At 34.2% G+C, this 51,302-nt stretch overlaps 8 protein-coding genes and 1 long non-coding RNA gene across 10 annotated transcripts; 3 read left to right on the top strand and 6 right to left on the bottom strand.

Annotated features, from left to right (window-relative positions):
* Window positions 1-6,025: 6,025 nt before the first annotated feature.
* Window positions 6,026-6,569, top strand: LOC102618770 (uncharacterized). The gene has a single exon (XM_006492320.4). The coding sequence runs from the start codon at window positions 6,103-6,105 to the stop codon at window positions 6,481-6,483; it is 381 nt and encodes a 126-aa protein (XP_006492383.1). The 5' UTR covers window positions 6,026-6,102; the 3' UTR covers window positions 6,484-6,569.
* A 4,697-nt stretch (window positions 6,570-11,266) lies between these two features.
* On the bottom strand, window positions 11,267-15,502 carry LOC102618488 (boron transporter 1-like). The gene is made up of 12 exons (XM_006492319.4): window positions 14,866-15,502; window positions 14,678-14,760; window positions 14,367-14,559; window positions 14,114-14,252; window positions 13,819-13,984; window positions 13,542-13,708; window positions 13,285-13,458; window positions 13,109-13,204; window positions 12,877-13,014; window positions 12,229-12,548; window positions 11,875-12,142; window positions 11,267-11,777 (listed from the first exon to the last, which is right to left on the bottom strand). The coding sequence occupies exons 1-12, from the start codon at window positions 14,967-14,969 to the stop codon at window positions 11,493-11,495; spliced, it is 2,133 nt and encodes a 710-aa protein (XP_006492382.2). The 5' UTR covers window positions 14,970-15,502; the 3' UTR covers window positions 11,267-11,492.
* A 7,821-nt stretch (window positions 15,503-23,323) lies between these two features.
* LOC102618208 (uncharacterized) lies at window positions 23,324-25,007 on the bottom strand. The gene is made up of 3 exons (XM_006492318.4): window positions 24,787-25,007; window positions 24,515-24,589; window positions 23,324-23,604 (listed from the first exon to the last, which is right to left on the bottom strand). The coding sequence occupies exons 1-3, from the start codon at window positions 24,934-24,936 to the stop codon at window positions 23,443-23,445; spliced, it is 387 nt and encodes a 128-aa protein (XP_006492381.2). The 5' UTR covers window positions 24,937-25,007; the 3' UTR covers window positions 23,324-23,442.
* Window positions 25,008-25,215: 208 nt separating this feature from the next.
* Window positions 25,216-28,987, top strand: LOC102617927 (nitrogen regulatory protein P-II homolog). Its single transcript, XM_006492317.4, has 8 exons — window positions 25,216-25,439; window positions 25,545-25,590; window positions 25,723-25,750; window positions 26,887-26,974; window positions 27,548-27,615; window positions 27,786-27,855; window positions 28,636-28,671; window positions 28,775-28,987. Exons 1-8 carry the CDS (start codon window positions 25,259-25,261, stop codon window positions 28,837-28,839), a joined length of 582 nt encoding a protein of 193 aa, XP_006492380.1. The 5' UTR covers window positions 25,216-25,258; the 3' UTR covers window positions 28,840-28,987.
* Window positions 28,988-30,346: 1,359 nt separating this feature from the next.
* On the top strand, window positions 30,347-32,685 carry LOC102617449 (ADP-ribosylation factor). 2 transcript variants are annotated; one of them, XM_006492315.3, is made up of 7 exons: window positions 30,347-30,513; window positions 31,013-31,169; window positions 31,320-31,390; window positions 31,844-31,963; window positions 32,100-32,218; window positions 32,301-32,382; window positions 32,489-32,685. In XM_006492315.3, exons 2-7 carry the CDS (start codon window positions 31,022-31,024, stop codon window positions 32,492-32,494), a joined length of 546 nt encoding a protein of 181 aa, XP_006492378.1. In that variant the 5' UTR covers window positions 30,347-30,513; window positions 31,013-31,021; the 3' UTR covers window positions 32,495-32,685. The 2 variants fall into 2 exon arrangements, with proteins under 2 accessions (XP_006492378.1, XP_006492379.1); XM_006492316.2 differs by having other exon boundaries at window positions 30,428-30,550.
* Window positions 32,686-33,387: 702 nt separating this feature from the next.
* LOC102617160 (putative pentatricopeptide repeat-containing protein At1g02420) lies at window positions 33,388-35,962 on the bottom strand. Its single transcript, XM_006492314.4, has one exon. It carries the CDS (start codon window positions 35,782-35,784, stop codon window positions 34,264-34,266), a length of 1,521 nt encoding a protein of 506 aa, XP_006492377.2. The 5' UTR covers window positions 35,785-35,962; the 3' UTR covers window positions 33,388-34,263.
* A 631-nt stretch (window positions 35,963-36,593) lies between these two features.
* Window positions 36,594-37,770, bottom strand: LOC102615382 (pectinesterase inhibitor 5). The gene has a single exon (XM_006492395.2). The coding sequence runs from the start codon at window positions 37,735-37,737 to the stop codon at window positions 37,189-37,191; it is 549 nt and encodes a 182-aa protein (XP_006492458.2). The 5' UTR covers window positions 37,738-37,770; the 3' UTR covers window positions 36,594-37,188.
* Window positions 37,771-40,000: 2,230 nt separating this feature from the next.
* Window positions 40,001-40,994, bottom strand: LOC127900716 (uncharacterized). The gene is made up of 2 exons (XR_008052734.1): window positions 40,435-40,994; window positions 40,001-40,319 (listed from the first exon to the last, which is right to left on the bottom strand). It is a non-coding gene; the product is annotated as an uncharacterized LOC127900716 (long non-coding RNA).
* Window positions 40,995-41,734: 740 nt separating this feature from the next.
* LOC102616851 (galactinol synthase 1) lies at window positions 41,735-43,371 on the bottom strand. Its single transcript, XM_006492313.4, has 3 exons — window positions 42,895-43,371; window positions 42,236-42,691; window positions 41,735-42,113 (listed from the first exon to the last, which is right to left on the bottom strand). The coding sequence occupies exons 1-3, from the start codon at window positions 43,228-43,230 to the stop codon at window positions 41,892-41,894; spliced, it is 1,014 nt and encodes a 337-aa protein (XP_006492376.1). The 5' UTR covers window positions 43,231-43,371; the 3' UTR covers window positions 41,735-41,891.
* Window positions 43,372-51,302: the final 7,931 nt, after the last annotated feature.

Genomic DNA, 51,302 nt, shown 5'->3' with positions numbered 1-51,302 from the left:
GAGACTTTTGATCATCGTCGATTGATGATGACGAAAAATAACCCACCTAAATCTAATCATGGAAGTGCTGCCGCTACTCCTTCTCAGACACAAACCAAACCGAAAGCAATTGAAAGAGAAGAGATTGAGATTGAAGAAGCTGCAGGCTTAGACCTTACCCTTTCACTTTAATTACCACTGCTTCTAGGGTGAGGCTGAGAATGAGAACTGAGGGTGAGACCGAGACACCATCAAGCTCTCGATATTGTAATTAGTAAATATTTTCATCTACTCTTTTCTCTGTTTGTTTTATGAAAATTTAAGTTGATTAACTAATTAATCTTGAAATATTTCAAGGAGTGTACTGTAGGATACTGCTTGGAATCAATTATCAAAATTAATTAAGTTCATTTTCTGTTAGTTTTTGTATCCCTTGTTCCACAGCGAAGTTTCTAGCTATTTCTTTTTTAGTTACTATAGTTGGCGATATCATCACCTAGTACAAATACAAGGCATTTTTCAAGTAAAATTTGTCTCTGGGCACCAAAAATTGAAGAAAGGTATCAACTGGGTGTTGGATTTTTTAATCTAGCATTATTGGATCCTTAATCCAATATTGGGTTTATATGTGAATAATTATGTATTGCGGACTGTCATAAATAATTAAGCTCAGCTAAAAGTGATTTATTATGGTTTTCAGTAATTTTAGCTTTAATATATTTGATAGAATGTGGGACTTTAATGTATAGATATTTAATGGTAATTTACATTTCTATGATGTACTGAAGTAGGAATACGTAAAGACAAAAAGAAAAGTTGCATGTATAAGTGGTCATGGTTCCCAGGTCACGCGTATTATTTTATTCTTTCTGACATTCCATCATTAGATAGAGAGTATAGAGAAAATAAAAAGATTATCTACGAGAACGTGTTGATTTAGAAGGTCAACCGCACGATTCTAGAGAATAATTCACATTATGGATTGAGGTACGCTTGCATGTTTATTATTGATCTTTAGTGATACACCATGAATGTTACTGGATTATAGATAATAATTTTCACCAAAGGGATTTCTTGTTCTAACAAGTGGTATCAGAGACTCTTCATGCTGCATCATTGAGAATTGATTTATTTTCAATTAATAATTCAATTTTTAGTCTTCTCCAATATGGTATCATTGAATTTGAGAGAATTAAGGCTTTTTTTAGGATTAATAAAAAAAAGAAAAAGAAATTCAGGTTTTTAAGCATTCAAGCAAGCAGCAGCCCAGCCACCAACGGCGTCTGAGCAAGGTGTGGTTGTTGAGCCATGCCGTCAAGCAAGTTAAAGCAGAAACCACCTAAACCAGTCAATGATTGTCTGATCAACAGTCAACGTTAACTGTTGACTTTGACTTTCACCTAAATTTTTTTTATTTTTAGTGCAATTATAAATTTAAATATCGGTATATTTGTATAGATTTTGAGATGAATTAATTAAAACAAAATGTTGCCAAAGTGACATCTTTTGTGGAAATTAATTTATTTTGGAATATAAAAAATTTTGTATATGTAAATTTTGTGAATATCGATTGGCCTAAAGGAATGTCTATATTTGATGAATTACATGTGCCCATGTGGCAAAGGAAGATTCATTATTTGTCATGTTCTTACTATCAGTGTTTGATTATTATACCAAGAATCCAAGATATCACTAACAAATTAATAATTTATCCAAAGATGAAATATTAATAGAGTGTTCAGTATCTTGAGATGAGGTTTATCTTTATATGAATTTATTATCATTTTAAGACTAATATAGGCTTGTTTTGTTTGGTCGTTGTTCTCCATTAAGTTATGTCTGCTGCTAATATTACTGCCAACAATAATTTTATTCTTATGTTAAATGGCTCTAACATCAAATCATGACAAGAGAACATCTTAATAATTCTCGTAGTCATGTATCTCGACTTTATGTTAAAGGTTGATTCTCTCTCACCTCTTACATATGAAAGTACCCTTAATGATAAAAGAAAAATAAAAAAGTGAGAGAGATCAAATTGCATGTGTATCATGATCATGATGAAGGTCATTCAAGAAGTATTCAACGACTCAATGTCTAAAAAAGCAACAACGGTTTTTTTTTTTCACACTTTGTGCTTTTAAAATTTTGTCTGTGTTATTTTCCATTTGGCAAGCAAAGTAGAATGATAAACTTGAACTTTCACTGAAATTTCAGATATTACAAGTAGATAATATTTTCTTGAGTGACACTGCATTAAGATGGCTTCATCTTTTATGCTATAAGTCTAAGACACTTAGACTATTGTTGCTTGTATTTGAACATAAATTGAAATTTGAGAAACTAGACATTGGCCTTGAACCTAGTCTTATTGACTTTGAATTTTGAAAATGTATAATTGATAGTAGATTGTTTGAGCTTGTTTTATTTGTGAAAAGAAGGTAAACACAGGAGCAAGTACAATCCATCTTTAGCCATTCTTTCTATGAGAACTCTCCCTTCGTTTTTCTGTTTCTTTCAAATAGAGATCTTTATCAAACTTAATTTTGATTTCAGTATCGTTCAAAAATTTTGAGATATTTATTAAGTTTTTTGGCGATTTCAAAACACATGGGTATGGTTATTTCAAAACACAATGATGGAGAGGTTGCTAAGATTGTTTCTTATAGGATTTATAGCTCATTGTCCAAGTACCAAGCATTTTGATGTGAGCCTTTACCAATTGATATATATTTTCTTCTAGGCTTCATTCTTGTATTCTAATTTGGTGCATAACCCCTTTTGTATTTGTACCAGTATTCAACAGTTGAGTGATTTTTCTTAAAGCAAATTTAAGAATGTCCATTTGGTGGTTCTTCTTTATCAACAAGTGCCTTGGCTTTTTTTTTTTAATCATTGTTTGCTGGTAGTCTTTGGTTGGTGGTTCTGGCAGGAGTGTAGTTCTAATTGTTGCACCTCTCTTAATTTTGAAAATTTCTTCTGTAACCTCCTTTTAGATTTGCAATATTTACTGAGCCTTCAAAGTTGATAATGCATGATTTGGTTTTTTTCCTATTCTCTTGGTTAAGCAGCATGCTATAGACCTTAGAGACAAGAGTTAGATGAGCTCTAGATGTAATGGTAACAACTACAGAGTCATACTGACATATTGCTTCTAGCTGCTCTAAGAGCATTGACAATGACTTTTATTCTAGAGTAATATCGATGGATTGACACAGACTCTTTTATGATTATATGGAGTTGGGCTCTCAACTGAAAGATTGTAGCATTGGACCTAACATTAAACTGACTTGACAATATAGTCCTAACCTCATATGAGCGGTGCACTCAACCACAACTTCTAAAACATATTTTAATAGTGTTCACAATAAGCAACTCATGAGGGCCTAATTATGTCTTTCCCATATGGTATAGTCAAGATTAGAACTGAAATCTTATTTTGGTTCTCATCAAGTCTTGAGTTCATGTGATCAAGACAACTTCCAAATCCATATATAAATCCTTTAAGATCATTAGCATGTAGGCTTAATGTTGGGGGTGGGGTTCTTGCCCTATTATTTCTAGTTATCCAACTTAAAAAATTAGTCTATTAGTGAAGTGACATATCCTCCTTATAAATTCAAGTATCTTCGCTTTACTGGATAATGTAGGACGAAACCCAACGCTTAAAGATTACTTGAGTTCTCCAAAGCATAAAATTTGACTAATTGAGTTTAATAGAGGTTGCAAATGTAAAGGTAACGTTTGCTACAAAATTAATATTATTGGCTAAATTGGAAGCAATATTGCCAGACACAAGGTTTTAAGTTGAAACTTGTTTTATAAATCTTCTTAGGTTGGTCACTACATTTTGATCTAAGGTTCTTTGTTCATTTGGATCGATTTCAACATTTTGTACTTGATCTCTTCTACTATAGCCATTATTCTAGCTTTGATATTAAATTTCAATGATATAAGAAATTAAGCAAGTATTTGCAAAGCTATTAAAATAAACATTCTTATCATTCATATTGCTCGTTGAAATACAAAAAGCACACTAGTTATTTATACATAATCTGAAAAAGGTAGTCCTAAAATTAACAGCCAAGATTCATTTTTTGAACAACAGACATTTGATCATTTTTACCTTTATTCCAAAACCATGCAAAGTTAATACATGTATAGTTGTTTTGTCAACTCATTGCTTATAAAACTTCTACATTCGCATGTGAGCTTTGCTCATTCTTATCCATATTGTATGCTGATTGTGCTATCACATAGACCTAAGCTGTCACTCCCTCGTGGCATATTTCTTGCCCTTCATTTGCTGGTGAATTTTGCCTAAATTCACCAGTACTAACTTTAGTATGTGCATCATTACTGAATATACATATGTGCACACATGACAGAATGATATATTTAAAAGTCAATTTTGTTAAACACTATAACACATCATTTATTTTCTAGAACATTATTCCACTTGGCAATTAAATGCCAATTTTGTCTAAGAATCTCAAAGTTTTCTCTCTTAAATGTTAATTATTTTTATATCCATCCATATTCAGCCCCTAAACATAAAGATAATGCTACTAAATAGATTCCAAATAAGCACAAGTCTACTTCAATTGCATGTAAACTGGCAAGTCTACTTCAAGTGCACGTAAATTGGTTTGAACTTAACTTTAATTATGTCAATTCAATTAAGGGAAGTGGTTGCATATGTACCAAATACGAGCATTTGTTCAACTAACTACCAAGTTTGCCAAGGTAACAATTGAATTGAAGAAAGGTATTAGTTGGTTGCCAATTTTGGTCACGTATACATGTCCATGGTCGCGTTACTAAAAAATGTTTTGTCAAATTTATATACAAGAATAACACCTCATTAGCTAAGTAATTAACCTATATTTATCATTTTGAATGGTAAATTTTATCAGCAAAGTGAAGTATTACTAACATTATAAATGAGCTCTCAAAGTAAAGGCAAGACAACTGCAATTAGAGATTTACAAGTTGTATTTTCCATTTTCTGTTAAGTCTTCTTAGTAATTTAGATGATGAAAAAAAAAGAGAGGAAAAGTTAGATAGATCAACCTTATTAATTATTATTTGACGTGATCAAACTATCACATCATTTATTTGTCAATTTAAACAGTAACAACCCCACCATTTTTAAAAATAGTTTTAAGTGATGAGAACTACCATTTAACAAAATGATTAAAAAAATTATGTGAATGGTCTTAATGAGACCATTCAATAAATGCATGTTATGTGTTTCAAATATTTTCTCTCTTTTTATTATAATTAATTAAATTAAAATAAGCGTGCATGAAAATATGAGAAACAATCCCATAAAAGAATTTGAAATTTCTAAATTTGTACATTGACTCTAATATAAAACGCTAAGCAGATGAACCCACCTTACAAAGAAACCATCAGTTTGAATTGATGGTTTCTTTAGAAAAATTAGATTTTTTCATAAATATTTTAGTTTTTTTTTTTTTCACAAATACAAGTGGAAACTCAAACTCGTTCTCACATTTTATATATACACGCGTGTGTGTGAAGCAAATGATTCATCGCCCTGCTATTAACTAGTGTTTCTAAATTATTCAAAATTTGCCAGTCCCATAGATGCTCAACGAAGTATTAATAAGCACTTTAGACAATTAAAAAAGTAATTTAAGCCATCGCTTTTACTAAGTAAAATTTAATTAGTGGTCTCAATTTTCAAAGGTTAATAACTTCTCCTTCTCCCTGCCGGTCAAAGTAGGGAAAAAATGATGTGTAAGCGTAACGTGAAACGTACAGCTAAACTCAGATGGCGTCATCATTTATACGTCATCTGCAGTACGTGATACGTATGGCTAACCTCAGATGGCGTCATCATGTATACGTCATCTGCGATCGATTATACTTACGTATTCCGAGTGACGCCACGGCACCCACTAATTACTGGACAAATAATAATAAAGCTGAGCAATGACAATGACATCATGCTCGTTGATTATGGAGAATCGGTGGGCTGGGGCCGACGACTAACTCTAATTCTTGCTATAAATAAACTGGGGACAGAATGAAGAATTGGACGAGCGACAGCCAAGCAGACCGAAAGAAAGAGAAACTTGAGCCGGCGTTCTTGATATGGAAAAGGAAAATGAGAGAGCTACGGGAAAGGGAAATGTCTACAACGGCGAAGATGATGATCAAATTCAAATGAGGGACGAGTCCCCGAAGGAGGAGGAGAAGATGGAGAAGTTTTTCGCTCTGATCAGAAACTTGCAAGAAGCGAAGAGAAACAACAAGGTTAGGAAGTTGGATCATCGTCAGGAATCCACCCCCAGTTCCGGTTGGGTTCCGAAATTTGAATGGCAAGATTTTGCGCAGGATATTGAATTCGTAAAGCCACCTCCCATCCTTCCCGGTCCTTGTAACCACAACTACAAACGCCAAGACAACAAACGGCGTCATCATAGTCACGAAGATGATGATGGTAGTCATTTAGACCTCAAACTTACCCTTTAATGTAATTTTATATTGTTTTCTTGCTTTAATTTCTTCTTTTATTTTGGTAATTTCAATGAATGACCACTAATTAATTGCTTCGTTAATTATATAATTACAAAAACGTGACCATCCATATAGATGAGTTGATCATGAAAGCGAAAGTCTGATTTTAATTACAATTAAAATTTGCGTCAAATGTCTGTTTCTCAACAAGAAAAGAGAAACTCTAATTTAATGTTTCCTTCAGGAAGCAGCAAACTGAAAGTGATTTTTGGTGTGTCCGAGATATTATTTTTATTTTCTAGCGTGCGGTATGGACGCGAGTCAGCCCCCACTCTTTATCTTTTCAGACCCCTATTTTTATTTATCAGTAGAACTAAACTCTTGTTCTGGTTTTATGTTGTGTCTACGAGTTGGGATCTGAATCTGATGATACAAAAGTGTACAAAAGAGTTGAACTTTGAACCGCTGGCTCCCATCTGACGGCCTCTTGAAACCCCTTTCGTAATAGTACCCATTAAATAATTAAATTAAATTAACCTTTTTGTTTTCACCTATTTTTAATTCTTAGATGCTCTTGATTTCTTTTTCTTCCCTAATAAAAGCTCACATTTTCGTTGCACAAGTGTGCAGTGCGAGAACACGGCATTCTTCTTTGCGATTTTATTTATTAAAAAAATTCCTCAAAACTCTGAAAATGAAATCCACATTATTTTATCTATATTTCCACAAATTAAACCCGTATGTTTTTTTTAATAATATTATTTTTTGAAATTATGATGAATAATTTTCCTAATGACAAAAATTGGAGTAGTTACAGAAAAAACTCTTAGGCAGTGTTTACTTTCTGGAGTGGGAGTGTGGAGTGTGGATTCCTCCCACTCCAGTGTTTACTTACCTTAAAAAATTGGGGAGTGGGAGTGAGAATCTATGGGTCCCACTTAATTTTGGAGTGGGGAGTGGGAATCCACTCTCCCCTCTTCCCATTTTATCCTTATAAAAATAAATAAATAAATAATATTTAATAAAATAAATAAATAATATCATATTTATTAAAAATAATAATTATATCATATTTATTTTATTAAATTTAATAAAATAAAAATAAATAAATATTATATTTAAATTAATAATATTAAACATTAATTTTAATAAATATTAATTATTTATTTAATTAATAATAATAAATATTTTATTCTAAAAAAATTAATTTTGTACTATATTATCAATAATAATATTTTATTTGTGTTGCTATTATTAATAATTTTTATTCACATAATTTAAATTTAAATTATTAAAAAATTATTATTTACATAATTAAGAATATTAGTAATTATTATTAATTTATAAATATAATAAAATATTTATTTTATTTTCTAAATATATTTTTTATTAATTTTTTAATTACAAATTATAATTCTGTACATAAGGATAAAATTGTAATTTAAAATAATTTACTCCCAATCCAAGACAAAGTAAACAAATAATTAGAATTCTGATTGACAATCCATACTTTCATTTAGTCTAAATAAACACCCTACTCCTACTCCCACTCCACATTCTTAATCCAAGGATTCCCACTCCTCAAGATTTCCACTCCAATCCAAAAAATAAACGCAGCATTAATCAATTACTAGGAATTGAGTATTGGAGTAAGTAGAGTTGCTGATTTTATAGCGAGTCATTAGATGTTCTTGGGTCTTGCAAAAAACCGAGTCAACAGTAATGAGATGATTGTTGCTCGTTTTTGTACTTTGAATCTGGACTAAAAATGGTAAATATGAAGGAAGAGCTTTAAAAGATGTTTTGAGGGGTGCCAATAGCTGCACTTAAGTACAAAATGTTTATGTGACATGGTGGTGCACCTGGACTTATAACGGGTTCGTTTAGTAACTCAATAAAAAAATTCAATCTGGGCTCCACGACGTAACTAGCTCTGGCAGTGTTCCCCAGCCCAAAAACCAGTGAATTGAACTTTTAACACCCCCACTAAAATTCTGATAACACTTTTTTTTTTTAGTGTTATCTCCGAAAATACCCAATTTAATTTACAAAATACAAATTTATATATTAAAATGACCATCTTTCCATAACAAAATTTATCCAAAAAATTGTCTATTTTAAAAATTTTATTTATGGAATACATACAAATCTTAAAATCTTAAATTATTTTCCTCTTATTATATAGTTTCTATTTTCATAACTTTAAATTCCTAAATTTTCTCAGATTTTTTTATTAAAATTAAAATATAAATATAAATTATGAAATAGAGCGGGGTGTAAAATGTTTGTTAAAAGAATAATTTATATAAATGTTGAATTCAAATTTTCATTTTAAAAATAAGAAATGAATTAAATTAAATCTGGTTATCTAAGTAAAGTGAATTAAAAATGGATTTTATAAAGAGTTTTGGGTGTGGAAAAGGCCTGCTCGTGACCGGCCAACCCCATCATCTGACCACGGGTCAATTTCATTTCTTTTGTTTTGTTTAAAAAGAATAAGCCTGGAAATATTTACCACACTTATTTGATTCTTTGATTAGTGGGTTTGGTTGGTTGATTAATTTTATATTACTCACTCAAAAGTTTTTTGTGTGAAAGCCAAGCCAATGGCAGTTGGCGGGACAACAAAGTCGCGAGGAATCAATCACACATATCAAATCACGAGAAACTTCAAGTAGCTTAGCTCAATTATATGTATGTATATTCTGCTACTTTTGCTTTTACATTTTAACTTTATTAGCAAAAGCAATGGAGGCTCTCTTTTTTTTCTGTTTCAAAAGTTTTTGAACGAAACACCTTTATTATCTTTTACAATGTTACGAAACAAAAGCAGAGGCTTGGTATCAGTTTCCAGAGGGAGGCATACACTATATATTAAGAATAATCAGACTGTTTGTTTCTATCGTTTGTCACCTCCGAAATGATGCAAGAAAATGTTAAAGAAAGGGGGGGAAAAAGGCTTATGCAATGACTTTTTATATTAATAAATATCATGTTACATATTTTGATTCGGCTTTCCTGCACTGCCTTTCTTTCATAACTTTACAGAAGCTGTAGTAGCACTAGCAGTTATAGATTCTTTTATTAGAACGGCCCTCCATTTATATGAATAAGATTAAATATGCCTGAATCTGAATCTGAATCTGAATGGACATAACATGCTGTCCATCACATCACAAGGACAAGGCGTTTACCCTTGTGCAGTGTTCACCAGTGGTGCATTAACATTACAATATTGAAAGGCTGTCGTATGAAAAATAACAACTCTTCTGCATGCGTTTTATAATTAAAAAAAAAAAATTGCGGACTTGAACTATGAAAACCCATTTTCACTGCTACATAAGACCCTGTAAATGTATGCTGCAGATATTCGCAGCAGAGAAACGGTATAGCAATATATTCATGGTAAGGCTTCCGCTATTCATCTTGACCGAGCAAGTTCTTTGATGTGAACATGGATCTAGGTTATGGTCAACTTATGTGTCCAACCCTCACTTGAAAGAATCAAATTTATGTTTCTTTGCTATTAGTGATGTCAAGCGTGTTTTCTCTTTGGACAGAATCAAAAGATGATTAAGCCAGTGCTTTGGAGATGGTTCACAGAATTCCACACAAAGACAAAGATCCTGAAATTATTAGAAAGAGACCTGATGAGCTAAATAATGATACACGCGAAGAAAAAGAAGAATAATACACATGAAGTGCAAATAATGATAGTCAATGCAATGAAAACAACAGCACCGCCTTCACTCACACATTCGAGAACTATGATGAGCAAAATTTCTGGCCGCTGCTTTTTCTTTGGCAACTATTCTAAAAGACTCATTTTCGGCTTTTATCTTCATAATTGGTGTTATGTTATCGACTGAATGGTTGACTCTTCTGTTGGATTGTAATGAGCGCAATGACAAGACAAATGCGCAAGACAGAATAATGATCGAGTGGATCTAAATCTCGGAAAAGCGATAAATACAGATAAGATATTCGGGCACTCACTTTTTGTAGTGTAATTTTTTCATGCTCCAACATCTAAGCCACATAAGTACATTTTTTGAACAGTGGCGTTATCATTAAAACATTCCTAGATAAAGCTTCTTTACTGGTACTCGGGGGAGCTCGGAGTAAATCTTCGGAAGCGACCAAGTTCAAACTTTAACTTTTAATAAGGAATTGATTTTAAATGGTTTTTTTTTTTTTTCATTTACAGTTGTGGTGTAGTCGTTGTGAATTTCGGAACTTTACTTGTAATTGCAGCAGTAGAGGTTACTACTATAAATTAAAAAAAAAAAAAAAAGAGAAAAAAATTAATAAAAATAAAAATCAAAGAACTAGGTCCAAATTTTATCAAATTTTTAAAAAGTTACTTGCTATTATGTCAGAATGAAAAAGTAATAAACAAAACAAAGATCAAATAATTGGGTCACTTTGACTTTATTTTACAAAATATAAAATTACATTTCATCCTATATATAAAGTTTACAAATTAATTATGCAAGGCCAAATTAATATTTTTATACCTAATTTTTTATATTTCCTATAGAAATTTCAAAATTTTTTGAAAGTCTGTAAGTGCCGTGGCCTCCTCTAGTCGTAACTCGTAAGCACCCTCCACCCCTGGTGGTACTAGGTTGCGTCTTTGTGTCTGTAATCTTTGCTGATGCTATTGCAGGGCTTCTTTAGTGGCACTAACATTTGAAATGTGAGTGTTGTGTCAAATTTTCAGTGTTTATTGCAGAATTGTCTTATCGTGTGAGTGTAAGATAATAGAGGAGAGAGCAAGTTTCCTTTACAAAGGGAATGGAAACTATACGGTGGGAAGTACATATCAACTAGTGTTGTAGTTACAAGACAAGCCACTCGATTCTATTGTTACACTCTTGCTCAGCAGAAGAGAGATTAATTTTACAGCAACAGCAATCCAAACAACAGACGCAGCAATGAAAACAGGACAAGTAACAAGCCACTTAAAACTCCTGGAAAGTAGATAGATCACCCCGGTCAATTATTTGCTAGAATTTTGAGGCTTAGTTTAGAGGACTTTTCCCCAAATTAGACAATTTTGATTCTCCAGTCTTTGGACTTGGAAGACCTCTAATGCGAGGACTTCTTTCCCCTCTTAGTTCACTGAGGCGAGGACTTTGTCGGACTCGTGGACTCTGCATGCTCAGAGGATCATTTGCTGGCGTTGAAGTGGAGCTTGTGATTTTAGAACTGTTTGTGTGCCTAAACTCACCACGGCTTCTAGTTATAACCTCATCTAAAATCTCTGCATCCCCTGCATAAGAAGCACCAGCGCCCATCTGTGTCTCCTGTTTTGAAATAAACATCAAACATTTGATGAATGTGGGGAAAAAAATGTTTGTCAATTAAAAACTTAATGGTTATTGAGTTGGACAGAGATCATACTGCTGCAAGATTGAATGGCAAAGCTGGAGCCTCTTCATACTCTGCTGCGTCCAAGTCTTGAAGGTGTACCCCTTTGAAAAACTTGGGCAGAATGTATTGTCTTGCCGGAACCAGCAGCATAATCATCAAAGGAAACATAACCCCAGCAATTGGAACCCAAGTAAGCCCAAAACAGATTAGCAAATAAATTGTTTGGAAAATGGTAAACATTGCTATTGTTTTGAATGGCACAGTTTCAACAAATGTGGCATGGTACTCCTCAAGGACTCTGCAAGAAAGATATGTATATCTTAGACATTTTTAAGCAGAACAGGCAAAGTTGAGATCATCTAAAGACTAGTTTGATCATGTTACTTGTATCTTCTGCTTGGCGCCGTGAAGAGCAACAAGATCCTTTCCCAAAATTGGTTGCCGGGTAAACTTTCAATGGCCATGAAGGCAAAGTAGCCCCAAAGGACTGAGGTTGGTATCATTTTGAGGAAGGGCATTGCTGCAACACATCCTCCCACCATGATGGCTTGAAGCAAGTTACTGAGACGCTGTTCTTTAACCTCAACTGGCAGAAGATCATCAATTTCTTTCTCAATATCAAATAAAGTCTCGTCTACTGGGGCATTAAGGTTTCCTGTGCATGATGCTGCTTGAATGGTTGATTCTTTTAATTCTTTTAGTCCCTGCACAAGAATTTGAACGTAGTTTAGCTTTCAGCAGTCTCAGGTTTACATATGGATTATTTAAAATCAGAAACATCAGCTCATATTATGATGTCAACTTCAATTGTAGTAGCAAGGTTACTTGACTATCAAACAACTTACTATGGTAATTATTCCAATTGTGTAGCCTGCATATTTATGCTTCTGTTGACCCTATTAGTTGAACTTATATTTATAAAAATCATCCAATAATGCTAGGCAACTAGCCCAGAAATGTATTTAAATTTAAAGACAATATCATAAAAGTTAATGAACCATAAAGCATAGCAAGAGTATACTAGAGTCATACTTGCGCTGCAGACTGCTGGTAGATTAAAGGGGTCTGCATTTGCTGATAGGCTTCTTGCATATTTCCATACATCTGTCCCAGGCTAGCATTCTTCCTCATACTTGTGCGTGCTGTTGCAACAAGGCGGTTTCTGAGCAACTGCAAATGCGCAGAGTGTGATGTTAAGCAAATTGATTTGCACAGTTAATTTGAGAAGAATTATGTAATGACTCCATCATGGAGTGAAGAATACCTGGTGTTTAAGAGTAGCCAGACTCTTGGTATGCATTGGAGATTGTGGAATGACACCATTAGATGGAGGGATTCCAATAAGTCCACACAGTAAGGTCTGCCATTAAAATGCAATTTAACACAAGGAGAGTATATAAATGTGAAAGCAGTGAGGGATCAAGAGGACCTATTGCATACCAAAAATCCCAAAAGAAGCAAATCATAATGGTAAGATGATGGCTTTCTCAGGTTGAACTCTTTCTGCTGAGCAAGTTGGGATGCTACACTATGGTCAAAATAATAGAGCACAGCAATCATGGTTGCTGGAATAAAAGCTCCAATTATGTAGACAATGGGAACGTTCAGCATGTCCTGTCATTTTGAAAAATACATGAATCAATATTTGATCATTTTGAGGGGGGGAAATATTCTATATAAAGATCAATTAAACAGGCCTTAATGACAGTCCAATTTTCATAAGCACCAGGGGACCATGGATTTGGACTGAAGAGGCGTCGTGGGATTCCTTTGGGAACATCACCAGATGGTATGTATGAAACCCCTGTCCACACCACAACCATAAGTGGCACGCCGTAGTCTGCTATGACGCTTCTTAGCCAACCTGTCAAAACAAATTTAATTCATCAAATTAACCCAAAAAGGAAAAAATTAAAGTGACTAAGGTTGTCAACTTTATAGAAGAGTCTATTTACAGCGAAGACGCGTACTAACCAGTTCCATAGCGCCATGACCTTGCTTTTCGGCTTTTCAGTCCTGTGTATAGAAGGCCGAATGACAGAACTAAAGCAAACATCCCATTTGCAAACCTCCATGAAGGTATGAACTGAACCAATTTTGGATTTTCTCGTTCTGGAATTCGAAATTCTTCCACGAGACCCTTAGTTCAGTTCGAGTAATAATAAATTAGGTAACCATGAAAATCAAATTCTAGTATCATAACTAATATGGAAAAGTATGATGATTAATTAAAATACATGATGATATATATAAGAACCACTACTCTTACCTTGATCGCTTGCTGCATGAACAGCATTGCAATAAGCAGACCAAACAATTCTCCTGCTACACGTGTAAATCTGTTGATAATGGAGCAAGCGCCTAAGATCGACAGCATGAGCAGAAGCAATGCCGTCCAAACACATACCCTACAAGATTAAATGGTGAAAGAGGTTGAGGTTGTGTCCAGGCAGTACTGAAAAAAGAATTTGAAATATATGTGCACTGCAGATCAGAAGGCCAAAAACTGTGAAATAACTCACCATCCAGACCAGGCTATGAAGAGATTTCGACCCAAGTCTGCTCTCTCTTTGGCAAAGTTAAACATAAATGTGTACATAATGACAGTAGGCTCTGCCACTCCTAATATCAGCAATGGTTGGCCTCCAATGATCGAGTGTATAATCCCACAAAGGGCAGTAGATGCCAACGTTTGAACTGCCGTCAGTACGCCCTCTGCATGAGATTTATTTATTTATTTAATTATTTATATGCGGATCAAGGAATTTGATAGAAATGTAAGGTGACAGAACATTTTAAAAATTAAAAAATTATTATTTTCTGAACACCGTACCAGTATCTCTCTCAAGTTGTTCACCAAATGAAATGACCGGAATCGCGGAAGCAAAGAATATGTATGTGGTGGGAGCCAAAATCCTGAAAACGATGTACGTATCGGTTTCACTCATTGAAAAACTCACCAATTAATACAAACTTAAATGAAGCTAAAAGTTGAGGTGAATGCATGCATATACGGCATACCTGAAGCCTGCTTTAAAGCCACTGGTCCAATCTTGCTTGTAACACATCAATCTTCCTCGAAGATCATTTTTAATCCCGCGGAAAGGTACAAATGTTTCTTCCATTGTTCTGTAACTAGGAAAAATTTAATACTCTGTACTTTCTTGTGTCTTCAGTGGTTTCTAACAATGAGCAGAGGGCAGTGAAGAAAAATGGCCTCCTACGGAGTGGCTTTTGCAGATTGGAAAAAGAATGTCATTGAAAGGTCTGATAAAGAAACTAAATTAATAATCTGAATAATTACATAACTTGGGTGTACGTTCAGAAACTAAAAGAAGAAGTTCAGAAAATAATGATCAATACCCTAATGGTTGGTTATTATATAAAAATATAAGTCAACGCAGGTGGTGAGAGCAGAAGAAATATAATAGATGTGATGAAACTACATGTGAGCTTGGCGTATGGATTCAAAATGTTCAATGAATGCAGCAAACTACATGATCTATTATATTGGAAAGATTGGGAGTGACAGGAGTTGATTAAGAATTTATAGGAGAGAATAAACTTGATGATCTGGTTAACACTAAGCTAGCAGCTATGCTTTGAAGTGTTTGTTAGTTCAATTAATGTTGGCAGAGAATGAGGAGAGCAAGTACCGAATTTATATAAGCTTCTTGAAAAGAAAGGGAAGGATATAATTGGTGCAGGTTGCGACGAAGTGAGAATTGCTACTCCAACTAGCACCGTCTTTGCTTGGTGACGCAAATCCTCTATGTTTCCCCTACTTCTACGTCTCCTCATAATTATATGGGGCCCCTGCATAGGGTCCATTACAATAGTTGTAGCCACTTGATGGTGGGTCCTTTGATTTTGATTACTTTGATCACGTCCGTTGGATGGATTTCGACGCTTCAGATGATCCATGACATTGTTATAATTTCTGACTACGTACAAAATATTTACCACTACTCACAGTGATGCATCATAATTTATTGCACATGAGTCCCATCTTTCGTTGACATTTAATTTTGTAAACGTATATCCAATGCCGACCCATTCCTTCATTTGGTTGTTGACCCACGCATTTTTAACTATCTTTTTTTTCATTTTTATTTTATTTTAAGAATTTTCCTATTGGGATTCAAATTACTTAGTATAGTGCATGAAATAGGAAAGATGACTTTGGGACGTATAAAATACGGTAGTTGTAAGACCTGCATTTCAACATTAACTGGATTTGCATGAATATTGAGTTGCAGATCGAATTAAACATATTGAAGATTAGTCTGGGAAGTTTCATATGAGCCCTGCGAGAGCCATAATAAAACTAGTTGACCTGATTCTTCAATCCTATTGGTCCTTTTGCATTCGACTTTCTATTCTAGAAAATGCAATAATGCATGCCGAAAAAAATGCCATTATTCAATTGTTGCCCATGTGCTACAGCTAATTTTGCCCTTATATATCTTCCCGACTCTCGTAGCACATTCGTAAGTTAAGCTAAGTTAGGTTCCTTTTTTTTTTCCGCCCCCCTTCCTTCTTACAAAGTATTATTTGTCATTATTATAAAAACAGAATCTAATATGTATGTGTGTGTGCCTCTCTCTCTCTCTCTATATATATATATATATATTAAACCTATATTATTGTCAACCTTAAAGTATTTCATTGGGAGTATAACTCATTTTTATTCCGATTCGTGCGGTTCGAATAAACAACTTATTTTAACTTTCATTTCTCATTCTATTCCAATCCATTCTAATTCCAGCACATTCCAATTATGAAGAAGTAAATGCACCATAATTTACTTGTATCGTTTGACCATTACCTTCCATTAAAATGTAGAAATTATGACCAACAAGCGTATAGATCAGTTGGCACGGGGTTGTTCTAACTTAATCAAGATTTTCAGTTTGAGATTTGGGAATGCAGTAGCGGTCCTACCCGGCTCGAATTTAGATTAGTCGAGACCCAATGTAGTTTTCAGATACCAAATGATTTAATACATCGAAAAAATATAGAAATTATATTTTAGATAAGAATAACACTACACATATAATTGGGATACGTCCATTTTATCCCAGGTCAAGCATGCGATTGGTTGCTTATTGATTGTTGGTGTAATATTATCACATTAACAATGGAAAAAAATTATTAACACTTAATAAATGACAAGACTTAATTTTATTAATGCGGAACTTATAATACAAACTATGTATCCCAAATGTGGAAAACCTGCTTGATTTAGATCGGGAGAATCGTACGGTTTTATGAAAGCATGTGCTATGGTTCGAATCCGTAGTCAATCCTATTTCTAGGAGCAGTTGACAATTGAATCCAATTTTTCCCATTAATTTCGTATCCGTAATAGTGCGAAAGGAAGGCCCGGCTCCAACTCCAAGTTGTTCAAGAATAGTGACGTTGAATTTCTCGACCCTTTGCCTTAGGATTAGTCAGCTCTACTTCTTGGTGGGGGTAGGGAAGGGATATTAAGTACAGTAGTGCTGATTAAATAAACTCTTAACACTCCAAACTAGTTTCTGAAAGAGTATATCATAACAATAAAAATACCCTAATCCTTTAAAACTATAAACTAATAGCTTATTATTATGGGTGGCCAAATTAAATAATGATCGTGTATGATTTCTGACAACAACTTCGTTTGGTTATTTATTGGAAATGACCAATTAGCATTACTGTTGACATACTAACACTTTGATTTCCTTGAAGTGAGAGTAAAGAGAGAAAATAATTTTATTTTAAATCTCTAATACTGGCTGTAACTCTTTACCTTTGTCCCAATGGAACTCTCTGAATCCTGCCCTTTTGTTAGTTAAAAAATGTTAAATGTTTCAAAACCCATTTCGAGGCAGGGCGTTAAAGCATTACATCTCTACCATTTTTTTCAGATTGATACTTCAAATGGAGTTCTATCTATCTGAATCAAGGGAAATGATCGGAACACCCATGATTATTATTATTATTATTATTATTATTATTATTAAATAATAAACTCTTGTGATGGATCAAAATGCAATATGTTATGGTTAATATTGGCGAATTATTATCTAATAAGAAATTTTTACTTTATTAAAATGAAAAATAAATTAAAAGATAAAAAAATACATTTATCTTGTAATGTATTAGAATGCGTGATTTTATTGTCTTATAGAGAATTCTTTATTGTTAGAACATTACTCAAAATTGACGTTTTAATACTTGCAGATCTATTTGATAAAAATGAAAAAAAAATTACGTTATTATTTTGAGAAAATATAAAAAAATTTAGGAATCTAGATGATAATCCCCCCACTTCAAATACGATACATGTAATCTCGATTTTATTAAATCGTTTCATACGTGTGCTGTTTGAAATTATACATGGGACGGGGGACAAAATTATGTTGCTCTTGTGGTAACTTACTCCAGCTTTGTCTTTTGTAGTTCAATCATATTGTAGTCCATCTTATTTGCTGAAAGTTGAAAAATAATTTAGGTTTCAAAATTTTGACATATAAGTCCTATTTATCATTATTATTATTTTTGCTCTAAAATTATCGGTTAAGGCAGAGTAATGATTTTTTGAAATAAAACTCTGTTGTGTGTATAATTATTAAAATAAGCATATTTATTATTTGGTTATAAATCATTTACTATAGATTAGATAGATTTTATGTAGCAAAGAAAAATATTGTTCACACATATTATTTTTCATGTATTTTTATAATGTTTTTGTGATATTACATCATTGCCATTAACGTCACTAATTTTAATAGTCAAATACTAGGTCAATGGAATTAGAAGTAAAACTTAAAATTAATTTGAACTTGTGTATTAAGATCACGAAACGTTTGGATTTTTTGCTTTTTCAGCAAACAACAGGGACAGCAAAGTAATAAACCACAGAACACATACATTCATGCATGCCATTGAAATACCTTATGAGGTAGATCTATTGGTTAACTCACAAATAGCCGGACCCCATGGTACAAAACTACATTAATTATGCAAAATCATCATTTGATCTATCTATAGTCACAATAATTCATACCACCATTTCCATAGATTTCCAATAGCGTACATATATATATATATATATGAAAGGTTTCCGAAAGAAAACCACAGAGAAAGAAAGATAATGCAATTACATATTTACACCTTTATATAATTAATCAACTTAAAGTGTTTGGCATTGGCAAAGAGAGCACTTTCAAGGGCAAAGGTATCTCCACCAACACCTCTTTAATCATTCAATGCTTTGAAGCTTTGGTTGGTGACGTGGGGTAGCTTATACTATAATTAAGCGATAATTAATATGTAATATATATATATATATATTTCTTTTTTTTATTTGATCAAAAAACATGAAATGATTGACAAGGTTCATCAACTTTATGATTATAAAAAGCGAAGTCCGAATAGGCCTTTCTAATGGTTCTTATATTATTAAAAAATTAAAAAAAAAATCTCTATGGTTTGATTTAACTATCTTATTAGTTCATATATTCTTAAAAAGTTATTCAAAAGATTTGTGTTGTTTATTTATTTATGTAAAAATCAGTCTCATCATAATTGTTAATTTTTCAGCAGCTACATATCTGATTTATTAGAATTTTAAGTTATATTAAAAAAAAGTACGAAATTCCTTTTAAAAAGTTAAATATAACAGATACATAAGTACCAATATATAATAGGTATATTTTTTGGAAATTTTTTAAAAAATTAATACAGAGAATAGCTAAACAATTAGCTCAGAGTATAAGGACTGAGGAAATATTTACCCTTACAATTATACAATATGCATAGAATTTTATTTCTTTTCTTTAATTCTGTTGATGTGAGAATGTTACATCAATTTAAATTGATTTCTTCAATTGTAGGGACGTGAAGTTTGAGATACAGATTAATAAGTCCAAAATCGAGATCGAAGAGGTAGCTTTTCGATTAACCAGGTTCTCAAGAGATGCACGACACAAAAAGTAACAGAAAAAATATAGTGGCATCAAAGGCATATGTAAAGAAACCATAAGCTCAATTATAATTATACGCAAAAGCAAACGATGCCATTTTGTTTGTCAATGACATTACTTTTTCTGCCGGTTGAATTATTAGATTCACTTAATATGTATGTAATCACATCTTGATGACGAATGACACCCACGATCAAAAGTGTTTTCTTTTTTGTTCTTTTCCGAGTAAAATATTTCCCCTTTTTTTGTCCTTCACAAATGTTAATGACCAGATAAAATTAATTGATGGTTTAAGTTCTTTGAAACTAAATCGTAAGGCCAGCAATTAAATGGCCCTCTCTTTCATTTCTTTTTTCTCTTGCTACTTTGACTATAATTATAATTATATTGTTGAAGTTGCATTAAAATGATTTTGTCGACCACAGGGCTTTATTCCCAGGCTCGTAAGTCATAATTGAGGGATTGTGAGGCAAAGACAAAAACATCTGTCGAGAAAGCACGATCCATCATTCTCTTGAATCTCACCATTGACCAAGCGGTGGGTCCTTTGATCGATCATGGGTTTTTATGCCTTAAATGGATCTCTCCATTTCACCAACACAATTTTGGCAACAATATATATAAGTTCTTGTGTGTATTCTAACCATGCCACGGAGCTAAGTGACCTACGTCTACTATTTTTACAAGTCCATTCATTGGGAGTTCTTTTGTCATCATATACATCTAGTACGACCGATTTATCAAAGATACATATAATCGCACATCTGTTAAAATTAGGGGTGGACATTTTTTGGTTGGGTTCAGTTCATAGCCATAACATAACCAAAACTGATCGATTCTTAAGAATTCAAATCGAATAGAAACTGAACCGAACCGAAATTTCAATTCGGTTTGATTTGATTTTTAAATTCGCTTTGGTTCGGTTCGGTTCAATTCATACATCTTCTGAATTTTCATTTACAGAAGCGTGATAAACTTTAAATCCAACTATTAAATACACATGTTTCTCTCACAAATGGGTTCTCACTATACACACCAATTTCACACTTATGGTAGCCATAGCCCACAAGATTCAACACACCAGCAGCACGAAAGCAATATACACCAGCACAAAAGCAATATACAGTAGCACAAAAGGAATACAACCCACGAAGTTCAAACACCATCCCCACAAAAGCAATATACAACAATAGATTTCACACTTGCAATAGCCGCAACCCACAAGATTCAAACAACAAGCACAAAAGCAACCCCTCACAAGATTCAAAGAGAAGTAAAACAAACACACAACATAAATTAAAAAAAAAAAAACTTGCAACAGGGAAATACGGGCTGACTACAAACGATTTAGAGTGATGAGAGTGAGACAAGCAGCGTGAATGAGGCATGAGTGATGACTGACGATGGTGAGACGAGCGGCGAAGGCTGAAGATGACGAGCTAAGTCGGCTGATGGCAGACGAGTGAGATCGCGAGATGATCATGGTTGAGGGTTGCGTCCGCAACGGCGTCACCGTGAGAGGCTGTGACCAGGAAAGATTGTTGTGCCGCCGTTGACTATAAATGAAAATTGATTTTAGATTTTTAGATTTAAAATTTGATATATTTTTTAATTAAATTCAAATGAACCGATCGATTTGTCAGTTCGGTTCAGTTTTGGGCCGAACCAAATACAAACCAATCGGTTCATAAGTTTTCAAACAATTCGGGTTTTGTCATCTGAACCGAACCGTTTGCCCACCCCTAGTTAAAACTTGTGTCAAGACTCAAGTATATATAAATTTGGAAGCCAACTCTCAGCTAAAGAAGTTATTTTTAAATTAGATTTATGACTTTCTAAATCGCATCAGGCTCATAGTTGTGTACCATTGGGTCCAATATAAATTATCTTCAGCTATAAAAAACTGGACTCACATGTTACTGAGGTAAAATGGATCTTGGGCTTCTACGGGCAAATCATCAGAAATGGGTTTAGAGCAGTTAGTAGCATTACCCATAGTTTGCACTTAAAATTGATTTTTAGACTTTTAATATTCAAAGGAGGCCTCCATTATGTCACTCCCAATTAATTTACATGGCTGAAATTAATACAGCTCGACCATGATGAAGTCTAGCTCCCAAAATTTGTGATATATGCCAAGCAATGAGCCGCCGGATATTGCTTCAAATGCTGTAACCAGGCTGGCCGCACGTTGCATTTTACAATTGTAATTATTGGAGAAGGCCCGCCTTTGCCGCATCAAGTTCCAAATGGAACCTCAAATCCTATTGTAAATATGTCAAATTGCACCCATTAATTTGACTTAGAATTTATCTTTTTCTTTTTCTTCTTATCATTTCCCCTTTTCTCTTTTTCTTTCCTCTCTTATATTGTACGTTCATTTCTTCAAATCAAATATGTCATTAAGGTTTACCTAGGTAGTTAATTTGATTTCAGGAGCAAAAAGAAGGGATTTTTTGGTTAACTGTAGCCTAGGTTGATTTGGGCACAAATGATATTAATTTATGTGATCCCAAGCATTCAATAATTTGAAGAAAAAAAAAAAAGAGTAGTGATATTTGAATAGATATAGTGTAACTCTTCAGTGCTCGATAATTTGTGGCGGCCAATAATGCACAGTAGTGTTATTTTTGTATGTCACCGCCGTGTCAGCCTTCTGTTCAAACAACATTAGTTTTTAAAAGAAAATTTACATGTACAAGCATTACTGGAAGGCCCAAAAAGAGAGCCCCTCTACGGATGACCTAATTAATATGCCTACCGAATTACATTAATGCACTTTATCTATCAACCGTGCTATCTTTAAAGCCTTAAAACATACAAAAATTTATAACTTCATCTTTTTGGACTCCAAGAAGATAAAAAATAAAATTATGAGAAAAATGCTCTGTAAAAACTGAACTTTATCATTGATTCAGCAGACTTTTAAAATGCCGTACAATCTATACTATTTTTATACTAATCTGGCTAGCTAACTAATCCCGTACATTTAGCTAATCCAATGGAAAATACCTCCAACTAAATAGTGGATTTGGAGGAAAATTTTGTTTGGGGGGAGAGGGGGACTCAATTTTAATGTACAACTACAACATGACCAGTTAGACTTATAGAGAACAACAGAGAGCAGTGGGCTTGAGAACAACAGAGAGCAATGGGCTTGAGAGCAAGATTAAAAAGAGTTGTGCTTGATACAGAGAAAGATGAGAAAAATTTACTCCCTCTCTCTACCCACCCACTCTCTCTTTCTTCTCTTTTATTCCCTCATATTTCTCTGCACTTAGTATTTTTTTATTAAAAAATATTCGTTTGGACGAAATACTGACAGGTTAAATAGAACAAAAGAGACTATTAGTCTTAACTCTTAAGACTTCAAAATGTCTAAAAGAAATTATGGAAAAAAAATCTCCCATCCCATGACATAATTGAAGGTAATTGTGTGGAGGAATTTGAGATACTGTAATCGAGGTTACCTTTTATGGTAAAAGCATGAAATTAAAGAGCTCGTTAAGTCATCATAAAAACCATTCGGATTGCGGTATAATAGTAATGTACAAACTGGATCAACTGAATTTATTTCCTGTGACACTTTCTCCACACAGTGAAGGATCATATAAAATACATATCCCGATTAATTCAGGAGACTACAGCTAAATCGACCATCTGATAGAGACAATTTGTCTGCTTTTGTAACCACATCTAATGGGAGAGGAGCAAAACTTCTAGATGGACCGTAGAAATGAGGGAAGCTGTTCAAACCATCCACAAGTTCATATATCAATCCATCGCCAAGCTGCAACATATTACATGTGAGAAAGAACTCAAAGAAGCTCATATATCATCAAGTGTTCAAGACAACAAGGCTGACCAAGTAATACCATATCAAGCTTACATAATTCATAATCAATTCAACCAAAGGATATGTTAGTTGTAATAAACTAGCCTCGTCTCAATAGCTTTTGAGTTTGAAACAACTTCTAATTTTTCAAATATGATCCATCCTTACCTTATTTTCTTCCAATTTTCCATTAGGGTAGCCAATCAGCAATTCCATTAGCATAGTCAGGCGGCGATAACTCACACACAGCAAGACTTCAGGAAGTAACTACTTAGAAGAAACTTAGAGACAATGACAAGGTAAAATGTGTTGGTAGCCAAATTATGAAATTCTAATTCCCAGAAGGAAATATTCAATCATTGCCCCAGCATGCTTGTACGTGTGAATGTTTTCTTCCATTCTCTAAGTAGCAGTGTCACACCCGGATACACATATACGGTTTCAAACATGATCACTAGACTTACTTTTGCTTTGAGATTTAAAAACTAAGACATCATGGACAAAATGTTTATATGCTGCTAAAGTTTAACTGATCTAATTGTTCCTTTTTATTGTGTTTGTGAGTTGAATAACTTGCAAGTGTATCCAATTAGCATCAGATCTAGTTGAACTAACACACAGCAAGAAATGAAATAAAATAAAATATAAGGTTAAAAAACCGAACAACTAGTACTTGTTACACAGAAAGCATAAATGAAAAAGAAATCAGAAGTGTGCCCGTCTCTCATACCCACATATGAAGATCAATATTTATATATGCATAAGCGATTACTCCTCTTATCTCAAATCCCATTCACTCCTGAGTTACAAAATAAAATTGGAAGCGAAGAGTGAAGACAAATATAAATTAAAAGAATCCGCTCACCTTTTTAGCACCAATCTGTAGCAGGTACAAATCCTCCTTAGAGTTCAAAAAGAAGTTCTGCAATGTTGGTTGCACCTGTAAAACAAGAAATCAAAATATGACAGGCATGGCATGAGTTTCAGGCCTCAAAGCATCTTTGAAGATCTAAGCATCCATCTGAAATAGCCAATCAGATAAATCAATTCTGAAGCGCCCTTTTATATATTTACGCAACCGGACAATGAGTGTCTATGTAGTATATAAAAGAAGAAGCTGCCAAACAAGGAGCCGACCTGGTCGAGCTTGCTGAGATGGAAGCAACCGGAGGATTTATCAAGTTCGCCTCCGAAAGTAGATCCATTTTTCTGCAACTCTTCCCACTCACTAGCTGTACTGATCCTGTACACAAACTCTCCACGTTCTTCTTCCGCACTCGCAGCCATTCTTTTGCTTTACGCTTCACTTTCAGTCTCTAGGACTCCGCCACGCTACTCGAATCGGACGATGATGATGAGCAAGCAGATAAGTGGTCTTATAGTTTTATTTTTTAATTTTGGAAGCATCCGCCCTCAAAAGTCAAAACCTTAGCACGTGTAAACGCTGGGCTTCTAACAAAATGAGGCCCAGTAGAAAGAAGAGGAATTAAAAGCCCAACCGAACCGAGCAGGAGTTTCCACGTAGAATTCCCACGTGTCAATTAAAAGCGAACCTTTTTCAGCTTCTGAGACAGTCAGTGTCTGAGCATCGTTAACTGCGAGGACCGTAATGGCTGCAATTGCAAACCCAGCCTCGTTTACTCCGCTCAACTTCTCTTCTCATCTCAAAGAACTTCCTCTTGTAAATTTCGGCTCCGTGCGGCCAAGTTTGAGAATTTCTCGACTTTCTAGGCTCAAATGCACAAGAAATGTATCAAATCTTCATGTTATCAGAGCCCAGAGCTCACCTGGTACGGATCAATAACTTTAGTGGGTTTCCGAATGTGTGAGGATTGCTGTCTGCCTATCAGTATTTGAAATGTTGATGGTCTTGTATATGTATTATTTGCTTGTAGATTATATTCCTGATTCTAAGTTTTACAAAGTGGAAGCCATTCTCAGGTATGAAGTTCAAGTTCTTGTCAAGTTGGGTCTTCTTCTTCTTCTTCTTTTGCTTTTTCCCTTTTTTCCCTCACCGCTTTTGAGTTCAATGTATTTCTTTTTCCACCTGTTACTGATTTCGGGACGAATTAGGCCCTGGAGAGTCCAGCAGGTTTCTTCGGTAAGAACTGATAAACCTAGACCATTTCTGTTCATGGTTACTATCGGAATTACATTTTAGTGTCAAATCTGTATGGAATTTGGTAATGTAATATGATTTGTTACATCACATTTCTAGTATTACCCTCTTAGTTGTTGCATTTTGACTCCTTATATTATTAATATTCAATTGCACGTGGGAAACATTTTGCAAATTTTGGTTGCATTTTCACACTTTTAAAAATAAGGAAGTTCATTGGAATTTTTTTATTTGGGGGGGGGGGGGGAGGGGGGGGGGGGTTTGATTTCCATTCTAAAATTCAAAATTATATGTCAACTGACAATTATAATTTTGTAGAGTATAATATCGCAATCAAATTGGATTGCTGAGAGTTAAGGCACCAAATCTTTTTGGGGTTGTGTTTTCCTTAAGCTCCATTATATTCTTTTAAAACCTTCGGGTTCTTAAGCTCCACTGCCTTCGCAGGTTTTGTTGGTTGGGTCAAAATCACTGGTTCTTCAGTAACATCCTCAGCATTTCCATCTTCTTCATTTCTTGATTTCTATGAGGCTTTGTTGGGGGCACAATGCCAGTGTCACAATTGTCTATCTGTAGTCAGGGCCCTTTTGCCTACCACAAAAGGGGGAAACTGATAGTATCATCGGGAATAAATTAAATGTGATATGCTACTCATTACATAAACCTTATCTTATAAGCTTATCGATTGATCCATAACTTAGTTGCCTGCAGCTTCTAAAAGAGTTTGACATTGTTCTTTTTCATTCCAACATTTTTGCTGCTATTTATGAGCGATAGAAGGAAGCGATATCATGATATCCTTATTTCATTAACCAATCGGGCTGGAGATGTAATTTTTTTCAAACAAAAATTGGAGAGGTCTTGGATTTTCATACTGTTGATGAGCACCTGACTGTATAACTTTCTGTTGATAGATGAAGAATTTTAAGTTGCATCTATTTAAGGATCGAGTTTCAGTAGGAAGGACATGCTTCCATCCAAAGAAATTAATTATTTTAGCCACATAAATTGAGTAAATATGTGTCACTAAATCATTGAAACCCTTCAGATTATCATTTCTACCAAACATTTTATTCACATTATATTGGCACTATTTTTGGTTTCTTTTGACAAAAAAGGCTTTGCTGAATATGGGTATCCGTGGTGTCACGGTTTCTGATGTTCGAGGTTTTGGTGCTCAAGGTGGCTCAACAGAAAGGCATGGTGGTAAGTCATATCTTTTTAGAATTGTTTTAAGATGGCTAAAGTTCTGTATTTACTATTATTTTGATATAATCTGTTTCTTGTGACTCGCACCTTTTGGCCCCAACTTTGTTTTTCAATACACAAGTTTTATTTCTTAGCATTAGTTTTTATGTAGTTGACAGTTCCATGAGTGTCCTTGTTATTCTTCATGTGATTATGAGATATAAGCACCTACTTCAACAGATTTCATCAATCTTTTCTTTTTTCTTTGCTAGTAATGATACTGCTACAAACTCTTTTTAAAAAATTGACGTGGCACAACAAAATTGGTTGGATGAAAAAATCGCTTGGTCTACAAGATTTATTTATATTATTTTATAATTTAATTCAACTAATCATGTTATGCCATATTAGTTTGTAGAAAAAATATTTGTACAAGAGTTTGCAGCCGTCATATTACTCCTTTTTTTTAAACTAATATTAAGGCCATTTGCAAGGTGATATTTAATTTGCTATAGACTTTAAAGATAATCCATAATTTGTTGTTTATACCTTCTCTTTTTCTTGATTTTATTTTTGCTTATTTCTGTGCAGGCTCTGAATTTTCTGAGGATAAATTTGTTGCTAAAGTGAAGATGGAGATTGTGGTGAGCAAAGACCAGGTTTGTATGATACTTGGGTCCAACTGGTTATCTCAGAAAGTTTAACATTTGTCTCCATTGCTAATACCTAGTTCTTGGGCATATTGCCCAGAGAAGGAAAATGTTGGCTGTGTATTTGCTGCAAATGATTGCCCATTAAATCCTTTCCAATTTCCATTATCCTGTAATAGGTGGAAGGAGTAATTGATAAAATTATGGAGGAGGCAAGGACTGGAGAAATTGGTGACGGCAAGATTTTTTGTAAGTTCAAATTCAAAAATTTGATTTTGGAAATCCTCCAATTCCTTTTTGTTAAATTCTAAAAGCTTGTCAGCGAAATATAAACAACTACAATATCAAACTAGTGAAAATTTAAATATCAACATGGTTTATTTGCTGCTTCATAATGCATCATGGATATCATTAAGTGGTGTGTCTAGTCATTATTTCAATGAATATGTGTTTGTTGTTCAACTATGAAAACCTGAAGCCTTGTGAAATACTTCTTCATAAGAAAAATGGAGATCTATAATGAGCAAACAAAAAAAGTTGTCAGACTATTCCTGGCCTTTATAACCAAACTGAAGGCAGGCTAAACTTCTGGAATGGCTATGTTCTTTGCATGGGGAGGCCTGCACACTACTGTCTAGATCTCTGTTGCAATTTTAAGTTTGTATGTTTTTGCTCTGCAGCTTTAATAGCTTTCACTTGTTAGAGGATTTCTTTATTTGATAGGTATTTTGCTATTTAAAGGGAAAAATAATACGGATGGGAATACACTGTTAACTATTGTGTCAAAAATCTTGTTGGTGGAATCCCCAGTGATACATTTTTATTGTCACATTTGAATAACTCAACCACGCCAACTACAATGTTTTATGCCCGTCGCTTTTGCATCTTTAAACCATGTGTGTCACCCATATAGTGAGTATTATGGAAGTGAAAATGTGTTACTTCAAATCTGTGTCTGTAGCCTAACCAAGTTGGTTGACCACGACTGTTTCTCTCAGACATTCTAATCTAGTTCTAATGTTTTTGCAGTGGTACCTGTCTCAGATGTCATAAGAGTTCGAACTGGTAATTTACTGTTTTTGTTGCTTTATTACCTTGGATTTGTTTTTGCCATATGAAAGACAATTGCTTCTTGAAATGTACCTAAACAACTCATACAAATTTCCAGGTGAACGAGGTGAAAAAGCTGAAAGGATGGCAGGAGGATGGTCGGACATATCTTCAGCTGTGTGACCTTGTACTGATTTGTCGTATGATTTGAAAGCAAGATTAACATCAAAACCTCTTAGGTTTTAGAAGTTTATGTTGCAATTATTCTGTACCGCATGTGCTTGATAAAAAAACAAGAATAAAAAACTGGCATTGGTCTTCCATCTACAAAGACAGTTTTCTTTTCTTAAAAAAAGAGAGATGGAGAAAGAGAATTTCTAGCTTTTTTTATGATTTAAATCATAAACCAAAAAAGAGAATTTCTGGCTTTATCAGTAAATATCTTTCAGCTTAACATTCTATTGTGGCCGCAAAAAGAAGTAAGCCAAAAATTTGTGATGATTCCTTATGTTGATTAAAATTTTAAAATGTGTTCTTATCGACAAAAGGGGAACCCATGCTTTGCGTTCTGAGCTATAAATTTCATTATATGTACGTCTTGGTGCTACGACATTGCATGTAACACACATCAACTTTTTAAGAGTGATACTTAAAATTTCATGTGTTATTTAATTAAAACTATCTTATAATATTGGATGCAATTTCTTGACTGTTACATGTTACGCAACTTAGCCACGCCTCTTTTATAGGCTATATACTCTTTGAGTCTTGAGTGCCGGGTTGTCTTATTTTATGCCAACATCAACATGTTCAATTCCTCTTTTCAGTAGGACCTTGTTTTGATTTTTACAGTGTGCTTGCTCCAGCTGCTATATGGCGACCGTACACTAAACCAAAAATATAATTTTTCAGCTCCTATACAAATTGATGTGACATGAAATATTAACCAATTATCATAGAGCTCACATAATTAAAAATAATTATTATTATCATTGTTCAGCTAATATCTTTATGGTACATTAATTTGTATAAAAATGTTTTATAACTTTTATCATTATTGAAACTTTTTGCTGATTTGCTCTGAAAATTAGTTCTGAAAATTTGCAAGTAAATAAATTTTTATTTTATTTTTTTACATAAAAGAATAAATGATGGGATTTAAAATACTTTATGACATGGAAAATTCGAGTATGATCAATCTATATATCATTTCGCATCTGGAATTCCTAGTCCCAAACAGGGTAAAGAATTTCTCCTTAACTAGTAACTACATAGGGCTTATTGAACAATACGTGCACGCAGGCCAGGCGTATCCGTAACGACATTACTAACTAAGAGCAAATTTAAATGAAAAAGGAGGGAGAATAACATTTATCCACCTGAATTTTTTTTTAATTCTCGAAAATATACTAAAATGCTTATATATCAATATATGGCATTTAACATGTTGACATTTATAAGAAAAAAATAATTTTGTATCTGATTATTATAAAAAAAATCAATTTTTATCCATTATTAATTACACTTTAAGAATAAATAAATTGATATAATTTTTAAACTTCGGGTGAAAACTTAAATAAATAAAAATTTTAAGGTATTTTTTAATATTGAGGAAACTTCATAGAGACGTTAATATAATTTTATAAAATATACAAACTCGAACATTCTTTTAGAAGAAACACAAATTGTAAAAAGCCACGGTGACGCCGTGAAAACAGTTAAACAGCTGTGTGGAGTTGGTTCTATAAATACTCGCTGCTTTCTAGCCGTGTGAAAATTGAAGGACAGCTCTTATTTTTATAGAGAGAGAGAGGGGCAGTAGATCTGCACCAAGGCAAAAACCGCTCTCTTCCTCAGGCAAGTCGTTTTACTCTCTAGTTGGTCTCGCTTAATCGTACGGTCTCTAGATCCTGATCTCTCCATTTTCTTATTTGATTGATATCTCTAGTCTTTCTTGATCTCTATGTCTGATCTGGCCTTGTTATTCTTCGATCTGCATGTTAATTGCGAGCCGTTGCTCGAATTGGAAACATTTTTGTCTGTGATCTCCTCATTTCTCATCTTATACAACTTTGAATTATCGAAATTACGTATTGATGATTAAGATTTAGGTGTGTTTTATGTCTTTATTGTATGATCTAACGTAATTGAGGTTTATTTCGTTCTTAAATTATTTCTAAATGATATTTGGTTATTTTTTCAATTAGATCTAATAATTGCATTTTTGTTAACCGAATCTTGTGGTGTTATGTAGATATGGTTGGGGCTTTCTTTTGTTTGTTAGATTTTAATGCTATTGTAATGTTGGAGATGTGTGAACATGTCATCTGATCTCTGCATTGGTTGGTGCTTGCAGTTGTGAAAAATGGGGCTGTCTTTCACCAAGCTTTTCAGCAGGCTTTTTGCTAAGAAAGAGATGAGAATTCTCATGGTAGGTCTCGATGCAGCTGGTAAGACTACTATCCTGTACAAGCTTAAGCTCGGAGAGATCGTCACCACCATTCCTACCATTGGTGAGTTCAATACCACTGTAGATTCATTCAGCTAAAACACTTTTTAAGGATTAACTTAACTAGCATCAGAGCTAACTTATCTAATTATAATTGTGATGAATTTGTGTGCTTCCCTTGCAACTCAACTGTTGTTATCCGTTGTTTGATCAGGATTTAATGTAGAGACCGTTGAGTATAAGAACATCAGCTTTACTGTCTGGGATGTCGGGGGTCAAGACAAGGTATGTAGATTTTATTTTAATATATTCAGCCTGATCTAGCTTTAGGATGTTTTTATGTTGATGATACTGTTGTTTCCTCTCATCGGTCACCAGTGAGTTAATGCATAGGGACAGGTCAGCTCTTTTAAATTATAAATTCATTTTTTGGCCGTTAGCGTTGCTACCAGCGTATGTACATATGAATGTGTCTTTTGCCTTGTAACAATGTGTCTCTTGAAGGTTGAGGGTGGTCGACCATAGAGTGAAGCATATTGTTTGCCTTTTGTGGTTTTCAAAAGTAAAGCCTTTTTGTGCATTTGAAGTCTTAGCCTAGTTGTGCAAGGGAGCTGCCCATGGGCTGGGCAGGTTGCTGGGTTTCAATTATTAAGTCATGGCAAAGACAGGATTGAAAGGTGTGATCCTGTTTCCTATATATTGTTCGAGCTTCTGACACATATAATTTTGGTCTCCCAGATCCGACCTTTGTGGAGACATTATTTCCAAAACACCCAAGGACTCATCTTTGTGGTTGACAGTAATGATCGCGACCGTGTGGTAGAAGCTAGGGATGAGTTGCACAGAATGTTGAATGAGGTAAACTATTGCTACTAAAAGGAAACAATAGCTATAGTTGCAGAATGTTTGTTTTAGTGGAATTCTCATTTTTTACTGGAATTTGGCAAGGTGGTTCAGTGTCTTGATTGTAATGTTTTTTTTGTTGCATTAACAGGATGAATTGAGAGATGCTGTGCTGCTTGTATTTGCTAACAAGCAAGATCTTCCAAATGCAATGAATGCTGCTGAGATAACTGACAAGCTTGGCCTTCACTCTCTTCGCCAGCGCCACTGGTAATATAGATCATCTTCTTTCTCTCTATCTGTGCCATGTGGGAGCGTGTATGACTAACCCTGTGTGTATCATATCTTGCAGGTATATCCAGAGCACATGTGCCACTTCTGGTGAAGGGCTGTATGAGGGACTTGACTGGCTCTCAAACAACATTGCAAACAAGGTACTCTTGCAACTCATAGTTAATAATTCTGTTGCAGATTTGAGCAGCTGATTGTGAGATGAATTTTCTGGATTATTTACATTATCTTCTAACTGTAAACTTGCAGGCATAGACAACTAAATTTTGAGTTTTGGGTTGCCGCAACTGCTGAAATACAGAGTTAACAACACATCTCAAGTGTTCTTGCTTTCCTTCCTGTAATAGCTTCGTTGCCCGTTTTACTGTGTTTGTTGTTTCCCTTGCAAACGTTGAGATTTGTTTCTTGTAGCTTCAGAATAATTCTTGAATGTTTATCTTTCCTCATGGTGTCCTCTCGATAGCCTCCTTTTTCCTGATAGTTGCAGTTTTTGTTATGTTCAACCTCAAAGAGAGGTGATGGGCCTGCATTCATGGTTTTGCCATCGCCAGATATTTGGTATTGAGGCTAGCCGGTCGAAATTGTTGTAAGTCTCTGAATCATAGGGATTTGCAACTGATATCGTGGGACCACGAAGTGGTGCCGCAGAGATTGGCGACTTATATTGTGTGCTCTCGGAATCAACTGCATGTCTTATTAATAAATTTTAGATGTAGGTATACGTCATGTTAAATGGGATCTTAAAAATTGTGATAAATGCCACTCTGTTTTAAGCTTATAATTTGTCCAAGTTACTAGTACTACATTCACATATTCAATCAACCGTCTTTGGATTTGGGAGGATTAATGGTTTGAGACGCTGTCGGAATCAACTGCATAAAAACACTTTTTCATAAATTTTAGATGTCATTATACGTCAAGTTAAATGGAAACTTAAAAAATGTGTTGATGCCAGTCTGATTTAAGCTTATAATTGGTCTAACTTCCGACATTCACACGTTCAATCAACTATCTTGCATTTGGGAGACTGGTGTGGAAGTGTCTCACATCGAGAGTATGTCCGTAATCGGAGGCTATAAATTCAAAGACAAAAAATCCACCACAGTTTTGGATTCAAATCCTCCAATTTGAATAATGAAAACAAAAGATTCACCTATTGCCACGCAGATGCGCCTCAATGTTTAGATTAGAAAGATTTGAAATAAGTCAACTTAAGAGTGGGCATGCGTATATACAAGAAAAAAAAAATGCAGAACTGTGTTGCGATGAATTGTTACATTTTTTAAAGTAATGAGAATATAACAACAATACTAAGAGAGGAGAAAGAGGCCGTTAATAAGTATTTGCTCCACGACAATCAGACCCTTGAGACTGGTTCAACTGAATGACATTTTGACAGAAGAGGCTGCAGTGAGAATCTGGCAGCTTGACAAGGTAGTTTTGCCTGAAATATGAGCACTATAGAATGCTGTTTTAAACACTAGTTAACCACCCGAGCAAGCTCAACTGATTGGCTGAAAACCCGAAAACGCTGTCTACGACGCACTTCGAGCCTTAAGGAGTAACCTTCGGCAAATCATTCCTAAGTCCCAGCCTCAAGTTTGCACAGCATTGTAAATTTGTTATTTTTGGATAGATGATATCCCAACTGGAGGCAACATGTCTTTGTTCCAAATAACCATGCAGCACGTCAATCAAGTTGCTCAATCTGTTGGAATTATTTATTCTTTCCTGTTTATTGCATGTCCCCCAACCCCCTCGAAGAACCAAAATCAGAATGGAAAGTGTAACAATAAAAGAATTTCTGCAAGAGAGCAAACTGCAAACAACACAAAAGTTACAAGGTATGAAACAAAAACCTCCGCTAGGGGCCAGACTGTGCCTAGAATGCAAGAGAAGCACGAGTTGATTGGGCCCTAATTCTTTACATCAAGTGCTTTACAAACCCTCTCTTCACACACCAGTAGTAGTATCACAATGGTCTCTAAATATTCTGAAAGCCAAGATCAATCACAATCTTGTGATTAACAAGAAAAGGAGTCAGAAGCTGACATCTCTGCTAAATACTCTTCCCTTTTGGGAATCATAGAAGGTCCAAAAAGAGCCATCTTATTTGATAAGTTTTGAAGGGCTTCTTGCTTGTTTGCAAGCTCCATAAGAGCCTTAATCCTCCGGAAAGAAACTTGGCTTGGCTTATGTCCTTTCTCTATCATCTCCAAGAAACTTTTCTCTGCCTCCACCAATTTCCCCATGTCACAAAGCAAATCAAACAAAACATCAGAAACCAAAATGTAAGACCCAAAACCCTTCTCCACCATGTCATTCCATAACTGCAACGCTATCTCCACCTTTTCCTGCCGCTTACACAATTTAACTAGAAACATACAAGACTGTGTATTTGGGAGGCACCCAGTACCCATCATTCTACAATATAAATTCCATGAACTTCTCAAATCATTTGACCAGTAAAAGACCCTAAAGAACAGATTGTAAGTAGTTGCATTTGGGCTTAAACCCTTTTCCACCATCTCATCCATCAACCCAGATGCATCACGAAGCCTCTTTGCTATGCAGTAATTCCTAATAGCCGCATTATAAGCTGCAGCATCTGGGTAGCAGCCATACTCCTTCATTTCTTTCAAAACATCTCTAGCTTTGTCAGGCTGACCAACCAAGCCCAAACCCCCAATGATACTCGTATATGAGATCACATCAGGAGATATATCTTCATCCCTCATCTTCTCAACAATCTTATATGCCTTCTCTACTTGTCTATCCTTACAATATACATCAATCAAACAATTATACGAAACAATATCAGGTTTCACTCCCATTTCTCTCATCTCCTCAAGAAAACCCTCAGCCTCATCCACCGACTTCCACCCGGACAAAAGTATATTAAAAGTCTGCAAATTAGGCCTAAAATCATATTTTAAACTATGATACACATTCCTAGCATCTGTCATACTCTTCTCCTGACACAAAGTCCTCAACAAAGCATTAAAACAAGTAATATCGAAATCCGGAACCAGCTTCTTGAACTTTTTAAACGACTCAACAGTCTGCCTAACAGAACAAACCTTAGCAACTCTAGCTAAAACCACTTGGATAGTTCTGGGTGATATCAAAGATTGATCTTTTCTCTTTGTATCAGCTAAAACATCCCAAATTATATCAAATCTACGGCCTCTACCTAACATATAAAGCATTGTGTCTAAAGAAAATGCAGTGTGAAAAAACCCTCTTCTATTGTCTATATATCTGTAGAAATCCAGTGCTTGTAAAGGATTACCGTGGCTGAACCGGACCCTCTTCAAGATTTTATCGACCAAATCGTTGGAGATATTAACCTCACTTGATTTCAGCGATTGTTTGAGGTGTTTACATGATGTAGAGCTGGTGATTATGCGAAAAATGGTGTCGACATCGTCGTTTTTAGGTGAGATATCAGAAGAAAAATATAGACGAGAGATCAGTGAAGTTGCGTTTTTTGAAAGAAACGAGAGTTTCGAAGCATACTTCAATGGAAGAGGTTGATGAATCATAGTTATCTAGATGGAATTGGGAAATTATTAACCCGCAATTTTGATTGATTTAAACGAAACACACAAGGGAATTTTTTTACCGAGCGCCATGTTCGCCTAAACGCCTGTGGTTCTCCATAGGTTTAATGCGCCCCTTCCACGACTTCTTCTCCTTAATGAAACACGCCGTTCTTACATCACAAAATATATAAATAATGCTAAGGAAAGTTTAATAGGGTTGTAATTTTTAAAATAATTATATATTAGTCGAATTGTAAAAAAATGTTAAATATTTGATTAAATTTATTTTTAAAAATATTTTGAATTTTAAAAATTACGTGTTTGATAAATTTTATTATTGAATTTGTGTAAGAATATAAATGACTGAATTGAACATAAAGTTTAACAAAATTTATTTATATATTTACAAATATGTATATAAAATATTTTTTATTGTGTATATATAATAATTGATAACTAAAATAATTTTTTTGTTATTAATTTTATTTTTTTATTTTGTTATTTCAATATAATTGGTAATAATAATAATCTCTTTAAATTTAATAATTTTATTTTCTAAATAATAAAGATAGTTTTAGATTCTTGTAATATGTGTGTGTGTGTGTGTGAAAAATATATATATAACTATATTAAGTATAAATGCCTATTTGAAATTGTTTATGAGAGACTTAAAAGTAATTATGAAAAGTTAAAAGTTAATTTTAGTATTTAGTAATTTTTTTTTAAATTAACTTTTCATTTTTTAAAATAACTTTTGAGACTCTCAAAAGTAGTCCCAAATGGGCTCTATATTATTTAGACTGAGAACAGCAAGTCAACGTAGAGTTATTCAAAAAAATGATCGAGGGTAGAGATTGAGATGGATGATAAATGAGAATGTTGAGATGAATTTGCTGTGAATGAGTTATTTTCCTCAACTTTTGTTCGTGATGAATTTCCCCATCAAATTACTTTTAATATTGGCTTAACAGATGATGAATTTATAGTCATCTACTATGCCAATATAGTCATTTGATTCAACGGTAATACTAGTACAGATGAACTCCTTTTTTATAATTTTGATTTTTTTCGGCGGCACAACAAATGGAAATTGAAATTTATCATGGGTGTACTAACATTTCATTAAAATTTGGTGCCAAATTTGTCAGTGATCTATTGCCCAGTAAATGTCTCAAATATTGTTTTATTGATCCAAGGGTGTTTTGGTCATTTATGTAGTTAATTAACAGTTAAATAAATTTTATACTAACGGCAGGAGTATAAAGTGAAGAAACGCTCGTACAATCTATCAAACTGGAAGGATCCCAAACCTAGGGGAGAAAACCGAAAATTACCCATAATCTTATACCACTTTATTATCCTTAGATAACGCGTAACATAAAAAATACATCATATACTCCATACTCATTTTCCCACAAGCATATCGAGGACAGTATTAATAACTCTCACTATATTATTAGTTATCTTCTGAATGTCAGCTGATACCGGGGGGTCAGCAACGGGATCGCCCCATTTGTAAACACTTCGACAATCGAAAACAGAATTGCCTCCATCTGAGACCAAGTTTTTGGCCTCGGAATAAGCCTTTTTGTCGGCAGTGCTGAATGCCTCATTAAATTTCTTCAGTGCAGTTTCGAAATCGGATTGGCACACAGCCAGTCGTCTCTGGCCAACTTCATCAGTGACATTTTTACGAAGATCAGGAAACTTATCAAGAGCGTCCTGTGCTGCGATAATGTTCATTTGAATAGAGAGGATGCCAAGCCCGTGCAAACCAAGTGAATCCGAACGAGGGTCCGATCCGAATGCTGCAAGGCAATATCCATTGTCATTCGATTGCTCGCACACGCGCTTCACTAATTCAGACGCTGCCTCCGAAACATTCACGCTCAAAAAACCAACAAGAAGCACAAGCATAATCGCCATTAACTTGTAATTGTTATTAGAAGCCATTTCTTAATTTCTTCTTCGCTTTCGATGCATCTACTATATATAATCTATCCAATTCCGCCGAAACGTACAGCTTCATGCAAAAACTAAAATTGTTGCCCTCCTCTCATTTATTTCCTTTTTCTCCGTTTCAAACATAATATAGTACACCGTTTGACTGTGTCAATTGAAATTATCACTTTAGCAGTTGGGCAGCAGTGAATATTACGTGTCGATTTAAGTAAATATAGTAATTAAAATCAGATATTCCTAGCATTTTGGCATAAAAGAGATGATACAAATTGAAAAACGGTTTAGAAATTAATGAAATTAATTACTTCATGGTGCATATATTTTCAATTACATTACAATTTATTGATTGATATTTGTTCGTGAAAACGGTTTAGAAATTAAGGAAATTAATTGCTTCATGGTGCATATATTTTCAATTACATTACAATTTATTGATTGATATTTGCTCATGAAAACGGTTTAGAAATTAAGGAAATTAATTACTTCTTGGTACATATATATTTAATTACATTTACAATTTATTGATATTTGCTCATGAAAAAAAATCAAAGAGAAAGAAAAAGAAAACATTCATCATTATGTCTGCCTTAATTTAGTGGTGAATGTTAATAAGTATTGATTTAACCCGCAAATCACTTGATCCACGTCCAATGGAGCTACATCACAGATATCATCGTAGGCGAAGGAAACATGCTCTTCCCACTCAAACAAATTGCTTTACAGGGTCCTCATGTGATACTAAGACAAAAAACCAGTATGAATACTCCATCAAATCTAGCCCTTTGATAAAATAAACGGTTCAGATTAAAAATAAAATGAAATAAATTTACTAGATAAACAAGTTAGAAGATGAAAGTACCGGTTAAATCGAAAACTTTCTTGAATAAACTCGTATGCTACTCTATTATTATTATCATCATCATCATCATCATCTTCATTATCTCTATTCAAGAATTATAAAGACAACTTGTATGTATTTATATTAATAATGATCGTTACCTATTTTAGTCCCATTTTGAATCAGACTAGAAATATTATGAGAACTTGTAAAAACAGCTATAAATAGACAAACTCGTTGGTTTTTGGGTAGGATTTGGGGTAAATAATCACTCCAGGCCTGCAAAAAAGGAAAGATAGTGCCAGAAGTGACGCTGGTAGTGCTTTGCAACATTTTGATGCATGAGTCAGTGAAAGTGTGAAGAACGCTAGATTTCTAAGAAATTCTAAACGAATATGAGTCTTTTGTGTATGGAAAATGCTAAATATCAAGAAGAATGAGAGAAAGTTGAGAGAATGGAGCATGTGCTTAGAGAAGAGAGAGAGAGAAAAAGCTGACAGAAGAAAGAGAGAGAGAGAGAGGAAACAAAACGACAGCCTAGATTGTAGTTTCTCTCAGCTTTCTCTCATTCTTCTAGTCATTTAGCAGCACTCTTTGTGTATACAGCTTTACTTTTAAAGTTCACCTCACTTTATACATGAGAGTGCCTTTAGAATGTTCCTATGTCTTTTTTATATAGTTCTTATGTCTTTTTTACTAGGTTAATTGAACCAAAAGAACAACTACATCTATTGGTGCTGGTACTACTCATATTCAACTATATCCCTCTTCACATTTTTTTAACTACTCGGGTTGTATTTTAGATAATTATTGATATGGTCCAAGTGGAATCTTACTGATTTGATGTGTCATAAATTTTGTGGAGACTTTATCCTAATTACCATGGTCCTTCAAGACATGACGAATTTAGAGCATTATGGGAAACATTTTTTAAATATTATCTTTAGACTGACTATTATCTACTTTTGAAGGAGGAATTCTAAAATGCATTAAAAGTAATACAATTGACAAATGTGTGTATGATCTGCATAGTTAAATTTTATATAACAAAAATTTACTTAAAATATAACTCTTTCATTCTATCTTTAAGCTCCCCTTTCAAGTTTTATGAAGGGGATTGAGATCTAATGATGACCTAATTTCTTACTCAACTTTTAAAGATCTTATTACACCTATCTACTTTGGCTATTAGTGGCTAAGATTTGGTCCATTTTTTATTTTATCCACATTCCTAAAAATGCATCATATTGAGATAAAGTCTTAATTCTAAAACATCCCCCTTTTTTCTTTCCACTTCTTTGCTTTCAATCTCATCGTGCATAACTGAAACACACTCCATCATCATCATCCCGATATCAATTGAAAGTTATTTCAGAAACAAAACAAATTTGATATAGAATAAACTTCAAATGCCAATAAACATGTAAGATAGCTTTATTACTATATTAAAATTTTGTACAATAAAAATCATTACAATTTTCCTTTATTATATGTATTATATACAATAAGAATGACAAACATGGCATGTACATAACATCTCTAGCCAAAGGCCAACAACCAGCAGCAACTAAGAATACATCAACGGTATTTGACAAACATGCCTGATCTTCTCTTTAGATTCACTATCTTTGAAAATATATCGGTAAAATTGAGGTGCCAATTGCTTCATTCAAAACTATCTCCTCATTACTGCTACTCTCTATCAACAATCTCATTTTGCAACGCCTCATATGACCTGAATCAAAATAAGTATTAAAATTATGACTCATTCTTTTTTTTTTTAATGTGAGGACATTTTATCAAATATGTGGCAGGCATGAAATACATGTGAAAATTATTTTAGCACAAACCTTTGAAGTTATAGAAGCATGAAATTGATAAGTAAATTGAAGAATTGAAACGAACAATGAGACTTTGAGATACCACAATTAACACTAAACGATGAACAAAAATAACGCAGATGCTATAAAATGTTAGATGAAAAGAAAAATTAGATGTTCAATCAATTTATTTGTGGTCCAAAGTTTTGTATTATGAGCAAGAAAATAAACGATAAGTTATAAAAAGAATGTGTTATTAGGCATGAGATAATTAGGAAAAAGAAAAGAAAAGAAAAATAATCCTAATTATTCCTAATAAAAGTGTGCAGGTATAATAAAATCTTTAAACGATCTTTAAAAACTGAGCAAGAAAAATGAAGGACACTTGTCAATTGCAATTTCAATTCAGGTATCATGTCCTATTGCTCACCCCATCCCTCCGACATAATCAATACCTAGTTACCTACAACATAATCAATAAATGAAACAAATTTTAGTTTCTCATATTAGATCTTAATTTTTATATCATATTGATGAATCTAAGGGTGCATTTGAAATTAAGGTTGGACGCATTAAATTGTTTGGTAAACATTAACTGCTGTAACTTAAAAGTTATATTAATATGAAAAAATATATTATATCTTTAATAATTTATCAAAATTATTATTTAAAATTTACATTTATTATATATTACTAATTTTTATTTCATAATTACAACTTTTTTTTTTCACGGCATCTCAATTCCAAACGTACCCTAAAACAATTCCTCCGTCTCATGAAGAGCTGAAATAAAAAATTAATCAACTTCCAAGTCAAATAAATATATAAAAAATTATCAACTCAGATGAACTTATAAACTTACCCTGCTTACATCATATTGATGAATTTATGTTGTACCTTGATTTTAAATTTTATCATTGAATCCAAAAGAACCCCTGTGTTTCATGAATAGCCGAAAAATTTTAATCCACTTCCAGGTCAGATAAATTTATAAACAATTATCAGCTCGGATGAACTTGTAAACATGTCCTACGTATAACAAGTAATGGTCATGCCAATGATTCATGAACAACTAATCTCCATTATATCAATTTCTTTTTTATTTTCGAATTTTCCAACTTAATGCCTGTACAGATGTAACCAAACTTGATATTATTTTTTTTAAAAAAAAAGTCATGTTTTGTCGAACAAATTTTGATTTTATGGTCAAGTGATTTTGAAGCTACAAAGCCACGGTACTTAATTTAGACACTATCAAGAACTGATGGAAACGTATAAGCAAATGTTTTGTTTACGGACAAATTGAGGAGAAATAAACCTTAAACAGTGATGATTTAGAAGCATGTACTGCATTAATTACCATTGCTAAGAAAAATTACAATTGCCGTAACACAACTTTGAAGCACATATTAACAGCATCCCAAAACTCTAGAATTCAGGCTTCCCCTTAATTCCGTTGCCAATTACCGCAGCAGGGTACAAGGTCCTTAAGCAGCGGATGGGGCGGTCACAAACTGAACGGCAGCAGCATCAGAGAGAGCATCAATGAATGGCTGCAAGTTCACAGACCCAGCATTACCATCAGCAGAAGGCTTTTTGTAATCCAATGACTCGTCATTGTAAATGTCCCACCATTTCTTCACCAGCATCTTGACGTCCTCTCTTTGCATATTCTCTTCCTCTCCTGTGAACCTCCACGGCTTAGATCCCTGTTCATATATTCATACAAATATACAATGAATTAGCACCCAAGACGACAAGACCATTACTAATAATAGGGCATCAAAATTAGCAAATGTAATTTAATTTAAAATGAGTAATACACACATACCGCTGCGCAGTAGTGAACAACTTTGACTTTGTCAAGCTCAACATTCTCAGGGTGACGCCATAACATGGCCAGAACAAGATTATAAACAAGAGGAATAGGCTTGTAAATGTGCTTGAAATACATGTTCAGAAAGTCCTGCTCCGCGAAAGTGGTAGGAGGGGTAACTTTGACAGTTTCCAGAAGATCATGATAGGTAGAGATGCTGGGCTCAAACACGAACATACCGGCGTTGAAGTAGAGTGCTGGAGGTTCCCCCATTTCAGCTGGCCACCTCACTCTATCCGGACACTGCTGGCAGTACCCTATCTTGTACTGCGGAGTCTTGCTCCATGTTTTCTCGCAGAAACAGTCCATCACCGCGTAGAAATACCCGTCCGGCAGATCAAATAAGTGATCAATGTTCTCGAAAACTTGTATGTCTCCGTCCAAGTATATCATCTTACTGTACTCCACGAACTGCATGCCATGCACCACCAACCACAAACCGATCAGTCATAAATAAGTACAAATTAATTTACCGCGCGCGAAACACAAACAGGGGCATATTCGACAAAATAAATAAAAAAACTCTTCTCGAAACATTCGAATCTAATCCAAGTACAAGTCTCCGACGCCAGAACAGTAGGTACGTTGTAGCTATACCAAAAAAAGGTTCTTACCTCCCATATACGGAGCTTGGAGTAGTTGATGACGTAATAGGCCATGGCATATTGGGTTTGGTTATCGGGCGGGTAAACGGGTTCGATTTCCCTGACAATACAGCCCTGAGACTCCAAGATATTGCGGTGTTCCTCAGGCACGTCAGGCAAAACGGCAACCACTAACGGGTACGCGGTTTTCACCTTTCTTAAACCTTTGGCCAATCCAACAACGCCTTTTACGTAGTCTCCGTTACCAGCCAAGAATGTAACGTAAGCTCTCCCGGGTAAGCTCGCGGGTTTTGCGCCGAGTCCGGCTGGTTTCACGGCTGTTTGCACCAGTTCAGGAGGGGCCATCTTTAGAGATTAGAAGAACTTGTAGAGAGAAAGGGAGATCACAGAGAGAAAGAGAAAGAAAGAGAGCAATTTTAGAGGGGATGGGCTTCTGCTGTTTTGGGTTGTTGTTGCACTGGTAATACGAGTTACGGTGCGAGGTGGTTTAAATAGGCATTTCACGGAGCGGAAATTCGGGGGCGAAGTTGCTGAGAAATTAAAGATTTTACCATTTATTTTTCTGAGATGTTAGATGTGTACCCTACACGTGCCCCAACGTGACGATCCAACGGTGGATTTGATAACACCTAGAACGTTCCTGAGATGGATCTACCAAAGTAGTTGCAATGGAAGGGACTAGAAGGGGCTTCATATAGCATGGGGTTCTCAAGATCTCCGAGGGTTGTAATTGGGCGTGAGTTGGTGTAGCTCACGTGTATTTTGATCTGCGATTAATTAACCAATCGATTGATTGATTGGTATCATTTTTTCTTTTTTGTTCCAGTGACTTGTGTATGGTAACAGAATCTTTTGACTCTTCTATATGATATTATGATTGATGTTGGCTCGTTATTAGGTGACGTATATATGTATGTGTCATTTAATGCCACCAATTTAGCCGATTGTTGAAAATTTACGACCAATTTAAACAAACAAGCAATTAAAAGACAAGCAACGACACCTTTTTGGTTTATTTAGCCAATATGTCAAAAATCTGGCCATAATCAACGAAATCCTCGAAATCCTTCTATTTATGTATATATATCCAAGATAAATCCTTGCATGAAATCACAAAAGATACAGAGGATTCTTTAATATTTCATTTCCTACGAAATCCCATTTCATATATATGCCGATATCCATACACACACATATTAAAATGAAAATGTACTTATTATTATTATTATTTGTAATCAATTTTGGTGCAAATAAAACAATAAAGTACTGCCGTAAAACTAACGCCAAAAAAAAAAAAGTTGAAGAACAATTAATAAGAAGAAGCGTCCCATTGTAACCTAGCATAGTTAAACATAGAAATTGCACGTTTAACATGCTTAAAAAAAGTTTGAAACACCGCAATCATGTTGTGAAAGTGATTTCCTTCGCCGTGTAAGCATCTATGATTGTTATATTTACCAATGAGTTCAAATATATCACTCTCCAATTATTATTAGTTGCCAAATAGTTATTGATGGACAAATAAAGAGCATAGAGTTTTCCTCCTTCTCTTCGACGTTTCTTCGTCTCGAAGAATTGAACGTTTGCTGAGAAACAATTTAGAGGTGTGCTGAAATTATTTCGTTCCTATTGTATCCTCCTGAAAAATAGTTATTGTTCAAACCTAAAGCATTCCCACAGTTGGTGACAAATCTTTTTTAAGAAAATGATATGGTAGGAGCCTCGAGTTATTTCTACGACTTGTTTATAATTTTTATTTAATTACTGTATTTGCCGCTATTGTATTTTACTGTTTCAGCCACACCATTGTTATTGCTTGATAGTTGATAAAAACGAATTCATATATCCTGCGACAGTCCATTTTCCAGCCCCCCTGCAGCACACGACATTGACTTGAGAGTAAAACCCTTGCCCAAGTGCCCATACCATACGTAAGCATATATATATATATATATATATGGACAAACCTATGGTACCACAGTTGTATGGTACCACAGCTGGATCCAACCATTAGATTTAGCCCACAGTTGTTACCAGAGTTAGATCCAATGGCTGAATCCAGTTGTGGTACCATACAACTATGGCACCATAGTTGAATCCTATATATATATATGTGTGTGTGTGTGTGTGTGTGCGCGCGCGCGCGTTTGTGTATATATATGCATGTGGGCCGTATTTTAGAAAAATAATATTAATAAAGACAAAACTTTGTTACAATTGTGGTACCACTGTTTTATCTTTTATTTTTTGACCCCTATTTTATTTTTTTACTTATAAGCATTATGATAATTTTATTTTATCCTTCCCTTTTCCTCTCTTCTCTATTCATATATTCTACCTTTTTTCTCAATTTAAATAATTAGTCAACCATTAGCCAACAAAAGATATTCTTGATCAACCAATTACCTCAATTATTTTTCACATTACAACCAAGAAAAAAATGCATTAACTTGAATTAAATATTTGGATGGAAATTGTGACACATTGACAATTGAATAAATTATAATAACAAAACAAATCTACCAATTAGAATTGCTAGATGTCAATTTAGTTTAGATTTATGAATAAAGTTTAAGTTTTATTATTTTCGAGTAATTGATAACTTTGGAAGTAAAGTGTACTGTAGATTTTTTTATTCAAAATTCAGTCTGTACATATTTTAAAGTGGCAACCAAAGTATAAGAAAAAATGATAAAATATATAGTTTTTATAATTATTTATTTAATTTTTTAATAATGTCATGCTAGTTTTTTTGAGTTAATTTATTAATTGAATTTACTATCAAGTCGTCACTTATTTCACTTTTTAGATTAAAGAAAATAGAGAGTTAAATATTGATATTTAGTTTTAAGTCAAATTTTTAAGTTGAGACAACCCGCCCATTTTTAATTTTTTTAATTGTTTAAACTACATACAAGTTTGAAAATTTTTTGGATTTATATGTTAAAATTTTTAAAACATGTGATGTTTTAGAATTTCAATACATAACAGGGTTGCCCCTGAAATTAACATGAGGACAACAGCTGCATTACTAACGACGATATCTTCAAGAAGGATTGGAAAAGCAATTTTTCTAACCAAAACTTCTCGGGGTATAGTGTTAATATAATCACTGGTTTTTTAATATATATATATATATAACATTTATTTATTATATTACTGATATAATATCTCTAATATATTCTATCACCCATCTTATATTGGAGCTAATGGTAGCGGCAGAAAAAGACAAAATAGGGGTACCGTGCAACAGCTGCACGGTAACTGGAACCAACTAGAATTCCAAAAATGTTGAGGTGGGGTCAGCCGGTCAGCACGCGGGAGTTCATGTGATTCTAAATGGCTCCACTGCATCAACTTTGTGGTTACATTCTCGCGCACCTCGGCCACATCACTGACGTGAAGTCCTCCCTTACACTTTCCCACTAGAAATCATAGGGCCCATTTGCAAGTTACAACAATTCCAAAGTCAACATATGTTCTTACGTTTTTGCTCCAGGAACGAGTTTCAAAGAGAGAAGAGCCACTTCGGCTTGTAGCCCAGTGGTGGACCATTGCCCTTAAACTTAAGCATGACTATGAGGGCAATGGTTCGAGTCCCTACGGACTCAACCTCCCTCAATTAAACATAATTGTGTGGAGATTTCTTATAGCGTCTTTCTCCCTTGCGAAATGCGAGTGGAGTAGAGACATCCCTCCTCCATGAGGGGTATTTGGATGGGCATGTACTTCATAGAATAAAAATATAATAATATAAGTCTCATGTATATATATCTTATTGTAAATATCAGTGTAATGACATGTTGTCATAGCAGTTGTATATATCTCTGTGTAATACAGTAACCTGATGCTTAATCAGTTTCAAAAAAAAAAAAAAAAGAGAAGATTCCCCTAGCAACTACGTGTTTCCAGAGGATCAAATACGACTATTGGTGGTCAATAAATCAATCAATAAGACGCAATCCCAATGGTTAATTACGTAACGAATCACTGACAATTTGGTCAGGTTAGGACAAATGAAAACAAAGAGGAACTCGCCTATCGTGCAACAGTGGCACCATGCCACCGCTTTTGTCCTTTCTGTGTAAAATTTCATGAAGCCCTTTCACTTATTCTTATTTGAACTTTGCTTCACAAATATTAAGTTCATTTCTCCTAAACCCGTGAATCCTTCAACGGCCGATCAACGGCAAATCGGCTCCTCCGGTGGCTGTGGTTGGTCAGAAAAGACAGAGGAAACTGTGGAGAACAAAACCCAAGTGGTGGCGTCACCGAAAACCGGAGAAACCGCGGCGAATTCAAGTGGGGATTCTGTGACTTTTCACGGCTTCGATCGGCAGCTTTCCGAATGCTTTACAACGACAAGGATGGCATGGGGATGACCGGCGTCAGGCGAGCTTCCGATCGGTACCAACCTTGGCCGGTGGAGTTGCCAGAAACGGAAACAAAATTCGGGTCGAGTTCGCGGGTCGGGTTGACCCGATTATTTTTGTGACAAGGATGGCGTGGAGATGACCGGCGTCTCACGATCTTCCGATCGGTACCAACCTTGGCCGGTGGCGTGGACGGAAATGGAAACGAAATTCGGGCCAGGTTCGCTGGTATTTGTGATAAAGAGAGGGGTATTGTGATAAAGGTGCAATATATAAGAAAAATGTATAAATAACAAATAGTATAAGGTGCTAATTATAATGTTTATATGGATGCAATAGAAATTAATTTAATATTTATGAGGTAAAGTTTAAATAAAAATGAATGAAAGGGGTTCAATGAAAGTTTACAACACTGCTGGCACAAAAAACAAAACTAATGGTACGGTACCACGGTGGTACCGTAGCTGGATCCAACAAAGAGTTAATGATGACATCATAATGATGAATAAATTTAACATTAAGCAAGAGTTGAGTTGAGTTGAGGGTACTATACTGTTTATGTTGTTGTATATGGGTTTCAATAAACGTACATGTGTGCGCGCGCACACACATATATGACACATCAATCGACAATGAATACTGCATCACGCAAATTAAAGATTGAAGGCTGCAAGTGATGGGATAATGATAAAAACTTAATGAATTTCCCTAAGTTAAATACATGTAATTTATAATTTTCTCACATAAATAGTGAGTGAGCCCACACCATATACTATTCATGTGAGAGAGTTGTAAGTTACATGCATGTAACTTAGCATTAACCAAACTTAATTAACGAGAGCAAACAATTGTCTGATAGCGTGTGAGTGATGGTACTGGTCCTGTCCATTCGAAGAACTTCGCGCTCTGCCAGAGCCTGATCCTCTGGGCATCCACTACTCCATACACGTAGTTGGCATATAAGTTGGATTCTTTTGCATGATAGATTGAAGTATGTATGTTACCAGTCTACCAACACTTGCGCTACCAATGAGTTGTTTTCGGCATTTTATACAGGGTTGGTAATGGGATTGGATGAGATGGGATTTGTCAATTCTACTCATGTCTTGTATATGCAAGTGAGATAAAAAAAAAGTCTCATTCTCGTCCTTAATTTTTTTATGGGATAAAAATATGTCACAATCCCGTCTCAAATGGGATGAAATCCCGATTTTGCTTTTTTTTTATAAGGTAGGGTTATTGGAACCCACTAAAATACTATATGTACCAGCTTACTTATTTAACCCATTAAATTTTAAAATTTTAAAATTTATTCTATAAAATTACCTACATGTCTAATATATCCCTTGTTAAACTAAGTTCCTTGTATAACATTATGTGCAAAAAAAAAAAGGGACAATGAGATTTTTTCTTTTCCTTTTATTTTTTAGTTGATAGAACCAAAACATTGACAATGCGTAATCGCAGCCTATATTTATTCTTACATGCCCTAATGCAATGCAATTAGCTATTGTTTATAGCCAAGAAGTGCCTTTTATTAATTAAAAAGTTTAGAATACACCGTGAAATTGCTGGGGGGCTTGACTTAGGATTTTTTGATATCCAACCCAAAAGACTAGCCTATTAGGTGAAGTGACCTATTCTCTTTATAAAACCAAATATCTCCCCTTTACTCGCCAATATAGGACACAACTCAACAATTCCCCTCTAGGCAAAATCACCATCGGACCCTGATCCTTTCATCCAACACACCTGAGTTGTTACACCACCACATTTTAGCTATTGTGATCTAGCTCTGATATCAATTGTTTGAGGGGCTTGGCTTAGGATTTTTAGGTATCTAACGCAAAAGACTAGTCTATTGAGTGAAGTGGCATATTCTTCTTATAAACCCAAGTATATCTCATTTACTAGCTAATGTGGGATATAAAAATTAATTTGTTATCACTTTGTTCTCAAAATTTCAAAATTTTAAGATGCTTCAATTTTTTTATGGAAACATTGCATCATTCACACTGAGAAAACTGAAACATATTAAATTACAAAGAGATTTAAAAAAAAAAATTGACTGAACTCTAAAGAGATTTGAATCAAAAGAGAAGATAAAATTCAATGATATTCTACATTAGAAACTGTATACCCCAAATTACTAGAACAAAAAACAAAAGTTGGAAAAGGCTCAAACTTTGGAGCGAGGAATGAACTTAAAACCTTTGCTACGCTTGCTCACTCTCTACAAAAGAAGAACCTAAGCATGCTTTGAATTTTGCAATGGGTTGAAAGAGACAGCAAAGTAAAATAATTTATATAATTATTATGTCTAAAATAGTAATTTTGGCTATGGCTAATTAAGTAATATAATTTTTAATAAGAAAGTGGGTTTGGAGAGCAATTTCTTAGGTTTAGGTATTCTCACCCTTTTGAATATTAATATTAAAAGAAGTGAATAATTTAATAAAAAAGACATATTGTTATATAATTATTGTTCGTATATAATAGTAATTTAGATTGGGGTAATTAATTAATAAATTTTTTAATAATAAAGTGGATTTGGCAAGTAATTTGGCGAGTTTAAATATCCTCCCCTTTTCTATATTAAATTTTTTTTCTCAATAGTAAAGTGGATTTTGAAATAATATCCGGTCGCTCCAAACGACATTTATTAACTAAAGGAAAAAAAACTATTTCTCCCGATTTTAAATCCCGAATTGCACCCCGAATTGAAACGCACCGTTTTGGCAAATAGAAAACGTACCGTTTTGACAATCTCTCTCTGCAAAATCTATCTCTCAGTCTCTCACACACCCACAAAATCTCTCTCGTTTAGCCTTTGCTTTTGACGATCTCTTTAGCAAAAGAATCGACAATACTTGCCAGCCAAAATATTTGATTACGTGATCATTTCTTATTGGTGGTCCCTCAAAGTTGTTTCCCTGAATTGGATCATTAATTCGTTATTATAATTTGAAGTTGAATTTTTTTTTTAAAAGAAGAATCGTTAAGAATTTAAGAAATTAAAAAAAGGATGGTAAATTGGTAACTCGGGAGCATTCCGCGGACAAGTTATGTGAAAAACTGGTACGTTCTTAACGAACTTATATGTTGTAGAAATTGGCAATTATTATATATTATTAATCATAAGTTAATTTCATCAACGAAATTCGGAAGTTTGAATTTATGTAAAATTATTTGTGGAAAAAAAATGGTTGGAGTCGGCGGCAGTGCCAGTGGAGCTGGGGATGGAAGCAGGCGGCATTTACCGTCATGGGATGGCGGGCGTTAACGTAAATAAATCTGACGGCAAAGGACTGGATTGTAATTCCAATTCCAAGGAGCCTGCATATATTCTTGAGTGTTGGGTTGAAACGAAGAGGAATACATGCTTCGGTCTTCTCAAACACGTGCAATTAAAAATTAAGAGAAACACGTACATAGAGACAGCTCCGGTTTTCTCAAACACGTGAAATAAAAAAGCAAAAGTGACCGTTTTAAAACCCACCGTTTTGGCAAATTCGGGGTGCAAATTCGAGGTTAACTTTCGAGGTATATAGCAGCGCTCTTAACTAAAAGTACAACTATTATCTTTCATTGAGGGAAAAAAAAAAACAATTATCTTGTGCAATTGCAATAAATAGAAGGAATATAATCCTCTCTTGATCTTAACTCTACTAAACTTTTAAAAACCTTTTATTATATATTTTTTAATGGGTAATTTTTAAAAACCTCCCCTGAGGTTTAGACTTGTTGCAAGTAGATGGTAAGAATTGATTTATTTGTAAAAAACCCCCTACCGTCAGTTAAGTTTAACATTGACCGTTAGTTGACCGTGCAAAGACAATATTACCCTTAACAATAGTTTATAAACAAAAATAACTAAAAAAAACCAAAATTATTGGTGCAAAAAGTACAAACCCTATTTTTTGACAATTTTATCCTTGTCAATTCTAAAAATTTACAATATCATAGGTAAAGATTATGACTATTTCATTTTTAAATTTTTAATTTTATCTTTCTTGTAGGAATTTTAAGGAAATATCAATAATT

The sequence above is a fragment of the Citrus sinensis genome, chromosome 3 (assembly GCF_022201045.2).
Source record: "Citrus sinensis cultivar Valencia sweet orange chromosome 3, DVS_A1.0, whole genome shotgun sequence".
NCBI classification, from domain to species: domain Eukaryota; kingdom Viridiplantae; phylum Streptophyta; class Magnoliopsida; order Sapindales; family Rutaceae; genus Citrus; species Citrus sinensis.
Note: the sequence above shows the minus strand (reverse complement) of the source record. Positions and strands in the feature narration are given on the sequence as shown.

Excerpts from the sequence above, each read along its gene's own strand:
- LOC102618770 (XM_006492320.4), top strand. The coding sequence starts at position 6,103 with ATGGAAAAGGAAAATGAGAGAGCTACGGGAAAGGGAAATGTCTACAAC.
- LOC102618488 (XM_006492319.4), bottom strand. The coding sequence starts at position 14,969 with ATGGAAGAAACATTTGTACCTTTCCGCGGGATTAAAAATGATCTTCGA. Across the intron at positions 14,253-14,366 it reads TTCATAGCCTGGTCTGGATG|GGTATGTGTTTGGACGGCAT; the intron begins GTGAGTTATTTC and ends TTAATCTTGTAG. Across the intron at positions 13,205-13,284 it reads TGCTTCTTTTGGGATTTTTG|ACCTTACTGTGTGGACTTAT; the intron begins GTATGCAATAGG and ends TTTTAATGGCAG.
- LOC102618208 (XM_006492318.4), bottom strand. The coding sequence starts at position 24,936 with ATGGCTGCGAGTGCGGAAGAAGAACGTGGAGAGTTTGTGTACAGGATC. Across the intron at positions 24,590-24,786 it reads ATCTCAGCAAGCTCGACCAG|GTGCAACCAACATTGCAGAA; the intron begins GTCGGCTCCTTG and ends CTTGTTTTACAG. Across the intron at positions 23,605-24,514 it reads TACAGATTGGTGCTAAAAAG|CTTGGCGATGGATTGATATA; the intron begins GTGAGCGGATTC and ends AATATGTTGCAG.
- LOC102617927 (XM_006492317.4), top strand. The coding sequence starts at position 25,259 with ATGGCTGCAATTGCAAACCCAGCCTCGTTTACTCCGCTCAACTTCTCT. Across the intron at positions 25,440-25,544 it reads CAGAGCCCAGAGCTCACCTG|ATTATATTCCTGATTCTAAG; the intron begins GTACGGATCAAT and ends ATTTGCTTGTAG. Across the intron at positions 26,975-27,547 it reads CTCAACAGAAAGGCATGGTG|GCTCTGAATTTTCTGAGGAT; the intron begins GTAAGTCATATC and ends ATTTCTGTGCAG.
- LOC102617449 (XM_006492315.3), top strand. The coding sequence starts at position 31,022 with ATGGGGCTGTCTTTCACCAAGCTTTTCAGCAGGCTTTTTGCTAAGAAA. Across the intron at positions 31,170-31,319 it reads CACCACCATTCCTACCATTG|GATTTAATGTAGAGACCGTT; the intron begins GTGAGTTCAATA and ends TTGTTTGATCAG. Across the intron at positions 32,219-32,300 it reads TCTCTTCGCCAGCGCCACTG|GTATATCCAGAGCACATGTG; the intron begins GTAATATAGATC and ends CATATCTTGCAG.
- LOC102617160 (XM_006492314.4), bottom strand. The coding sequence starts at position 35,784 with ATGATTCATCAACCTCTTCCATTGAAGTATGCTTCGAAACTCTCGTTT.
- LOC102615382 (XM_006492395.2), bottom strand. The coding sequence starts at position 37,737 with ATGGCTTCTAATAACAATTACAAGTTAATGGCGATTATGCTTGTGCTT.
- LOC102616851 (XM_006492313.4), bottom strand. The coding sequence starts at position 43,230 with ATGGCCCCTCCTGAACTGGTGCAAACAGCCGTGAAACCAGCCGGACTC. Across the intron at positions 42,692-42,894 it reads CCAAGCTCCGTATATGGGAG|TTCGTGGAGTACAGTAAGAT; the intron begins GTAAGAACCTTT and ends CATGGCATGCAG. Across the intron at positions 42,114-42,235 it reads TTGTTCACTACTGCGCAGCG|GGATCTAAGCCGTGGAGGTT; the intron begins GTATGTGTGTAT and ends ATATATGAACAG.